The sequence below is a fragment of the Magnolia sinica genome, chromosome 14 (assembly GCF_029962835.1).
Source record: "Magnolia sinica isolate HGM2019 chromosome 14, MsV1, whole genome shotgun sequence".
Lineage (NCBI taxonomy): Eukaryota > Viridiplantae > Streptophyta > Magnoliopsida > Magnoliales > Magnoliaceae > Magnolia > Magnolia sinica.
This window is the reverse complement of record NC_080586.1, coordinates 69132364-69195847: the sequence shown is the minus strand read 5'-3', so window position 1 is coordinate 69195847 and position 63484 is coordinate 69132364. Positions and strand designations below refer to the sequence as shown.

At 39.4% G+C, this 63484-nt stretch overlaps 1 protein-coding gene across 1 annotated transcript; it reads left to right on the top strand.

Moving 5' to 3' along the window:
* The first annotated feature begins 3077 nt into the window (after positions 1 to 3077).
* On the top strand, positions 3078 to 31262 carry LOC131226086 (cation/calcium exchanger 5). Its single transcript, XM_058221771.1, has 2 exons — positions 3078 to 4080; positions 30173 to 31262. The coding sequence occupies exons 1-2, from the start codon at positions 3139 to 3141 to the stop codon at positions 30932 to 30934; spliced, it is 1704 nt and encodes a 567-aa protein (XP_058077754.1). The 5' UTR covers positions 3078 to 3138; the 3' UTR covers positions 30935 to 31262.
* The last annotated feature ends 32222 nt before the right edge of the window (positions 31263 to 63484 follow it).

The window sequence follows — 63484 nt, the reverse complement described above, 5'->3', positions numbered from 1 at the left end:
TCGTTTATAATACATATGATTTAATTTGACTACTTGCACACCACGTATGCAATTTCTTAGTGCCTGCGTATCATCTATCACACTCTGCCAAGGTATCAAAGTTAATCCTGAACTTATTAGAAAAGGAAGTAACCAACCGTCCATATTCATCGTCACTTGTCAAAATTTCGAAAGCATGACACAGCAAGGTGTACGAACATGATCTCTCACACGTGTACCACGTATTGCAGAATCACCTCTCCATTCACTTCTGCGATTCTTCTCACCGCTTCGTTTCCTGTAATCAAGGAGTAACAAACACCCAATTGTCCGCCGAATCTCGCAAACGTGTACCGCGGATCATGGGAGCGGATTACGTGCGGCCCTTACCGTCGGGCCCACCTTGATGTATATGTTGTATATCCATGCCGTTCATCTATTTTGTGAGATCATTTCAGTGCATGAGCCAAAAAAATAAGAAGATCCAAATCTCAAGTAGACCATACTATAGAAAATAGTGGTGATTGATACTATGGCAGTATATCACGATTGATACGCAGGCGCCCAGAAATTGCAACTCTAGACGTGGCATTCATTACCTCAAAAGTAAACCAACTGAACAGTGGAACCCAACGGTAAAAAAATCAGATGGTTGGACAATCCTAAGCTCTGATTCGTGGACGGTTGTTTGTTGAAATAGTACCATTTGATAATTTTCATTTTTAACCATCTAATACATCTTTAACAATCCCATGGTCAAATAATCAAGTAAGTGTAAGTTTTCGTTAGTGATACAGCTAAGCTGAACCGTAATTTGTTCAGTTTAATTTGAATTGCCTACATCCCTAAGCATACAATTTCTACATTCGGTGTATCATCCATCCCACTCGGCTAGTATCAAAGTCTACTCTAATCAAGGCAAATGCATCCCGCTATGCCTTAGTATCAAAGTCTAAGGGTATGTTTGATTTTCCATGATATTGGTAAACTCCCGTTAAATAAGTAATTATTACTTTTTCACTTGTTTGAAGATGAGTGAGTAATTTCACCTATAAAATTAACCAAAAAATATTTGACTTAAATCCATGAGCTACACTGTGATGTATATGATATATTCGTGTTGTCCATATATTTTATTAGAATATTTCAGGACATGAGCAGAAAATATAAGAAAGATCCAATGCTCAATTAGCCCACGTGAAAGGAAATAATAGGCTTAATTTGTCCATGGTTGAAAGATTCTTTTACTGGGCTCACATTGAGGTTTATTCACCATCTAACCCATTTATAGGGTCACATAGACATGGATAAGTGAAAAACATAAATATAAGCTTGGTTTAAAACTTCTAAAGGCTTCAAGAAGTTTTTAATGATAAGAATTCAATTCTCACAGTTTTGTCCTATATGGTCTACTTGAACTTTGGATCTGCCTAATTTTTGGGCTTATGCCTTAAATTCAATTGGCATTATGAATGGATGGTGTGGATAAGCCACACACATTATGATGGCCGCATATTTATTTTGCATATTTTTTGATTTAAGTGTTTAAAAAGTAACTCATTTATAAGGTAATTGCACTTGGCTAAAAAATCAAACAAGCCCTGATTTACGCAAAAGATTGCTAAAAAAGGGTGTCTATACGTAGCTTTGAGTCAATGCTCTTTAGCTCCACTATGATATAGGTGTTTTATCCACTGTCCGTCCATTTTTCAGCTTATTTTAGTGTATGAGCTTGAAAATGAGGTAGAACAGAAAATAGTGTGATTAAACATCATTATTAAAAACTTCATAGGCCCATCCATCCTGTTGATTAGGCCACACATACTTAGATGAAAGAAAAACACAAATATCAGCTTGATCTAATACTTTTGTGGCCCTAAGAATTTTTTTTATTTTATGTCACCATCTAGATTTGGATCCATCTCTAAGTGCACCACACCACACAGTGGTACCAACAACGCTAGTTATTGAAACCTTCTTAGGGTTTATTGCGTCCTTTATTTTCCATCTACCCGGTTGATATGGTCATATAGGCTTGGATGAAGTAAAAAAAGAAATATTGTCCTGATTCATACTTCCACGGTCCTTCAGAAATTTTCAACGGTAGAAATTTAATTCCTACTGTGTGGTCCATTTAAGCATTAGATATTGATTATTTTTAGGTTCATGATCTAAAATGATGCGGCCGTGGACCCACATCAAGGTATGCCTTGTATATCCACGTCATACATCCACTTAGGGCATAGTCCCAAAAATAAAATAAAATGAAATTGGTAAAAACCTCATGTGGACCATGCGAAACAAAACAGTGGCCGTTGACCAGTCACCATTAAAAACTTTTTAGAGTCCATCCCAATGTTTATTTGCCATCCAACCTTTGGTAAGGTGGACCTGGATGAATTGAAAACACAAATATCCGGTGATTCAAAACTTCCGTGGGCTTAGGAAGCTCATAGCGGTGAGAATTCAATTCCTACTGTGTGATCCAACTGAAATTTGTGTCTGCTTTATTCTTGGCTTGAACTATATCTTAAGCTTACAATACAGATGGACGGCGTGGATATACAATGCATACATGAACGTGGCCCAGCTAATCGGCCTTAGTCAAAAGAAAAGGGAAGCGGCTTCAGTGGATCCCTGAATGTGGGGCCATTTTGATGCAAGTATTTTATATCCACACCGTCCATCTGTTTCAACAGATCATTTTAGGTTATGAACCCAAGAAATGCAGCAGATTCAAATCTCAGGTGATACACACCACAAAAAACAGTGGTGATTGAATGTTAACCATTAAAATCTTCTCAGTGGGCCACCGGAATGTTTATTTTCCATCCAAATTATTGATAATGTCACAAATACAAGATGAACGGACCACACAACTACCATGTTGATCCAGAACTTTTGTGCACCCGAAGAACTTTTTAACGGTTAATTACCACTGTTTCTCATATTGTAGTCCACCTGAGACTTGGATCTTCTTTAATTTTAGGCTCATGCTCTAAAATGATCCGAAAAAACAGATGAACGGAATGGATATAAGACACATATATCAAGGTAGGCCCCACAGTCAGAGATCCACCGAAGCTGCGTCCACCAAAAATGCACCTTCATTGTCTACACTAAAGAAAGCAAACCACATACAACACTTGTTGTGTATGTATGCATGGAAATGCAATTCCCAAGTGTGGACCGTTGAAGGGCATGGCCTTCTTCAAATCCTCTGCAATCTCACTCTTCCTCCTTTCTTCCTTCCTCTTCTTCCTCATCTCCACCCCTCATCCTTCCCTCCCCAAAAACCCATCAACATTCCCAAAATTCCCTTTCAGATCCCTCCTTCAATCCCCTTCTTCTTCTTCTCCTTCCTGCTCTTCCATACTCCTCAAGCCTACCCAAGAACGGTGCTCCTTCTCCCTCGCCCACTGCAATGGGGACTCTAACGGCCTCTTCAATTACTTCTCCCTCCATTTCTGCATCTTCTCAGAAAACCCATTTCTCTCCGTCCCTTCTCTCTCCCTCATTCTCCTCTTCCACTTCTATTTCCTAGTGAAGACCGCCCAAGACCGCTTCTCTGTCGTCGTCACCAAGCTCTCCTCCCACCTCAACCTCTCTCCCAGCATGGGCGCCGTCACTCTCCTCGCGCTTGGCAACGGCGCCCCCGACGTGTTCGCTTCCGTCGCTGCCGTCCGCAGTGGCCATGCCCGCACCGGTTTCGGCGCCATCCTCTCCGCCGGCACCTTCGTGTCTGCGCTCGTCGTTGGGTTCGTTGCCATCTACGCTGCCCCATTCACGGTCGATCCCGCGCCATTCATCCGTGACGTCTTCTTCTACCTCGTCGCTGCGTTCTGGTTGTTCTACGTTTACCTCAGCGCAGAGATCTCCCTTTGGCAGGCTGTTGGGTTCGTCACGTTCTATGTTTTCTTTGTTGGGTTTGTGTTTTGGATGGACGTTGTTGCGGCAGGAGGTGGCAAGACTGGTGGGAGGAAAGAGGAGGCGGAGATGGATTTGATTGGGGAGGTAGAGAAGGGTGTGAAGGCTCCGTATTGTGAATTCGGAGATGGGGTGGGGAATACGGATGATGAGAAGCCCGGAGTCCTTGGAAAGGTACGCTGGAGATTGGATTTGGGTTTATTTATTTATTTATATAATGTTAATTATGTGATGATTTTTATCCATGCTTTGTTTGGATATTGAATTGAATTGCGATATTCTGTCTAATCAGTAGGAAAAGTCAAAATTAAATGATGTTTGCTAGTATTCCTAGTGATTATTCCCCCCAAACTGCAGTTATGTTTCGGTCAGTCCATTTGGTTATTTCTACTCTGTTAGATTACTAATTGCAATTCCATTTGGTGATTGATAAGCACATCCATCCTTCAAAAAGAAAGAAAGAAAGAAAGAAAGAAAGAAAGCTCATTCAGGACACAACTAGTAAAATTGGTTAGTTGTGTTTTTTGTTTTTTGATTTTTTTTTTTCTGGAACTAGAATTGGGTCTGTTTATGTTATGATGACATTAGCTTTCATGGAGTCATCGGAAAGGTAGTATGGGGTAAGAGATTTTTAGTTGTTACTGGTTTGGACAACAATTAAGGTTTTGTTTTATTGGCTGTTTAGACATTTGATTAGTTTTTTTTTTTAATGATTTTCTTTTTTCACGTTTTTGAAAATGTTGAAGATTGGAGTTGTTTGTTTTTTGGAAGATGAGAGTTGATATGACTTTATTGTGTTTGTGATTTTAAAGGAACTTGAATGGGATGTTTTGGAGATTCACTTTTTTTACTTTGGTCTATGTTGATTATAAGCTTCGTTTGGATGAATGATTTGATGATGATTGGCACTAAACAAGATGAGTTTGGGTTTTGAAAATTTGAAAAAAAAATGAAGTTTAAAAATCCAGAATACTGGATATAGATGTCAGATTTTATGTTGTAATTTGTAACCAAGGAAAACTATAGTTCTTGTTGGTGTTGGTGGTTTTGTCGAATATCATTGTTTAACTCTCTGCTAATCCCACACATGTATAAGGCAGGCCATGTACATGCCACACATAGGTATGGGATCCAATCTGCCCATCATGAAGTTCATACAATTCTGATGTCCTGACCTAAGGGATCATGTTCTTTCCCTAATCAGGTGGGCTGCTGTTTTTGAAACAGATGTTCAGATTGAAAATCTTGGCTGAAGATTTTTAAGGTGACCACCTATTTCCCACATCATAGCACACCTAGTGAGTGGACCAGTCTGGTTTTTGTGTGAAAGCATCAACATATCCAGAACCCGTATGATAGATGGTTTTGGCATTGCACCCATTTTCCATGTTGGCACGTGATGGCGTGTACTTGGTATGCCTTGCTGACATAGGGATGGGCGTGATGAGGTCAAGCACCGTCTTCCTCCAGGATAACCGTTCCGAATCCACGGAACTTCTCTGGACTCCTCACAAAGGTACCTCGAATCCATGAGGAAAAGAAGGAAAATAGAAAATATTTTCTAGAAAATTTGAAATAAATTTATTGATTGATAATTGTCTAATGTGTACGTGTCCCTGTTACACCATTAATATAGAAAAAAAGACAAAATTCATAATTACCAAAAATAGCAAAATCCTAACTCTAATCAAAATCCAAATTCTATTAAAACCATTCTAAAGCCTAATTTCTAAAAATAAAAATTCCAAATAAACTTTTACTAGAAGAGTCCTAACATGATTACAAGTTATTCCTAACAAAGAAGAAAATCTAAAACTTTAAAACTAAAAAATATTAAAAATTCGGAAATGCTAAAAATAGTAAATTTTCCCTAAAAATTCGTTTTTGAGTTGAAAGCACGCGTTCTTAGACGAAACGGACAGACGCGACCCACTTTGTGGGTCGGTTCACCTCAGATGGACCGTTTCAGTAAAGATTGATAGGTTGTGCGCCTCGTAACAATACCCGGATCAAAAGTTACGGTCAATTTATAGTCCACCTTCTTTTGGCCCAACCATGCTAGGAATGTATCGTTGACACGTTCTACATCACTTACACATGCGTGTGGGCTTAGCAAAGCTCCATTTTTTACTAGTTAGCAGTTACTACCTTATCCGATGGGTTATTTTATGCCCTATGTTTCCCAGTAGGCACTAGGTACAGCTCAGGTGTTGCATTTGTTCTAATTCCTTTGTTAATTGCTTAAATGGAATTCACATCAGTGTTGTTTCAAAGGTTATGCATCTCTAGCAATCATACTGTCGTGACATGACTTGAGAAAGTCCCACCAACAATTTATATTAGCAGTCGATGTATGAAACTCCACATGGTAGATAATATTTACCCATAGGTTGCTATTTCATTGTAGTTGTCCCACACAACTTAGGAGTTGGAATATCCTTGTTAAAGGCGTTCTTTATGTGACATGTGCGGTAGTCCTAGCTCCTCGGTAGGTTGGCCTTGCTTACTGCTTAATGCTTGTTGCTTGGAGATTTTCGAGAAGTAGATGGCCAATGATGCAACTTGTTTTCCATCTTCATTTTTCAGACCAATTTCACACTGTATAAAATGCTAGGTCATCAAAGTAGGCAGTCTGGAGCTATTTACTACCAGTGTTTAAATGTTTTCTGAGTATCTTGAGAAGTGTATAAGCATCTTGTTTCTAGACAACCCCCTCCATCCATTTGTCAATGCAGCATCTCAACTATGCTTCGGCTTGGAATTTCTCATTTGCAATTTGTGGATGACACATTAATGCTGTGTGATGCAAACTTTCAGCAAGTGGCTAATCTAAAATGCATCCGAAGATGCTTTGAGGTGATCTCTGGTCTAAAAACAAACTTATCTAAAAATGAGCTAATGATGTTAATGGATGCTAGAGAGGTGGAAGCAATGACAAATGCATTGGATAGTAAGTTCACACTAGAAAAAAAGAAAAGATAAACAAAATGGAAAGACAGACTAGAAACAGACTCTCTTTGACAGGGGAGCAAATTGTCAATTGGTTGGGTGGCCTGCATAGCTCGAGTAGCTTGACTGATCTTCAGACGGGGCTTGGACCTATTACCTTGGCCCGTGGGACAGGCTTCGGCCTCTTAGCTTGGCCAATGGGGTGGGGTGGCAAATATGGCTTGATCAATTTTGGGACCAACTTGGGCTCAAGTCACTTTAGCAGTTTAGCTTGATCCAGCTTGGTCCATCTTGTACATGTGTTATGTCTCACAAAATATGCCATTTCAGTCCCTGATTAGGCAACTGATGCATGTTGAGTTGACCGTTGGTTTCATTCCTCTAAGTCCATTCTTTGTTTGTTGTAGCTCACTTGATTAGTGGATAAATTAGGAACATTTAAATGGGAAATAGGGATTTTATCAGTTTTCAGGCTGGGTTAAGCCTAGTCCCAGCCAATTTGTTCTTGGCTCGAGCTTGGGCCTACTATGCTTGGTCCATGCTTCGGCTCGGACCTTGGGCCTTAAGTGCCAGGCGAGATTGGGCTTAGCTTGCTTGCCCCATTGCCACTATGGTATTGAAAAACAACTATGTTAGGGCCTTAACGGCCATTACGTAAAGGAAACTATCATCCTTGTTATGTGATACAGGGGTGAATGAGTCCATTATAAAAAAAGGGCTGTATAGGTCCGTATCAGCCGATACAACTCGAATCGACACTATTATGGAGCCGATACGTCATTACAAGGTGATACAACTATAAAAGGGCCCAATTTGAAAATTTTTATTTTCAACTTTTCTCTTATTTTTCTTTCTTTTTTTATTTATGTCAAACATTGACGCAAGGAAGAGCGTGAAACAATAATGAAAGAGATCACCGTCTTTCTCAAGTAGTTAAAGCCTTGAATCCACTAGGGTAGTTCTTGAGTTCAAAAGAAATGAGAGAGAAAATTGGGGTAATTTTATTGAATAATGTATGTATAATTTCTTAATTACACCACTAATAAAGAAAATCTAAACCCTATTTTAAATTACCAAAAATAGTAAAAATCTCTCCAAAGCCTAATTTGCCAAAAATAGAAATGTCCAAATCTCATTGGAGCATTCCCGACATTATTACAAGCAATTTCTAAAAAAAGACAGAAATCTTAAAATTGCAAGAGATACGTTGAAAACAGAAAATTTTAAAAATAGTAACTTTTTTCTGAAAATTGCAGTGTTGAACTGGAGGGGTGCGTTTTTTGGCAAAACGGATGAATTCGGTCAGCATAGCTCGCCGATTGACCCTAGAAGCATCATTACATAAAGATCGATAGGTTGTGCGTTTTGTCATGATGTCTGGATCAAAAGTTACAACTAATTTACAATCCACACTTCAAACGACAATTTCTCCTTATTCGGAATGAATTTCTTCAAATCGGATGTGCTTGAGTCCTAATTATGTCATGCCCTATGTAGAACTGGCCCAGATTTGATGGATTATTTCTCCTTTCATTTGGGTTTTTTTTTTTGGACCAGTCGTGCTAAAAATGTATCTGCGGCCCGCTCTACATCAACCTCCTCCATTTGAAAAAAAACTCATCCCCAAGTTATTCAATGGACTCGGCTCATGATATTAATACAGGCCTGCCACATCAAAAGTTCGTGAGATCTCCATACCCTCAGGAAGATCAACAATATAGGCGTTATCATTGATTTTCCTTAGTATCGGAACATGGCCTATCTTCTAATTTCTTAACTTGTTATATGTCCCAGTCAGAAACCTCTCATTGTGCATGTGAATTAGCACGTTATCGCCCACTTCAAACATCTTTTGGCACAGATGTTTATTAGCCTCTTCCTTATACTTAACATTAGACCCCTGTAAATTCTTTGGAATGTTCGTGAGTTTTACTTCTTTCCCCTTTATGAGCAAAATGCATAGATTTCCCCTAATCTCTCCCATCATCTCCTCGTATTCTTTAACAAAATCCTGTACGGTTAGGAGAGACCGCCTCTCCTCTTTAGAAGTCTTGGATTAGTTCTCCATTCTCATAAGGGAGAGGATAATATATATATATATATATATATATATTTTAAATTTTGAGAGAGAGAGAGAGACCAAAATTTATTGATAAATCCGTTAAAGGCAAGAAAAGAATACAATACAAAGCTAAATATCCCAACTAGAATACAACACAAAGCTAATTAGCCCAACTAGAGGAAACATAAGCAGCTTTAGCTACATTGACATATGGAGCTCAACTCTTAATTAAACCTTTGACTACTCCTATCACTCTTTCTACCGAGGTCCCACCAGTCTTAAAGCATCGCCCGTTTCTCTCCTTCCAAATAGCCCAGAAGATAAGCCGATGTACTCCGATGCCTCGACGTCTGAAAGTTTTCAACGGGCAATGTTTTAAATATTGATGATATTGGCTGATATATCCCATCATATATTTTGTATCCCACTTGTGCGATACAAAACGCATAGGTAGTACCGATATATCCCACATGTTCGATCAGATGAGCATTTCCAATTTTCGATCCCCTTTTTTTGTTGAAATTATGTTAAATCAGTGTTAAATGGTTACAAATCCAGTGATTCTTCATATTTTACATGAAAAATAGAGTTAAGAGCTTTGATTTCGATATCCATTGGTTCTTCACGTTCTCCATGTTTTTTTTTTTTTTTTTCAAAATTTTGTTTCAACCAGCTGTCAATTAAGACTCTAATTTTGAAATTTGAATGTAGGTGGTCCGATTTGGAGAAAATTTGAAAATTCCCAAATTTCTCTAAAATTGCTTGCAATGTAGCACTCCAAACATGAAATGAAGCATGCATGAGGGCTGATCTGTTGATTTGCCAAGTCCTTGTCAATTTTTGGAAAATAATTTTTTTAATTAAAAATGAATAAAATATTATTAAAAAATATTTTTTTGAAAATTTCCATCAACCAGCTGTCAATTGAGACTAATTTTGAAGTATTTAGGAGTGTTTGATGAGATGATCATCACGTACATTCTAAATGTTATGCATTCAATTTGAATATAGTTGTATTTGTTTAGTTAGACAATGCATAGCTTAGGACCCTATACAAAAGAAACCCATTATGTGCACTTCTTTTTTGAGATGTTATGATTTAAAAGTGTGTTAAGGTCTTTTTAACAATCCTTGGAGTTTCATTGAAAAATTCAACCATTTTTCTCAATAGGTGCGATAAATTACCTGATACAAATGATATATCCTGTGCGATAGCTGATACATATCTGTATCCTAAGAATGCAATACGTAATGTGATACTGATATTTCAAACATTGTTGGCGGCAAGGGGGACACCGCGTTACCATGCCTCTGGAAACAGAAAAGCAACGAGAGAACAATACTGCGATCATGAGCGAGAGCGGTAATCCTTGGGAAGTCATCCTGGAGTGGTTTGTCCCCACACCAAATATCTGCCCAAAATTGGATCTGATTCCCATTCCCAATGGCGAAGGCAATATCTTTGCGAACAAGGTGCTCTGTCGATGTTATAACTTTCCATATGCTGGACACACAGTAAAGGGATGATCTTTTTACACCCCAACCACCTTCATGAGTGCCATACTTGTTGGCCATGTTCTCTCTCCATAGTTTGCTTTCTTTAGTTTTGAATTTTCAAATACATTTCCCCAAGAGATCTAGGTTCATTTGCCCCAAAATCTCCCCCCCCCCTCCCGCGCGCGCGCGCGAGAAATAGGCTTGCTAACCTTTTCCCATCGAAGGTGAAATTTCTTGCCGTCACCATCTTTAACAAAAAATGAATATATTATTTCAACCTCTATGCGTGGCATCATCATCATCATATTGCCATGGTCGACTAAGTAATACACGACAAGCTTTCATATCAACCACTTCACGTCATACATTATTTCGTTCTTATAATATTTATTGATGGAGAAGGGAATATGATATTGTTAATTAACCTTTGTTTCGTTGACCTTCTTGATCCATCCAATCGTGTACGGAGAGGGGTGCTTCTCTATCTTCAGTTGCAGCTTTTCCTCCATAGTCTTCTATACGATGTTCTCACTACTCCTATTTATGACTAGATCATATATTTTTTGGTTCACGGTGCACTTCGTTCGAAAGATGTTGTGCTGTTGCAGATTATTTCTTTCTTTGGCCTGTACAACAACTTCCTCACGATCATAGTGGTGACTTGTGATTTGTCACTGATGTCGCACTACGAACATAATAATCGTGAGCTCCATCACTGATCTCAGGTTGGTCATTATTACGAACACGGGTATGTCCAAAGGCCTTTGTCAAATGATCGATCGCCCCTGCAGTCCTTGCATGGTTCGCAGATTCTCTCGTTGGAAAGCTTCAAAGACCATTGCTATTATAGGATTGTTCCTTAGAGCACTGTCCATAGGGTTGTTGCTCGAACCATTGTTAGATGCCATCGAATCGAGGAAAATCCTTACTCTAATGTTAATTTACGCATGGAAGAGCGTGAAACAATGATAAGAAAGATCACCATCTTCCTCGAGGGTAGTTCTTGAGTCCACAAGAAATAAGAGAGAAAATTTGGGTAATTTTATTGAATAATGTGTGTATAATTCTTAATTGCACCACTAATAAAGAAAACCCAAACACCAATTCAAAATTACCCAAAATAGTAAAAAAATTCTCCAAAGCCTAATTTGCCAAAAATAGAAACATCCAAATAAACTTTATCGTAGCATTCCCGACATTATTACAAGTAATTTCTAAAAAAGACATCCTAAAATTACAAAAAAAATAAAATAAAAATACAATGAAAACGGAAATTTCTAAAAATAGTAAATTTTCTGAAAATTGCAATGTTGAACCAGAGGGGTGTGTTTTCTGGCGAAAAGGATGAATTCGGCCGGCGTGGCTAGCCGATTGACCTCGGAAGCATCATTGAATAAAGATCGATATGTTATGCGTTTCGTGACGATGCCCGGATCAAAAGTTACGGCTGATTTACGGTCTACACTTCAAACGACAATTTCTCCCCATTCGGAATGAATTTCTTCGAACCAAATGCACTTGGGGCCCAGTTATGTCATGCCCTACGTAGGAATGGGCCTGGATTTGACAGATTATTTACGCTTCCGTTTGGGCTTCTTTTTAGTTCAACTGTGCTAAAAATGCATATGCGGCCCGCTCTACAATAAACTTCCTTCAAACCTTGCAGTTGGTCAAGCTGGTGGTTCAGACTTCGGACTCCATTATTTGGGCTCGCAACGCTTTCGGAAAGTTTTTTGGTTAAGTCTCTCAGCTGGATGTTTTCCGAATCCCCTTGCAAGTTGGTCAACCTTTTCCGTTCCACCTCTGGTTTTATGGGACTCCTCCTCGGGTGGCGACTTTTGTTCGGCTTGTGGGTCGGAAGAGGATTCTTACGATAGACAATCTCCAAAGAAGAGCTCTAATTCTCCCTAATATCTGCCTCATGTGTATGAACAACGAAGAGTCGATTGACCACTTGTTTATTCATTGCCCCTTTGTCTCTAAGGTTTGGAATTACTTCCTTGGAATGTTTTGTTCCGGGTGGGTGATGCCCAAGTCAATAGAGGACCTCCTTTGGGCTTGGCGTGGAGCTAGGAGTGGCAAAGTGGGTAGAGCTGTCTGGAGACTGACTATTATGGCAGTGTTATGGGCAATTTGGGAAGTGAGAAATAGGCGGTGTTTCAGGAATATTAGTGGTAGTTCAGAGGAGGTTATTCATAGAATTGAGGGTCTCGTTTTGAGTTGGGCTGTTTATTTTAAAGCTGTACTTGCTGTTTCTTCTTCCTAGTTGTTTCTTCTTTTGTTGTATTCTTTTCCTGCACTTGTGGGCTTCTAATAAAGTTGCTGTCACCTCTACAAAAAATTTATTTCAAGGATCAAAACACAAAATTGAGTGGGATTCGATGAACTGTAAGTTGTGCGGACTATGTTGGGAAATATCGAAAGTGGTAACTGTCACTTTTTTTTTTCCCTTTCATTTTCCATCCTCTTTTTGTTGTACTTTATATGTAACAGGCTCTAATCCACCAAATCATGCTCGAGGACGTGTGTTTGGAGCCTAAATAGTGATTATGTAACGACCACTAATTGTGTTATCAAATATCAACCCATCATTACTCATATATAGATTAATAATCTTAATTATATACTGTAATTAGATTGATTTTATTATTATTATTTTTTGATGACACAGGGTGTCCCCCCCTTTTGGGGCGAGACTATTCTTTGTGGATACACGCAATTATCCACAACCACGTGTATCGGGTAATGCCGTGGAGGGGAGTCAAATCCACACCTGTAGGGAGCAAACCTACGGTGATGGCCGCTTGCCCAAACCTTGCCGGGTTACCGTTATTAGATATTTAAAAGCCTAAATATGGGAGTTTTACTGTTTTAAAGTTAGTCTCAAATTTATGGTATCAGGCAGCCTGAGACAACATTCTTACTAACGAATGACCCATAATACCATCAAGTACATGTTCAAAACTAGAAAAAAAATAAATATTTTGGATCATATTTTTTCCTTTTTTTAAAAAAATAAAATAAAATTTCAACCATTATTGGGCCGTTATGGCCTATATTGTAATGGTCACAGGCCAGCCGTTACCAAATACCTTGATTGCCACCAATAATGGCAAAAGAAAATTCGTTCTACTAGAGTGGCGATGGTCCTCTTTGCAACATATTGGCCTTCCTTTATAGTGTGACATCTAGACCTCAAGTAAAGGTCGCTGAATGTTATGAAAGAATAGGTGGTCAAATAGTGTGGAGGCTCCAACATTTAGGCAGGGCCTAAGAGGAAGAAATTGAAGACTTGGTTAGACTTCTAGAGCCACCTTGAAAGAGCCAGGATATGGAAATTGTCGATGAACATTAGCTTTGCTGTTAAATCATTCTACATGCATATCTGGGAAGAGGGAGAATGGCAGTGGAGAGTGCGCCTTCCTCAGCTTGGTTATGTAAAGAAATTGCTCTGCTGAGAATTGTCGTCTTCTCCTAATTAGTGGGATGAAACAAGGTCCCAACCATGGATCAACTTAGAATTAGAAAGGTGGCCTTTGAATAGCTGCTGCATGTGCCTAAAGGATGCCAAATCTGTTAATGATCTTTTCCATTGCTCCTTTGCTTTTGCTATATGGAATTGGTTCCTATTGCAATTTGGTATAGAATGGTCTATGCCTGCTTTGATTTTGATATCTTTGCTTCTTCTGGTTTGGAAAGGAGCACCTTTTAGAGGAAAGGAAGAAAAGCATGGAACTTATGTTTATCAACTCTTTGGTGCCATCAAAGAAGGAAAGCAACAATCATTTTTTTGAGGTGGCGGAGAATGTTAAGTTTTATGTATATTTTGGGTTCCTTAAAAGATTTTGATTGGTATAGTCATGTAAACGTACAATGTGTCGGGTTTGGGCTGGGCCAAGGTATGGCTGGCCTGGCTCGACACTTAAGGCCCAAGGACCAAGGCTGGCCCTAAGACTGGCAATGACCTTGCACAACATGCCCAAGCCCGAGCCTGAAAAAAATTGGTTGGGCCCCAGCCCCGCCTGACCTGGCCAGGCCTGAAAATTGATAAAATCCTAATTCCCCACTTGATCAACGGATGGCTGACCTTGCCGATCCGTTGATCAAGTGGGCTACACATGCACAAAGACATTTAGAGGAATGAAACAAACGGTCTACATTTGAGATGCATTTGTTGCCTAACCGAGGATTAGAAAGGAATCTTTTTAGGATTTAACAGCTGTATATATGAATTTGGGCCAGGCCAGGGTAAAATGACTTGAGCACAAGCAATTGAAAATGGATCCGGCAATGCTTGCTAGGCCCATGCTCAGCCCTCAGCCAAGCGAATAGGTCCAAGCGCAGACCAAAGCTGGGCCGGTCCATCAGGCCACCCTTATACATGGGTGTATTTTTCCGCTTTGGGGGCTTTTTAATAAAACTACTACTGGTAAAATGAAGACTATGCATTGGCTCTGCACAAGTCATCTTAGGTCTGCTTGATTTCTATGGTCTCTTTCCAACTAGATTTTGTCATGGCATTGGTGCAAGAATTGATGTGCTTTGAGAACCCAAACTTTCATCTCTATTAACTTTTTAGTGTGCATGTGATTACATGGTTTTAAATATTTGATGAAACCGACTTGACTCCATTTCGGTATTGAATGAGCCAAGTCGACTTTGTCCTGACTTGGCCTGTTTTGGTTATGCTTAGGGCAGTCTAGGCTTTGACTCATCCAATATGGACCAAAACAAGTCATAGATCAAAACCAAGTATTAGAACCATGGCTGTGAACTTTGCTGTTTTACTAACAAGGGTTGTAATCAAGCTATGTCAGGGTTGGTTTGGGCTTATATTTTCAACTGATGGGGGCCAACCTCTATTATTAATTTTTTTCTCATATTTCTCTCGACCTAGGTCCAACCCTTTTTCCATCCTGCATGTTATTAAAGGTAAGAGAACACAATATATTACATGATTCAGGATTGCAATTCTTAGCAATAGTGTAAGAGAATAGTTCATATGTGTGAAATAGGGAAAGAAGCCTGGTTTTAGCAGAAACTAGAGAGAAGAGGAGAAAGATGGTGAAAATAGAAGTAAAAGGGGAAGAAAAGAAGATTGAAGAAGGGACGACCGCTCCTATACCAGCCTCCACACGTTTTCCCCTTCTTATTTTATTAACGTTGGACTTATTACAACTAAAATTATAAAAAAGCCCTCCTTGCTTGAGGACTTTTTCTTTCTTTCTTTTTTATTTTTCATTCATATGGGCCGAAACTCGGGCCTAAACTAAAATCAATAAACAAATCAAAGCACAAAGGGGCCTAAGGCCCAAGGCCCAAAATGTGTGAACCCATACTAACGCTCCACCTGAAGATTGAGCATAGATATCATACATGTTCAGCTTGAATACAAACTTTAAGAATTGCGACCTTCCAAGACCTTTGGTGAATAGATCTGCAAACTGATCATGGGAGGAGATATATAGAGTTCAAATTTCCTTATGAGAGATCTTGTCTCGAATGAAGTGACAATTGACCTCTACATGCTTCGGCCTCTTAGGAACACTGGATTATTGGAAATGTGGATAGCAGCTTGATTGCCGCAATGTAGAGGCATTGGACCTTGGAACCCCAATTCTTCAAGGAGAGATTTAAGCCAAATAAGCTTGCAAGTGGTGTGGGTCATTGATCTATATTCTGCCTTAGCACTTGACACGGCAACCACATTTTGCTTCTACTTTTTCAAGTAACTAAGTTTCCACCAAGGAAGGTACAATAACCTGTAGTCGACCGTCTGTTATATTTGGACCCTGCATAATCTGCATCGGAATAATCAACTATCTAGAGACGGCCATGAGATCTATTTAAGATATATTTCCCAGGTGTACCCTTCAAGTATATGAGAATACTCATGATTGTAGCTAAATGTAGGGCTCTTGGACTTTGCATAAATTGACTAACACGCTAATAGAGAAGGCAATATTAGATCTTGTAATGGTCAAATAGATGAGCTTAACGACAAGTGTTCTATACATGATCGAGTATGCTAATACCTATAATTCTTTAGGCTCAAGTTTGGGTTGAGAATCCATGGGTGTATCTACCAACTTGGCACCTAGCCTACCTCTCTCTTCTAGTGAGTCACAGACATATTTTCTCTAATATAAATTTATTCCAGCTTTAGATCTAGCCACTTCAGTGCCCATAAAATATCGAAGAAGATCAAGATCTTTGATTTGAAACTGAGATTGAAGATACAACTTTAGCTTCCTAATACCTTTCAAGTCATCACCTGTCATTATAATATCATCTGCATACACAAAGGATAATATAGCCATATGTGTTATGCTTTGAGAATACTGAGTGATCTATTATACACCTCTTCAACCCATAAGATACCACTATACCACTCAACTTCTCAAATCTGGCTCGTGGTGATTGCTTCAATCCATATATAGACTTTTTTAATTTGCACACTTTTGATGTCTTCATGCAATTCCTTGTGTAGAAATCCATATATAAACTTCAATATACCTAGGAAATTGCTCCATATAAACTTCTTCATGCAATTCCCCATGCAGAAATGCATTCTTAACATATAGTTGAAAGATGGCCCAATCACAATTCGCAATAATAGTATAATAACTTAAACCGAATTGAACTTGGCCACCGGAGAAAATGTATCTAGATAATCTACTCCATAAACTTGAGTATATCCCTTAGCAACCAGCTTGGCTTTGTAACGATCAATTGATTTGTAAATTTGAAATTTTATGTAAACTCACCTACACTTAACTGGTGTCTTACTCGATAGAAGATTAGTTAATTCCGACGTGTCATTGGAATACATGGCAGTCATCTCTTCATCCGTAGTCTTTTTCCAATTTTCATCCAACAATGTGTCTCTTGAATGGACTTTGGAATAGAGACAATAGACAAGGCAAGAGCAAACTTCTGACAATTTGTGGATAAGCGGTCAAAAGTAACAAAATTGGATTAACGACCTTCTCAGCTGAGGAGAAATCTCATGGCCGTAATCTATCCCCAGCAATGCGGGCCTTCTCGGCTTGGATTAACGACCTTCAGCTGATGGATTTTCCCCCTAGTGGTGCCAGATATATGTGGACTAATGGTAGAGCAGATCCGATCTTCTGTAGATTGGACAGATTCTTGATCTCCCCAGATTGGCTGGACTATTTCCCTTCAGTGTATCAGATGGCGCTTCCCAGAACTACATCTGATCACCGCTCGTTACTCCTCTCGGTGGATGATCAGAAATGGGGCCCTAAACCGTTTAGATTTGAAAATTCGTGGTATAAGATTAATGGTTTCTCGCTGATTGGTGGGAAGGTTTTAAGGTGGAAGGTTTCACTGGTTATAGGTTATCATGCAAGCTAAAGCTGCTGAAAGAGAAGCTCAAGGTTTGGAAACAGTCTGTCCTCTGTAATAGGGATTCGGAGTCAGACGCCCTGCTTGAAGACCTTCAAGCTCTTGATGCTGAAGCTGAGTCGGGTGACCTGCCTTCAGATTTCCTTCACAGACGAATTCATTTAATTCAAGCGATCTCAGCTAGAGCTCTGGAAAAAGAAATGCAGTGGAGGCAGAGATCCGGGGTTAGATGGCTAAAGGAACGGGACTGCAATTCTAAATTTTTCCATGTCGTTGCAAGTATGAACACAAGAAGGAACAGAATCAATAGCATGGTGATTGATGGAATTCGGATAGAGGATAGGGACAAAATTGCAGAAGAGGGGGTCGGGTTCTTCCAAGCCCAATCCCATGGTGAGGGAGTCAGCAGGCCTACTTTGGATAGCCTCCAATTTCCCTCTATTTCTGCAGCTGAGGCCAATTCGCTGGAAATTCCGTTCACCATGGATGAAATTTGGCAGGCTGTGGTTGCTCTTGGTGGGGATAGGGCCCCAGGCCCAGACAGCTTTCCCATTTCCTTCTTTCATAATTTCTGGGAATCTCTCAAAGGAGATCTATGGGACTTCTTCAATGAATTTCATCGAAGGGGCAGACTATCTAAGGGTCTAGGGGTCTCTTTCATTACGCTTATTCCTAAATCCCCTGGCGCAGCCGCTCTGAAGGATTTCAGACCCATCAGTCTCCTCGGCGGGCCGTACAAAATTCTGGCGAAGGTGTTAGCCACCAGATTGAATTCGATTATTGGGAAGCTTTTCTTTGGAAATCAGTGTGCTTTTATTCCAGGTAGGCAGATCGTGGACGGGGCTCTCATCGCTAATGAATGTCTTCATTCTGCTCACATATACGGATCCAAGTTTCTTATCTGTTAGCTTGACATTGAAAAGGCGTATGATCACGTTGATTGGGATTTCCTTCTCTGTTTGTTGAAGAGAATGGGTTTCGGCTCCAAATGGGTCTAGTGGATGGGAGAGTGTACTAGTTTGGCTCACTTCTCCATCCTTCTGAATGGCTCTCCTAAAGGTTTCTTTAAGAGCAAATTCCACATCCCACATGAAAATCCAAACATTCAATTAAAAAGGGGAATCTATGCGAGTCCAAGCCGACACAGGCTAGGACTGGACCAATAAAAATTATAAACCAAACGATGTCAAAGGGAAATAAAATCAACTACTCATGCATAAAAATCAGTCCCTAATCCAAGGGATTCCCTAATTTCAATTCAAGGAACCCTAAGGTGATAAAAAGGGGCAAATCAATTAGGGATCATGTAATCTAGGGTTAGGATTCATGAAAAACGGCTATGTGAGGATAAAAGAGGATAAAAATTTGAGCCAAAAGATGATCCCGCGTATGGACAGCAACAATGGCCCAGACGAACGTGCATGTGATCCCGGCCGCATGTGTGGGGCCAACTATTCAGAAAAAGGCCACCTTAGCCCTGGTCAGCCAGGGATGAACTCCAAAACCCCCAAATCTCAGCTCGATCCGATGTATGGTTTTGCGTGGTGCTCCGCCGAAGTTTCAGCTCGCCTGCGGGCCGAAATCTGAAAACTTGCTATAATAAAGAAATCTGATGCAACAAAAGGACAAATTTGAAGTACAGATGGTGGGGGAAGATAGAAAAAAAGATGATGGAAGATGGGAATGAATTGGGATCGATGTGGCTTCGCACCACGGTAGTTAACCCTTCCAAAAGGGAGGGCTTCACACCCACTTTTGAATTCTTCCACAATTCACGAAGAGCACAAAAAAATAAAGTAGGAATTTTTTATTAACTTCAATGAATGAAAAGAACTACAAGGGGTGCCTATTTATAGGGAGAACCCTATACCCAAAAACTCGCACCATGTGCGACACCTATTACTTGGCGATGAAGTAAACTAAAATAAAAACCAAACAAGGAAATCTAAAGCGTTCACGATGTTCTAAATAATAACAATAAGCAAAACCTAAAATATAAAACCAATCCGACGAGTGGGCCACGATCATGAGATCCCATGGTGGGCTTTTCTTGACTATCGGGCCACTTTTCTGAACCAAAACTTGACTTCTAGCTAGGAGGCCCTCTATGGACGTCGTCATCGAGCCAGATCGATGGTGGGGTCCTCCTTCTACGTACGTATGTGCGAAGGGGGGGCGGCATGAGTGCGCGTGTGCGCGTGATGTCCCCATCAATTCTCCCCGGCTGCAAAGATTTCGCCACTGGCGAAATAAAACTCCTGAACCGCTCCAGGATGTCAGGATCAAGTCTCTGAAGCTCCTCCTCAGTGAGCCACGTGTTGTCTGAAGCTGGGCGTGACTTCCATTTAACCACGTACTTCTGAAACCCGTCGTCCGACGTTGAAACTATCTGATGGTCCAGGATATCCTCTATTTCCTTTTTGGGTGTGTGAAGGTTAGGTATGAGAGATAGAGGCTGGGAAAATGAGTCGGGAAGGATAGGTATGGGAGGTAGAGGCTGGGAAGATGGGTCGGGACGGGTAGGTATGGGAGGTAGAGGCTGGGAACATGGGTCGGGACGGGTAGGTATGGGACGTAGAGGCTGGAAAAATGGGTTGGGAAGGGTAGATATGGGAGGTAGAGGCTGGGAAAATGGGTCGGGACGGGTAGGTATGGGACGTAGAGGCTGAGAAGAAAGGTTAGAAAAAGTAGATATGGGAGGTAGAGGCTGAAAAAATGGGTTGGGAAGGGGCCATGGTTCAAGGGATAAATATGGAGAATCAAGATGGGTGGGTGAAGAGCTGGACAAAGTATCAGTGGTCCCCTAAAAAGTAACTAAATCCTCCACATCAGATGTGAAACTAATTCCCATGGAAGGTGGAAGATCTATCTCATACACATTGAGACCGTTTCGTTTTATAATTTTGACGGGTCCAGCGCTACACGCGTGTAACTTACGAACGGCCCTCGAGGGATATCGCTCGGGCCTAATGTAGACCATCACAGAGTTCCCAATATTGAATCCTTTGAAACATTTATATTGGTCTGTAGAAAATGTGCAGTGTTCATTATTAGTCATGATCTTCTGCCTGATTTCTTGATGCCATGAATGAATGTGATGCGCAAAAGACTCTGCAGACTCTGACGGCCTATGGGACAATGACATAGGGACAAGATCAATAAGTTTCCAAGGTTTATAATCAGTAACGACTTCACGAGAACTTAGACCTGTGGACCTATCGACAAAATTATTCAACGTAAACTCGGTTGTAGGTATTACAGTGTCCCATGTTCTGGTGTGCTCTATATCCCTCCTAAGGGACTCATCCGGTAGATCATTAGGACAAACATTACGAAACTCATCCACTACCGGAATGACCTCAGTGGGTAACTCTACACTAACATCTGGTGCACTCTTTCCAGTCACAAGGCTATACATGTTGTACCCCACAAAATAGTGGTCTTGATGTCCCTCATGGGGTGGGTAAATGCGTGCACGCCCATAACTGATTCCTTGGCCAACTCCATTCATTGGTCTATCCTTCAGGCCACCTGCCTGAGATTGGACATCTATCCCAATGGTGGGGTTTGTCGTTCATCAAGCTGCTCAAAGCATTGGTCCATTTTCAAGCGCTTAATCATAAACTCCAACTTCTGGGACAACTTGTTTAGTAACTCTTGCAATTGTTCCATGTTTAGTGTAGGGTGCCAACCAAAATTCAGCAATATAGTTGTCAAAATATAAGAGTTTTTTTAAAGAATTGACCTAGTTTCTAAAAAACGAAAAAGGAAAGTTTATAAAGAAACAAATTAGGAAAGCTTCTAAAGGAAAAAACAAATTAGAAAAGTTTCTTAAAAAAACAACCTAGTCTCTAAAGAAAAAGAAAAGGGAAAATTTCTAAAAATAGAAAGTAAGTTAGTTTCTAAAAAAGAAAAAGGAAAGGAAATTAGTTTCTAAAAAAGAAAAAGGAAAGGAAATTAGTTCCTAAAAACAGATTAAGAAAGTTTCTAAAAAATTAGTTTTTAAAAAACAGAAAACGGAAGTTTCTAAACCTAGAAATAGAAAACTAAGTTAATTTCTAAAATAATTCAAATAAGGGGATAACAGAAAATTTCATCAGATTATGTCAGGGTTTATGGACCTCTAAACAGCCATATATGATGAGAATTGATGTGTAATGGACATAAACAACCAAACCCTAAACATGTAATGAATTCCCCTACAAGAACCCTAGGCTCTGATACCAAATTTGATGCAGGACATGGAAAATTAAATATGATATGCAAGATTTCAGGCTTAGATCCTACCAATTCAGAAACAATCACACAAATTCCACGTCCCACATGAAAATCCAAACATTCAATTAAAAAGGGGAATCTATGCGGGTCCAAGCCGACACAGGCTAAGACTGGACCAATAAAAATTATAAACCAAACGATGTCAAAGGGAAATAAAATCAACTACTCATGCATAAAAATCAGTCCCTAATCCAAGGGATTCCCTAATTTCAATTCAAGGAACCCTAAGGTGATAAAAAAGGGCAAATCAATTAGGGATCATGTAATCTAGGGTTAAGATTCATGAAAAACGACTATGAGAGGATAAAAGAGGATAAAAACCTGAGCCAAAAGATGATCCCGCGTGTGGACAGCAACAATGGCCCAGACGGACGTGCGTGCGATCCGGGCCACACGTGTGTGGGGCCCACTATTCAAAAAAAGGCCACCTTGGCCCTGGTCGGCCAGGGATGGACTCCAAAACTCCCAAAACTCAGCTCGATCCAATGTACGGTTTGTGCGTGGTGCTCCGTCGAAGTTTTAACTCGCCTAAGGGCCGAAATCTAGAAATCTGCTGTAATGAAGAAACCTGATGCAACAAAAGGACAAATTCGAAGTACGGATGGTGGGGGAAGATGGAAAAAAAAAAGATGATGGAAGATGGGGGTGAATTGGGATCGATGTGGCTTCGCACCACAGTAGTTAGCCCTTCGAAAAGGGAGGGCTTCGCACCCACTTTTGAATTCTTCCACAACTCACGAAGAGAGCAGAAAAATAAAGCAGGAATTTTTTATTAACTTCAATGAATGAAAAGAACTATAAGGGGTGCCTATTTATAGGGAGAACCCTATACCCAAAAACTCGCACCATGTGCGACACCTATTACTTGGCGATGAAGTAAACTAAAATAAAAACCAAACAAGAAAATCTAAAGCTTTCACGATGTTCTCAATAATAACAATAAGCAAAACCTAAAATATAAAACCAATCCGGCGAGTGAGTCACGATCATGAGATCCCATGGTGGGCTTTTCTTGACTATCGGGCCACTTTTCTGAACCAAAACTTGTCTTCTAGCTAGGAGGCCCTCCCTAAACATCGTCATCGAGCCAGATCGATGGTGGGGTCCTCCTACGTACGTACGTGCGTAGGGGGCGGCATGGATCCAGTGGATGGGAGAGTGTACTAGTTTGGCTCACTTCTCCATCCTTCTGAATGGCTCTCCTAAAGGTTTCTTTAAGAGCTTTAGGGGGCTGCGCCAGGGAGACCCATTATCGCCCGCGTTGTTCCTTTTTGTTGGAGAGGCTTTGTCCATATTATTGTCCAAAGGTGAAGTGGAAGGTCTCTTTCAAGGAGTTAGAATCAGAGGTATGGAAACTTCTATTTCGCATATCCAATATGCGGACGACACGCTGGTGTTTTGTGAGGCTCATCCGGATTTTGTGGACAACTTGCATGTAGCTTTTCGTTGTTTTGAAGCGGTTTCGGGATTGAAAGTGAATTTGGCCAAGTCTAAGCTGTTTGGGGTCAATTTGGAGGCGAAAGAGCTGACAGACTACGCCTTCAAGTTGGGCTGTTTGACGGCGAATCTCCCCTCTTCTTTTGTGGGGCTGCCCCTATGTATTGGGGTGCCCCCAAAATCTGCTTGGGATAAAGTGATCGGGCGGTTTGAATCTTATCTCGCCAAATGAAAATGTCGCTTCCTTTCCCGTGGTGGTCGGCTTACTCTCGTTAAGGCGACTCTCTCGAATCTGCCTATGCACCTCATGTCCATCGTCAGATGTCCTGTTAGTATTATGAAGGCAGTGGATAAATTGCGTCGTGAATTTTTGTGGACCGGTAAATCAGAGACACCTAAGTTTCACCTGGTCAAGTGGCAGCAGGTGTGTTGCAGCTTTCAACAAGGGGGGGCTGGCATCAAAGACCTTAAGATCATGAACTCAGCTCTCTTAGGGAAATGGATCTGGAGACTCGGATGTGAAGAAGGGTCCCTTTGGAATCAGGTGATCAAGAATAAATATGGCACTACTCTGGGTGGCTGGTGGTCTAAATCCCCCCCTCCTAAGGTTTCTGCCCTGTGGAAAGGTGTTCTCGCCATGCAAAAGCAGGAGTTAGATAGGGTTATGTTTATCCCAGGCAAGGGTAATTGTATCTATTTCTGGTTGGATACTTGGTTAGGTGATCGGCCCCTCAAAGAAGCTTACCCTAATATCTTCCGTGTAGCTGAGTGCAAAGATATCTTACTAAATAGGTGCGTCTCTTTTTCTGGTGGGGAAGCGGTGTGGAACGTGGTCTGCAGGCAGCATCTTTTCGATTGGGAGGAGTCTGAGTTCATTAATCTGCTGTCCGCCATCCACTCTCTCAAGTTTCTCCCAAACGACGCCGACCGAATTTCCTAGAAATGGGACAAATCGGGTGTGTTCACGGTGAGATCCTTTTATCGGAAGCTGGCAGCTAACACTGCTAATTCTCCTGCTTTTTCGCCGCTCATTTGGAAATGTGGGGCCCCGCCAAAAATCAGGATGTTCGGTTGGCTTGTGGGTCTCAAGAAAATTCTCACAATAGATAACCTTAAGAAAAGGGGAATGCCGCTGGTGAACGTCTGCAGCTGCTGCATGAATAGGGAGGAATCAATTGATCATCTTCTTCTTCACTGTCGTTTCATCTCCTCTATCTGGTTGGAATTCTTGCTCTGTTTCAAGATTAGCTGGTGCAATCCTGATTCGGTGAATAGCATGTTATCGGCTTGGTTTGGGGTCTCCATGGACAAATCTAAGAAATGGCTGTGGAGAATGGCGATCTTAGCTATCTGGTGGACCGTTTGGACTGAGAGAAACAATCGTTGTTTCCTCAACCTCTCCAACTCTGTTTCCAATTCCATCGCTGGAGCAAAGCGGCTGCTGATTGAGTGGGCTGCGGTCGATTCGAAGATTAAGGAGTCCGATCTGTTTTGTTTCAAAGCCTAGTGTGGTCCGCTTTCTCAGCAGACCGCCGCTGTTCAGTCCTTTCTTTCTTTTGTGCTTTGCTTTTGTTTTTCTGTTCCTTTCCCTTTGTTTTCTCCTCTTCTTTTAATGATATTTGGTTATCTTTCAAAAAAAAAAAAAAGTAACAAAATTGGAGATTTGATAAGAGGCACATGACATTACCTTTATGAATTGCAATGGGGTGATCATTGCCATCCTCTACGGATTCAAAAAGAGGGAGAATCTCATTAAGTGCAAAAGCCGATGGTGTGGACTGGGAGGGAATAATTTATGATACTTGGTCTTTCCTCTTTTTTCTGTAATGTTTCCGTGGAATCCTTTTGGGATGGTAGTTCCTCAATATCAAAATCTGGTGGGAAAACATTTAGTAAAGGAACCTCCACAGGAACTACTTTTGCAACATGTTTGGTTTTATCATAGAACGGGACATCTTCAAAAAAGGTGACATCAACTGATACAAAGTGATTTTTAAGAGAAGTACAATAGCACCAATAACCTTTTTTTGTGATTGTTTATGTAGAGTCCATTGTTGTACCCTTTGGTAATTTAGGATTTAGGATACCAGTTCAGTGAGGGGTATAAGATTTAAAACTAATCCTTTGACTATGCTTGACATGTGAGTGAGTTAATAGATGAACTCTTCATGCTCCTGCAGGAGACAGGTTATTGATTTCATACAACTGCATGTGAGAAAAGTATCCTGAGATAAAAAGAAAAGAAAAAGGAATCCTGAACACGGGATTGGTGTGCTTGCTGATGCACTTCCATGGGTAGGCACAGGTTAAGAGTATTGAGCCCGATACTCCATTAAAGCTTAAGGGGTGTGTAGGACCCAGAGAAGACGTAATGGTGTTCAGAGGCTGGAGTTAAGCCCAGTGGGATTTTGGATGCATGAGAATGCATTTTTTTGAACAATGGGGATGGTTGGAGGGTATCAGGGTCCACACTCTGCTGAAGTCCATGTGAAGGGCTCAAACAAGAAATAAGAACACAAGTGTTCAATTAGCAAGAGTTTAAGAGCTGATACTCCACCAGAGCATATGAGGACTCAAAGAAGAACACGTGTATTCAACCATGAGAGTACATGAGAAAGGCTCAAACAAGAGTGCATGAGTGCAAGGAGGCAAAAGCTTAAAGAAGAACATAGAAAGGGGTGTGTGCTGTGGAGTTTGGTTCCCTTTGCAATATGTTGGGAAGTATGGAAAGAAAGGAACAATTGGATCTTCAACAATTCCCATATTCCCCTTGAAGCACTGATTGAAAAGATTAGAGACTTGATCTCCGAATGGGCAGCGTTATCTTCCAAACTTAAAGGGTGGTCTGCAGCAGAGATTCAGAAAGACTGGCTGGTGTTAGTTGATGGTGGTCATAGCTTGGGTAGAAGCTCATCGTCATGGTACCTGCCAGCTCTTGGAATGCTCAAAATGAGCAGTCTTTCGTGCATTGATGGAGTCAAGGCGGGTGTTGAGGTAATTCTCAGGTATGCAATGGGAGGATGGTTCTCACATTCGATGGTCCCATCTCCCATTTCAATCAGTCAAAACTGGAGGCTCTAGGTTTAAGAGAAGCCCTTTGAGTCTTATTGTCCCACAAGATCGGGCTGACGGTAATTGAAGGCCATTCTTCTCAAATCTTCATTCAGCTAGATCAGAGACGACAAAGAGCCATGGCTGCACTATATTATTAATGATATTAAATTCTTTCTTTCCAGGTTAAATATTTCAGCTAACAGAGTTAGCTTAGGTGGCCTTTGTTGGCCACCGGAGTTGTATATTGGAACTTCGGCTCCTTTTTGATGCCTTAATGAATTTTTAGTAGTTGCCTACTGTATATCATCATCATCATTGTTGTCACGTCATCTCATCATCATCATCATCATCATCTAAGCCTTATCCCAACTAATTGGGGTTGGCTGCGTCAATCTTGTTCTGCCTTTCCACTTTATCAAGGCCCATAACTTCAGTTAGACCATAGGTCATCAGGTCTTTTCTTACTATCCACCCACATCCTTTTGGGCCTCCCTTGCCCTTTAGAGCCTCCAACCTATACCAATTCACTCCTAACCAGTAACCGGTGTAGTTCTTGGTCTCCGTTGCACATGACCATACCATTTAAGTCTACTTTCCTCATCTTACTACCTATTGGTGCCAAGGTGTTCTATAACGGTAACGGTGGCCATAACGGCCACTGCTGTTACTGTTACGATATGGCCTGCTACGGCCTTTTTTTAAAAAAATAAAATAAAATAAAATTATTTATTTAATTTTAGAAAAACCTGGACCGTTATAGGGCCGTTTCGGCCCTGTAACATGTAACAGTTATGGCCTTTATGGCTGTTTCGTAACCGTTTTTGTATATCATGATTGGTGCTGCTCCTAAGTTCCCTCGAATGCATTCATTTCTAATTCTATCATTCCTCATCTTGCCACTCATCCATCTCAACATCCTCATTTTGGCTATGCTCATCCTATGAACATGTTGTTCCTTAACTACCCAACATTCTATCCCATGAAGCATGACTGGTGTTTTACTATCCTATATACATATAATATTTGTGTCTGTGCACACGTGTCTGTGTGTGCATGCGTGCTAATGTTCCTGGCTTCATGGTATTGTTAACAATGTCCTAAAGCTCTTGAATGACACATGGGATACCCAATCATCAATCTGGATGGTTCATTGAATAGTACCTCTGGGAAGTGGGAGCAAAGCATGGTGCAAGAATCACACTGATTGGATGATCCTAACTCTATGAATGATGCCAATTTGTCACAACCGTCTGTTTTTTATGAGCCATAGATCACATGGTTAGAATCGTCAAATCAAAGTAGTACTCTCAAATCATAAGCCATACAAAGCAGGATCTATTAATAGATGGTTCAAGATGATGGTTGGACCTATTTTTTTATCCGCTCAATCTTGACTGTCCATTTTCCATGTCATTGATCGGATGCTTAAGTTCATCTGATTGGCATTATTTTTCGACCACAGCTTGCTCCCAATGGCACCAAGAATGAACCATTCTGATTGTGATTGGGTGTCCCACACATCATTCAAAAGCTTTGGGGACATTGCTAACATCCCCATGGTGGGGAACATTAGCAAAACCCATACATACATAAACACATGCATATATATATGTGTGTGTGTGTGTGTGTGTGTGGTGAAAACATTTGCACTGGATAATTTCCCATATGCCATAATAATTTTATATGGTTTAAGAGTCAGACATGACTGTTCTGAAGTCGCTCTTAGATTGTGATTTCTCCAACAAATTTATGCTTGGTTGTGAAACAACTCAAGTGGAGTTCTTCTTAAAACACAACTAAAAGTAATTCCCTCATTTATGCTGTTTTAGTTGAAATATTACAAGCATTGCCCATATATCGATGATATATAAGCTTGACACTGATAGTATTACTGTCGATACATCGAACATTTCTGAGCTGTGAATGTAAGGGCTGGCACCGTGCTAGAGTTTGGGTTAGGTGGAAAAAGAGAACAAAAGTGTATGTGGTTGAAGTCTATGAGGACTCAAAGAAGGGTCCATGAGGTGCATTCTAGCAGAGTATGGGGTTAAGCTCAAACCGGAGCATAAAGTGTATCGGCTGGCACTTTATCAGATATTGGGATTAGGCCCAAACCAGGGGACAAGTGTTCGGGGTTGAGTGTTTAACCCAACAGAGTAAAAGAACACAGCCACATTTAAAAGCTCGAAGGTGTTTCACTTGCACCCTAGCATGATTTGGGGTTTGGACCAGGTTAGTTCAATCGTTCGCAATCTGTCAGATCTTTGGGGTTGCCCGAAAAGAAGCATTGTAATGCTTCAAGTAACAGGGGTGCAATTCCCTCTAGAATCCTTCTGGCTCTGACATACGTGTGTGGGCGCAAGGATTGCACCATAGTTGGGGGTTTAGGCCTAGATCTGATGCATGGTTTCATGAAAGTGCAGCAGGTGTACTTTTATGGACTGCCAGGAGTGGATGCATGCAGGCCACACATCACCATCAGATGGGTACCTGATGATCCCACTCCTGCTTTCTAGTTGTCTGTACTTGCTAATATTTCGGAACAGACGCTTCCCTGCTCCACCCAGAATCCGCTGGCACTTCATGCTTGATGCAAACCACACTCGTGCCTTTAGTGTTGAATTTCCTAATGGATCAGTAAAAGTGACGCCTTGTAGGATGGAGGTTTGGCTTCGGTTGCTATGAAAATGACTTAAGGGGATGACCATTTCTGGTCTAGTATTAGCATGAGTGGCACAACACAACTCATTTAAGTGCTTATGGTCTCAAAACCCCATTTTTATGCCTTGTTCTTGCCATGTTCGATGTTGTTTCTGTAGGATGATCATCTTAAGTCCATTTTCCATATAAAGGAATCTGAGCTTGCACTGTGTTTATATTTCCATTCTTAGAGGATAAGGATTTTTTACCCTTTGATCTTCCAATTTCACTATTTATATCATCTCATTTTATCAATACTTTGCATGCATCTGCCTCCTTTCTTTGATGGTATGTGTTTGATCATTCAGCTTTAATAAATAATAGTAGTGGCTATACTAAATAAAAATTTTCTTGTGCAATTTCACTTCTTTTTTTCTTTAATGAGGTTTTGACATATAGCACCCTCTATTTTGGCCCAAAGACAAGAACACCCTTCCTTGTGCATTTTCCCAATGACACCTAGTTTCTGTGGTTAACATCCAAGCAGAACGTGACAGAGCCATATCAGAGAAGCTACAGTTGACTGTTGACCTTGGAAAAAGACATTTTTACTCTGGTTTGGGAGAGGGTAGGGTTAAGGTTTGGGTTTGGGAGAAAGCAGAGAGGCTAGGGTTGGGGTTTTGGGGATATGGGAAGGGTAATACTGTCATTTGTTAAAAACATTTTGCTAACCTAACTATGGTTAGTTTCTCCGGCAGGATAGTTTTTTACCATATTTTTGGAAAACAGGTGTTGTTTTGGAAAATGCACAAGAGGGTCTTATTGTCTTTGGGCCAAAAGGGAAGGCGCTATATGTCAAAACCTCCTTTCTTTTTTCTTTTTTTCTTTTTTCATTATTGCCAATCCATTTGTGGTCATCGGTTGATCTGCTGAATTTTTGAATAATATGCATCTGATTGTTCTATCCTTCGTGCTTAGATTCCAATGTTGTGGGAGGTCCCGGTTTCCATTCTCTTAAAGCTCACAATCCCATCGACATCGCCTTCGGAATGGAGCAGATTCTACTGCTCAGCCAACATCATTCTCTGCCCCCTCGCCCTTGTGTATTCATGCAGTTTCTTCCCATTGGACCACCGAATTGTTTTCCTCCTTCCAAATACCCAATTCCCGCTCTGGTCAATTGTACTCTTCATGAGCTTCTCACTTGGACTGGTGCACTACGCGATTGAGAAGGACCCCCCTGAAACTGAGCAGATGCCTGTGGTCCTTTTCGCTTTCGTAATGAGCGTGTTTTGGATATCGACCATCGCAGGCGAACTCCTAGATTGCCTGGCAGCAGTTGGGGTCATACTGAAACTCCCGTCATCGATCCTTGGGATGACGGTACTTGCATGGGGGAACTCAGTGGGGGACCTTGTCGCCGATGTGGCAGTCGCCAAGGCGGGCCAGCCGGCAATGGCGATGGCTGGCTGCTTTGCTGGGCCCATGTTCAACATGCTTGTTGGATTGGGTTCCGCACTGGTCATTCAGACAGCTGATGTCTATCCGAAGGCGTATGAGCTCCATTTCAACTTGGGTATTGTGGTGGCCTTTGTGTTCTTGTTCCTGAGCTTGATGGGATCTCTGTTGGTGGTGACTTGGTCCAGATTCAGGGTGCCCAGGTTCTGGGGTTACTGTCTTGTTGGGCTATACCTTCTTTTCATTGTAGTAAGCTTAGTTGTTGCTAAGTTTTCAGGTTGAGGAGATGCCGGCTTGGTTTTTGTGGGTTTGGTATTTTTCCTCCGTAATATTCATGCACTATGCCATTGGACTGTGCTTTGTAAGGGTCCAACAGATGCAATGCCTCACAAGCGATTATGCTACTGTATCAAATTGCAGCCCATCCGACATGTATAGCTGGATAGAAGTGATTGTTTCGTGTCCACGAAAGTGCGACCACATGAAGTTTGACCGTGCTGAGTTTTGTATCCTATGTGGGATTTTTTTTTCTTTGTATCGTGCTCCTTCAATAACAAAATATCATTCTAGGGTTGCTGATTGAATGAAGATAATCTGATTCTCGGGGTTCTTTTGGTTTTTGATTCATCAGCAGGTAAACATGTTGAGAGAGCTTGGATGCTTACATGATGCTAGTACAAGTGACCATGCATGGTAAGATGTAAATGTTGTATGCTAGGATGGATATTATTATTATTATTTTTAATTTAAAAAAAAAATCTAATTTTAAGGACCAGAGGGGATTATGAAAACATTTTGTGGGTTGGATGGGCTAATATGATTTAGGAACCATCTGTGTTGGAGGGTGGTTTCAAGAGATCTTTGTCCAGGAATTTCCTTTTTCCGAAGTGAAAGGTTGAAATCAGGCAAACTGTACTTCACCCAGGTACAACCACTCATCCACCATTCGCATAGCATGCCTGCATTCATGTCTGGATCATCCAGATCATGGCCCCAATAAGGATGGTGATGATATGATTCAAATTTAACTTTTGAAATCAGGCTATTAAAATCATCAACCAGTTTCATATCAGGCTGTCCCATCCATGATGGTACTGACTATTTGGACGGTCCAAACTCAATCGTCATGCATGCATGCATGTCGCATGTATGTGTAGGTGTACCTAGGTCAGGTGCAGCTTTCTCGATATCAGGCAGTCCCTTCACTGAAAGGTTTCATAAATTTTCACAAGTAGATATGCCAGATACAATGTACGTGGATAAAGCGGAGAGAAGTGGTTGAAAAGTGGGAGTTATTTGATAATCTAGTAGTGTGATAGTCCACTTTGAAATTGTACTTGCAACAACATACATTAACGCAATTAAACTGTCCAAAGTCGTGGGACCTACTTTGGATAGATCATCATCCAAAATTTAAAATTGATTTAATGATATTAACATCTGATTAATAAGCATTTGTTCATTGAATTTGGACCATTTGACTGCTGACATTTTCATGTTGGCTAGATATTGAGAATGGGTCAGCCAGGAAAACAAGTAAATGTAATTTTTGGTTAAAGAGGCGTCTAAATCAGGGTCCATGATTTGTATGGTTTTGTTTGAGTTCAATGTATGCCATGCCTATAATTTCTTAGTGCCTGTGTATCCACTGACATATTAAGTTCCCTGTTGTAAAGGACTGCATCACCTAATTCTTAAATGCTCTTTGATTTAAAACCATTCCCTCTGCTTCAATAACTGGAAAGATTAGACATCTGGAAAATTAATTGCATGAAAAATTATACTCGACAACCATTCATGTTATATATAACGTAGATTTGCACTTGCTATATATAATATAGATTTGCACTTACTATGGAAGGTATCATACAAGAACGGCACTAATGAGTATGCAACAGGCATATTTATTGCTAATTGAGTGCTATATGGGGAGTAAACAAGCATGAAATATATAGTTGAACGTACAAGCATGAAATATACAGTTGAACGTCTGCTATCTATGCATACTATTGAAATCGTTTTAGAGTCTTCTCTTTCTCTCTCTGGGTGTAGCCATACCTTCTCTCCCTCTCCATATGTCGCTCTCTATAGATTTGCACTTACTATGGAAGGTATTATATTAGAACCACACTAGCTTAACTTAGAATAGGTATACAACTGGCATATCTAGTGCTAACCGAGTGCTATAAGGGGAACAAGCATGAGCTATGTGGTTGAACATCTACCCACGTCTCATTTTTCCAAAGTTAGGCTCCTTCCTTGTAGGAGTGAGGGATAAGTAGAGATGATATACCTACCATTGAAATCATTTTGGAGTCTTCTCCTTTTCTCTATGCATGTAGCCTCCCTCCCTAGTAAACACTCGAATAAGATCCAAATTCAAAAGATTGGAATATCTAATGTTTTTTTAACCAGGAGAACAGAAGGAACAGGGCATGTTTTGGAAGAAGGGAGACATCTTATCAGGAATAGTTAGGACATCTTTGAACACTCCAAAGTTTCATATCTAAAGTGAGATTTCAAGAAATCGCTTGAGTTCTAGGACGTCAATCAGACAACGTAATTTTTTGTCATGTAATCTTGAAAATCATATTTGCCTTCCAAATTGGAGTGCTGATGATTCTCTTTCAATCATTGAGACAATGGCTATCATCTAATTTGAGTGTGACTTTTGAGTTATGTTCCATCCACGATGAGGCCCATGAACTGGATGATCTTGATGGGCATGACAGATACTACATTTAAAGCAGACAAGTCCATTATACTATGTCGGTTTTGATTGACGTCGTGTCAGCTTTTGGGCACCCAGTGGAACCTCCTTTTTTTTTTTTGAAGGCAAAAATAATCTTATTTCCAATCAAGAAAACTAATGGCTGAAATTACGACATGATTATTATTTTTTTTAAAAAAAGCAAGATTAAAAAAAGAAGAGACCAAGGGGAAAAAAAAGATAATAAAAAAGTCACCCGCACCGAAAGCCTACTCCAGGCTAATCTCTCCTATCTTCATTCAAAAGCATCCGTCCTCTATGGCCTCGACCCATGCTCTATGGGTCACACAATGTTTTATATGTAACCCATCTTATCCATCAATGAAAACCATTATTCAAATCGCAACTACAAAACATCAGCCAGGTAAAGGAACAGACCAATGGGAACTATGTGAAAGTACTAAGACCTTTAAGTTCACATGATGTGGCCTATTTGACATTTGGGTCAAGATGATCTTTGAATTTTCACTTCATCCTAGTGAGTAACACCTGATTGACGGGTTGGATGAAAGATATCATGGTGTCCCACATACAAAACTATGATTGGTATTCCATCTCTGTTGTGCCGTGCTCACATGGGTCGTTGATCTTGATGATATTTGTCCCAGGTCTTATAATTGAGGATAGAACCCAAGGACAGAGTGGATTTTATATACAATTTGGTGGGCCCATAAACATGAGTATTTTATGCGCCCTGAAAAACAGGTGTTGTAGATGGTTCCTGTTCTTTTTTATGATGTTGCGCAGCTTGAATTTCCTATACACATGACATGTCAGCAGGAAAACATGTAGCATAATAAGCTTAGCATGCTGTTTGTATCAAAATTTGCTAGAATCAGATTAATGGCGCAGATTTAGCCACATGATATATTGGATATCTTTATACTATGCGTCAAATTTAGAGAGCATATATTATATCTTTGAAGAGCTTGATGTTTAAGCTATCTCAGGTAAGGATGAGTAATTGTTAGGGTTACGTCAACACTAGAGTGCGTTTTAGACATTTAACAAAAGTAAAACCATGATTAGGAAGAAGTAACTGCTCTCTCCCAGTTGGTTACATGCGAAAGCGCCACATGTATAAGCAGATATTCTCACATCTCTTGTAGGGAAGGCTATAACTAGTAGAGGCAAATACGAAGGAAATGATTCAGAATCCTTAATCAATCAAACCAATACCCAATCAAACTAGCACAATACTGTTTATCTTTTCTTAGTTTACCATCTCCACTGCTCTTTTGCGTGAGATGCTTAGTCTCTAGGAATAGTGTAGTTTAAGTCCGTCCCTGCGATGACGCCGAACCGATTTCTAGTTGTAGTCAGTGGCTGTAATTTCTTCTATCGTGCCTACGTGCCGAATCTGAATAAAAACCTTAGCTTTAGAAATCATCCACCTATGCTTATACGCCGGACCAACCGTAGCTATAATTTTCAGCATTGACTGCACCTTGCTCATCAGCACATTGCTCTGCGAAGTGCCTTGATACTCTCAGCTAGGTTGGTGGTCCTGTTTTAGTAGTAAGTATCACTCATTTCCGCATCCATTATCTATCTTTTTCATTTGACTATATAATTGTTACACATTCGAAAGTCCTTAATTTTTAAAGCAAAAAAAAGAGCTCGTGAGAGGAAGTGCCTTGACTCACGCTAGTCGTCTGATATTACACGCATTCGACAATTGGTTGAATAGATGGTTGGTTGAACCATTACTAAACACCGCTCTATTTCATAGTTGTGATACAGTGGGATGTCTAGCTACATGTACATATCTGATAGACTCACTTATATGAGTGGAGAAGTGGGCCCGCTTCCTATGAGAATTGAGACATTCTCTAAAGCACTCATGAAATTGGGATAAAACATGTGACCGTAACGTGCTGGGTTAAGAAATTCAAGTTGCTTTGAGATGTTGTGTGTATGATGTGTTTAGGTTGTTATTGTGGTAGGATAGTTCAAAACTTTATGTTACTTCCTCTTAACAAATTGGATATATCTACACCAGGTAAGGTTCAAATCTTTTAGATACAATTGCCGATGTACTTCGTTTCATTAATTTGTCCAACTGGTTTTATAATCATTTTTAAAATTTTTAAATCGTAGGGGATTGTTAGATTAAAAATGTTTTTAAATTAGATTTGAAAATTTTAGAAAAAAAAATAAAATCAATTTTTACATTTGTTAACCAACTTGTTTTAATTGTGTTTAGTTTTGTCCCACATTGAAAAGTTGTTAGAAAAATTAAGCATGTATATTAAAATCCTTCACTTATCATTTGTATTGGAAAACAAGAATATGCCATGCGAGCAACCTCACATGCATGCGCTGTGTCTGCTACCGTGGACGTGATGTGACAAGGCATGGGGTGCCGTGTGGTATGTCTTTGATTAGACACTTTTAGTTTTCTCCACGTATGTTTTGACTTACTCCTGTACGAGAAGACAACGAGCCGTTGCACACCTCTATCTAATAATTAATGAGCAGGTATGCGTCGGCAAGTATTTATTATGCTGCTTGCATGTGCCTCAAGCCTCAATGGCTACCTACTTTTTCTTTTTAAAAACATCTCATCTTCATTGCAAATTCATTAAGAAAAATTATTCTCTGGTTTTTCCTTAGTGTTTTCTCTGAGCATATCAATTCAAGTATTCTTGAGTTTGTGTGGTTGTGATTGAGAGTGCACTAGATCTAAACCATTCATTTTGGAGGAGAATTGTTGTATCCTGGGGGCAAACCTGTTGGGATTCAATGCCTCGGGGATTATCTTCCCGTAGAGGCAAATTTGTCTTTAAAACAAAGATAGTAACATACCTCAGTTCTCTAGATTCTTAGTTTTAGTTTATTATTTTGAATTTTCTACTATATTTCAGTATTTTAGAACTAACAATTACTCTATTTATAACAAGTTATATCCTGTGGATGATGGTGATTGAGACATGTATGCATGCCATGTACTTGGATGAGCCATTAACCACTCAAAGCAAAAAGAACTATCGAAGTAGTCATTTCCTTCATGCTTCATGGCCCACTGTTGTGACTTTGTTTCCATTCATGAGAACCATCAGTGGTATAAATGTGTGTGCTCTAGCCCTGAGAATCACAACCCCCTTTGTGGATGGAGCACAGCCTAAAAACTGAGATGACGGGACAATTTGACTATTTGATTTTGTTGTTAAAATTAGAATATGCTCACATGGTTGTAGCGGCCCACTCGATGAGTGGCTTGGATATTGCACTATTGCACATGTATGTGAGGCATAATTAGCAAAACAGCATGTGAAAAAAAAATGCTATGGAAAATTTCATATTTACTTTGGCATGGATCATTAAAAGTAGGTAAAAGAAATTTTGAAACGCATGATTCTGGGACCAAAGTTCTAACTTAATATGGTTTGGAAAAAATGGAGTAAAAACAAAACGGCCATACATGTGCACATTTGTTCTTTGATATATATATATATAAGGAATCTATATTTTACCAAATGATGTCTCCACGGTTAGAAACCAGAAAGGAATCTATATTTTACCAAATGATGCCTCCACGGTTAGAAACCAGATGAAGGTACTTTTTTAAAAAAAATAAAAAATAAAAAATAAAAAGGAATATCCAAATTACAAATATGCTCATAGTTACCTTTTTTTTTCCTTTAAAATGTAGTGAAACTCAGGACTTTTAAAGCCAACGTGGTATGTATATAACATCTAAGCTGTTGAACATATGCATCACACCATGAAGGTAACATAGAACACGCCCGGTCAAGGGTTCGAGTATCCATAGGTGGTGAAATTATACTACTGTGTGTGTAGTGGTGTGTGTGCGTGTAAAAAAAAGAAAAAAAAAAAAAGAAGAAGAAGGTAACATAGAACGAAATGTTATGTCATCGATGAGATCATAAGATGGGTTGCACTTGAATTGAGATATTTTAAATGGTATATATTATTTTTTATGGATTGCCCCACTTTATAATTGGATCTGTCATATTTTTTGTTTCCCTTATAATAATGTTTGTGTGCTTATGTTGGATGGATTGGATGTTAGATACATGCCACATGGGACCCACAACTTTTGATTTCCACTTTGGTTTAAAGAAAAAGCAAAGGAAGGTAGTAACATAATTTCTCTTCTTAAAATGCACTAGACAGGAATATCGGTTATTGGAGACACTATTTGATAAAATCCAATTCCTAAAAGGAATTTTGTGATAAAAAACAAAGGTTTAAAGTAGAAAACTTAAAATAAATAAAACATCTACCCTCCTTTACATGGATGAATTTATATAAATACCTGAGTGGTGTTTTTGACCTCTATAAAATTCTCCATTTTCAAGTAATCTACATATAAATTAGTCTTTTCCTATTAATAGATTTCATTTTCTACTCAATTTTATCAATGGGTAGTGACCACCAATCTCTATTTTCTAAATTTTTCTAAAACTTTTTTTTTGAATAAAATATGCTTATTTAAAAGAAAATTGTGTTTGATTGAGCTTGCTTTAAAATAAGTTTTTTTTTTTTTTTTTTCCTCTTTTTAAAAATCCATAGTTTAAAACAGAGCTTTGCTGATGGAGATGCAAGTGCACTTATTATAACTGGTTGCTGAGTACACATGCATTTCTCAAGGAGTTGTTGTTAAGGAATTTTATGAAAGATAAAAACTCCAGATAAATCTAAAATATACCAAAAAAAATTCCACATGAATCAAAATACGGTGTATTACTGTTTGAGATAGGACGTTACTAAGTATTTCATATATTATTTTTTTAAAAGTAATAAAATATGAAAATTTTAAAGCCCACGTGGTATACCTATGACATCCAACCTACCAGCATATACATATAACTATGATAATCACGCTTACCAAAAATCTTTGAAATTGAATCACCAAATGAGCTGCAAGTGCATTTTGATATTTAAAGCAATGTATGTTATTTTGTATGGTGTGGCTTGCTAAATATTTAAATCGACAGAAATTTTAGTTTTTTTTTTTTTTTTTAAACATCACGGCAAATTACATCTATTAGACTGATTAGATATTCTAGAAATATAACATGAGCTCACAATTCTCCATTTCATTGCTTATCTTACAGAAAAAGTTTTCAATGGGCATTAGGACAATTTTACCACCAGTAAAGCACTTTAAAATTTTAAGATTTTTACAACAAAAATCTCTTTTATAAACTGCACATGATTTGGAGTGAAAATGAAAGGCCTCGATACTGACAACTCGCCTAAAGGCCCATTAATTTATTTACTATTTTCCCATTTAAAATGTCTGTCTGGTATTCATGTCATGGTTTTCTGGGCAGAGGTTTGGCCCTTTTCTTTTTCTTTTCTTTTTAAATTTTTTTTTTTTAAATTATTTTTTGTACGCACGCGCACACACCCCACACACTCAGAGCTTTGGCCCTTACTGTGGGTCACCACCTTGATGTATTTATTATGCATCAATGCTGTTCTTCCATTTTTCCAAATTATTTTAGGGCTTGTTTGGGCAGTGGGATTAGAAGGGATTCGGTGGGATGGGATTCATATGGTCCTGTGCCAATTCCCTCAATGTTTGGGAAGAATGGAAAAGCTAGGAATTAGATTAAATGGAATTGCATTGGATCCCGTGCCAATTTCACTCAATGTTAGCAAGTTGTGTAGGTCCCACCATGATGTGTGGGCTATATCCACACCGTCCATCCATTTTTTGAGATTATTTTAGAGCATGGGCCAAAAAATCAGGTAAATCTAAAGCTCAAGTGGACCCTACCCTAAAAAGCAACGGGGATTGAATACTTACCGTTGAAAACTTCTTTGGGGCCACATAAGTTTTGGATCTACCTCATTTTGAGGCCTATGCCAGAAAATGAGGTTACAAAACAAATGAATGGTTTAGATATAACACGTGTGTTATTCTCCATAATTTCAAATGATGGTATATCCATACAATGTACCACCATATTATCAACAAATCATGGCATTAATCTTATCCCATAGCAACAGAGGACAATCCCTGCCATGTGTAATAATTATGTTTTTTGAATACCATCCCACCTAATCCCTTCTAATCCCACCGCCCAAACACGCCCTTAAGTCATTTTCGTGTCACGGGACCAATGAAATTCCATCTAATCTAATTCTATGCTTTTCCATGCTTTCCAAACATGGAGTGGAATTGGCACTGGACCAGATGAATCCCATCCCACCTAATCCCTTCTAATCCCACTGCCCAAACACGCTTGGAAGTCAAATCCCGGGATTGGCCTGGCATGCTAAACAGAGTAGGTGATCTCCCAATCCCATGGATCTTAAAACAATCCACTGACAACACCATCATTACCTTTAAATCCCATCCAATCCACCCTAATCCTTTCAAATTTGCCTGGGACGTGTTTGGTTCGAGGGATTGGAAGGAATGAGAAGGTTTAATCCCCGGATTGGCCTGGCGCGCCGAACAGACTGGATATAGTAATCCAGCGATATAGCAATCCCATGGATCTCCAGTCAATCCTCTGACAACACCATCATTACCTACAAATCCATGCCATCCACCCTAATACCATTCAATCCCTCCCAGTCCACCCGGCCAAACGGGCCCTAAGAAACAATGGTGATTGACTGACCTACTATTGAAAGCTTCTTAGGACGCGCATTAATATTTCTGCAGTATTTATTTACTATCCAATTTATTAATAAGGTCGCATAAGCCTAGATGAAGGAAAAATCAAATATCAGCTTGATCTAAAACTTGTGGGTTATTAATGGCCAAGCACTATTATTTATGATGGTGTGGTCCACTGATAATTGGATCTGCTTTATTTTTGTTACAATTCCATAAAATGATGTGGAAAAACTGATGGACAGAGTGGATACATAATACATACATCAAGGTGGGCCCCACGTAAGGACCGCACCGTCTTGGGTGAAGCCAGGGTCTCACCTAATCCGCTCTCGCTATTCAATGTATCTGGGATTTTTAAAATAACCAAACTGTTTGTGATAAGACAGCCGTGGATTTTATAAGCACCCAATGCTTTTGAACGAAAAAAAGAGGGGTGAAATGTAAGGTCGCCACAGCTTGGATTTTGAACTCTTTGGGCTGGGCCCCAGTTCAAGCCCTATGTGATAGGGCACCCCTTGAATGGGGATGCCTGAAAATTTTAGGAGATGGGATATTTTAACCGTTTGATTATTCAAAGATTATGATAACCGTCCATTTAGAAAACCAAAGATAAAAATTTCAAATGATGGATATATTTCAATTTAAGAAAATTTAGTTGCTGTCTGCCCACCATACAAGTTGAGAGTCAGACGATCCAAATTCAAATGCTGAAGTCATTTAAAGGTCTATTTGAGCAAACTTTCTTGTTTTATGCGCCTCCAATATGGAAGAGGAATTGGAAAACACTTTGCCTAGCTTTCCTACTGGGACTTGGTTTGTCAAGGTCCTCGGGTTGAAAAATGCCAACCTCATTTGTATTAAGGTGGTTTTCTGTGTGATATGCAGTTAATATAGGGACTTTAATATAAATAAGTAATAATTATTTACTTTGCCTTTTCTGATGAGGGATGTTTACAGGTATGATGGCATCAGGCCGGATACAATGTGGGTGGGGCTGTCAATGGGCTGAGTAGTCTCGACGGGGGCTAGGCCCGTATTGGGCCGGGTTTGGGGTGGTGTATATGGTTGGATTCAGGCTTAAAACAGGAACCCGATTGTTAACCGGGCCAGATTCAGACTTAGTATCTCAAAAGCTCATAACCTGGCCTGCCCAATAAGTCTTTAACCTAATTTTCTTGTTTTCTTTCAATCTCTATCTCTCTCTCAAACATAATGCACACCAAAATATCATTTACCATGGAGATACCGAGGGCTCAAGCAAACTTGGGTCGGGCTTTGTGTAAATGTCTGGAGCTGGACTCAGGCTGGACTGTTTTAATCCGTCGTAAGCTGTTGGAAATGCGTGGGTCTCACCATGATGTCTGTATTCCATTCAGAGTGTCCATATAAGTTGCCAGATCATTTTAGGGTATGAGCCTAAAATGATGCCTTCAGTTGAATTTACTATTTTCCATGGTGTGATCCACTTAAACTTTGGATCTGACTCATTTGACTCATTTTTGGGCATATGCCCTTAAATGATTCGGAGAAAAAATGAATAAATAGTGTGGATATAACACATAAAATGGCGGGGCCTATAGTTTTGGATTGGAAACTGGTTTGTGAAATTCCATGGCTTCCAAACGGTTGAACTTACAATTACCGTGATTTTACCACTGTTTACCGTTATTTGGATGGGTTGGGTGTCCAGTATAGGAAACAGTTGAGATGGAAGGTCCCACCATTGCAATCATTTAAATTGTGTATGGATCCACTTAGGTGTGTGCATACATCCAATCCACTCATCATTCACTCTTCCAAGACTCATGTGTGCCTGACGCGAGGATGAATGTGATGAGGTCAATCACCGTTTTCCTCAAGGATAACTACTCCGAAACTACGGAGCTTCTCTGGACTCCTCACAGAGATTTTTCGAATCGACGAGAAAAGAAAGCAAGAAAATAAAACTAAATTCTAATAAATTCGTAATTTGATTGATGAATGAGATAAACGAGTTCACAAACCTTTAATTAGGGATACCAAGCAAGAGAAATTTCAGAATCATATTACAATTAAAACTCCTATAATTCCCAACTTACCATAAATAGTAAACTTACTATTTATAAACTGTCGTGATGTCTACTAGTGCGCAAGTTTTTCGTCCAAAAATAGTAAGTGTCTTGTTTGACTTCACCAAGCTGTTCTCCTAATTATTTTAAGCTCCTTTTACGTTCAGAACAACTCCTAAAGCCCAAGGGATGATGAGTTACAATCAAACTAAAACTTACTACTAATAGTAAAAACCGAATTAAAATAGGGAAACGACCGTCGATCTATGGGTATTTGCAAATCTGTCTTGTGGAACCCGGCATAGTGCGGTTGGGTGGCTAAAGTAGCTCGTTCTACCCCAAAATCATATATTTTACGTCCGATAACTCATTTCAAATACGCTCGGTTTAAGGTCTGACAGGCCGGATCGCTTTTGTTGTCGTCAATCGGGCCTTTTCTAATCCATCTTGGCCATGAAACTATCCACCATCTGCTCTACATCAGTGCCACACTATATGAATTTAAAGTTTTAGGCATGGTTTTACACCGTTATTTATGGGATGCCCACAAAATATCCCCTACTAGAAGATTTGGACCTATCAATTGGTGGCCTATTAATATCCTGTTAAGAAAATAAGTTTTCATTCAACAGAAGAAGCCTAGATTCGAAAGGTTGACATCTACCAATCTAATAGAATTTTGGGACATCATCCATGGTGGACCCCATCCAGTCAACGGTCTAAATGGGCACTATGAAAATGTACTACCTACAAAGCACATCCCTTGCATTTCGGTTGTCATCGGTCGAATCCTAAAATTCGAAGAATTTTGCAGTAAAAACTCCTTTTATGAACTCATGAAAATGAGATGGGTTGGGCACTGATCACAGCTGGCTGAAGTGGCTATTTGCTACTTTCCCATTTAAAATATTACTCTCATAATTCACTTATTGCAATATGATAGATAGGGGTGCTATCCAATGTATCTGGGATTTTTTAAATGACCAAACTGTTTGTGATAAGACATCCCTTAGGATTTTATAAACAATTCAAAATTTTGCCTAGCACAATCTTGATTTAATAGGGCATCAAGGGATGTCTGAAAAATTTAAGAGATTAAATATTTTAATGCTTTGATTACACAAAGGTTATTGTAACTGTCCATTTTGAAAATCAAAGATTTAAATTTCAGATGGTTGAAATATTTCAATTTAAGAAAATTTAGTTATTGTCTGCCCACCACACAAGTTGAAGCTTGGACCATCCGAATTCAAATGCAGAAGTCATGTTATGTTGTAATGTGTTGGGGTGTATTTGAGCCAACTTGCTCAGTTTATCCACACAAGTTTATTCCACCACTCAGGTAGGCTTCACCACAGGCAACAGTTGAGATGAGAGGTCCCACCATTGAAATTATTTAAATTACGTATGGGTCCATTGTGGTGTGTGCATTCATCCAACATAGGGGTGTATACCAACTCGGCTTGGCCACTAGCTGACCCCAGCTCAAACTCGGCTCGGTTCGGTCTTTGAGCCTGACTGGCCAGCTCGGCTTGGTTTGGTTGGTAGCTTTGGCCAGTTTGAGCTGAGTTTGATCCAAAATTGAGCATCTGCAACATTTTCACAAACACATGCTGTATGCTTTCAATTTCTCATTGTATGTAAAACAACAATAGTTGTTTATATGTATTTCATCAAACACCTTGTATGTAACATCAAAATCAAGAAAAATGATATTTGTTTCATATACATACCTTCCTTGCTACTAGCCGACACTTCGTTGAGTCATTTCATCAAACACTCGGTGAACAACATTAATATCAAAGTAACCAAGTCACCCAACTAGTTCGATCCGAGTTCGATTTGAATTAGTGTTCGATCCGAGTCCAGTCGAGCTCAGGCAAGCTCGAACTTGGTTCGAAATTTTTTGAGCTAAAAAAATCAGCTCGGCTTAGCTCGAACTCTAACTTTGAACCGAGTTGAATCGAGCTTTTTCAAGTACTGAGCTAACTCGGTTTGTGTACATGCCTGATCCAACATACTCATGGTGCACTCATCCGAGGCTCATGAATGTCATAATACGTGAATTTAAAGTTTTAGGTATGATTTTACAACCGTTGTCTACGGGATGCCCGCGAAATCTGCCCCACTAGAAGATCTGAACCTATTGATTGGTGGCCTACTAATAGCCTGTTAAGAAAATAAGTGTTCATTCAACGGAAGAAGATGCCTAGATTTGAAAGGTTGGCATCTAACAATCTAATAAAATTTTGGGACATCATGCATGGTGGGGCCCATCCAATCAACGGTCTAAATGGAAGAATAGTGCCCTTAGCACTGGATAATTAGGAATTATATGATAGTTTCGAGAGTCTTTGTAAGTATACCTGGGTTTTCAATCTTACATGTGGGGCCGTGGTTTTTGATCCAGGTCATTATTCATCTACAAAGATGGTTGAGAATAGAAATTAGGCTGTCGACATTCAACTGAAAAAACTACCAAGTTTGGCTTTTGAGATCTTGGAGATTTTTGGGGCATCGTGCATACAAGTCACGAGCCAACAGATAAATGATTTGGATTACCAGTACATGGCACCATATATCAGAATTGGGAAAGCGGATTGCGTCCTACCCCTAATATCCAGTCATTAACAGACAGATCTCTGTGGGGTCCACCGTAATGCATCATGTTTATCGACACCGTCCATCCTTATTCTCAGATCATATAAATGCAAGTTGGCACATGTTGACTCATTAATTATTAAGTAGGTGTGCAACCGATTTTTATTTTCATGTGCATGATTACAAAACTTGTCAAGAAAAATAAGTGTCCCATTAAAAATAGAATTCACAGCGGTGTGTGAAGCAACTCCTAAGATATACGCTTATTTTCCAATATTATGAACGTAAAACAAAACTAAATATAATTAAAATAAATTAATTAACAAAGTCGAAAATCAATTTTCTTTTTATTTTTCAAATCTAATTAAAAAAAATCTTTTAAATCAAATATATGCTGTGCAACAAAAAGTTAACTATGGGACCCACCAAAATGTTTGTCTGATCTCCACTCCATCCATATGTTCTGCCCACTCATTTTAATACGTAATCTTGAAAGTGAAGGATATCTAAAATTCAAGTGGGCCCAACAACAGAAACAATCAAGATTTGACTCCCACCGTTGAAACCAGTCCGGTGGTTCTCTTACTCCGGGCGTGCAACCACACCTTTTGCCCTCAATCTCTCCTCTCCCACGTTCCTTGCACGTGCCATGCAATACGCTGTCAATGATAACTGCGATTAAGACCAGCAATAGGATAGATCGAGTGGACACAATTCGTTGGCGAACATGTGGATGGATGGTTATGAAAAAAGAAGGGGCCCAACACCACTTTCAATCTGTTTTTTTCTTTATTTATGATTGACACCGTTGATGGAGACATGTCGATGAATGCTATCCTATGCGCTCCAATAGGAAAACAACATCCAAGTTGGTGATTACTGATTATTCAATCACGGACACGGATTTCCTGGAAAGCCTTTCGCAGGGAGTTCCTGTGCTGGAAAGGTGGGGCCCACCATGATGTTTGTGAGAAGTCCATCCGTCCATCCGTTTTGTGAGCTCATTTATGATTTGAGATTAAAACTGATCAGGATCCTAGACTCAAGTGGACCGCGCTAAAGGAAAAGGTGGGTAGGGAAATTCCTACTGTTGAAACCACACTGGGGTACTCAGTGATTTTTACATGCCAAAACACAAATATTAGACTGATTCAAAACTTATGTGGCCCCACGATGATTTCAACTGAAATGTTTAGCAGATATCTCATTGATTAAAGAGATGCGAATTCGATCACCGTTACTTTTCCAATTGAAACATCAATGATTTAAATCAGATGGATGGTTTGAGAAAAAAATCCAATTTAGTTGTTTTCATGGGGATGGATAGAAAAGAGCTAAGATAAGATTAAGGTCGCTATTCTTCCAATTGATTGAGAAAATCCAAATCGCAGGAGTATGACCTTCCTATATCCATCAAATACACCGAACTATTGTGGACGTTCACTCACATTTTCAGCCCACTTGAGCATCAGATCTGTTTCATTTTTGGCCTCATATTCTAAAATGAGCTCACAAACGGATGGGCAGGGTGAATTTCTCACAAACATCATGGCAGGCCCCACCTAGGTTCCCAGCGCAGGAGCTTCCTGAAAAAGGCTTCTGCACAAAATCCGCGTCCGTCAATCACCCTAGTTGGGGCCCACCCAACATTCTGGTACACAAGAGGGCCCCTGCAGTCGTGCGATTATTATTATTATTATTTTGTGGCATAGCATTTGTCTAAGGTTGCTTTCTTAGGCACATGGGCCACCTTGGGCGTGGATGTGGACCGTTCACTGATTTGACGTGCATCTATTACTTTGTACAACCGTAATTCTGTCCACACGTATGTGCACGAGTGTGTGCACCCACACATGGTTCTCTTTGCTTCGACAAATATGCAGAGCTTTGCTAAGGGCACACGTGTGTGCAATAAAGCTCATGTACACACGTGAGAAATCCAATCCATCCATCATGTTAGTCTGACCTTTTTTTTTAAAAATTCTTTTAATTTAAATTTTTTTTTTTTTTTTATAAAAATAAAAAAATAAAATTTACACACGCACACACACCCCCTTGACTGGGTGTTGAAACTCCTAAGAGTCTATCACCCGAGCAGGAGTAAGGATCCATCTGACCTTCTATATGTTTTCCAAGAATAAAATCTGGTCTCCTCATGATGTGCGCCCCAATATTGAAAACAAGTGGATGGGTTAGATAATTTGAGCTAAGATTGGGACATTTATTTTGCAAATTGTGACCAGTCAATCAGCTTGATTTTTTAAGATTGGCCATCAATGCAGTGGTTCTGTTTTGACAGATGGATTGGTTTTTGGACCTATCATGCCAATAAAGAGGTGTTCATACAATTGTATGGAAGTATTCACACAACTGCAAGCTATTGCAGTAAATTCTTCATTTATAAGTTTTTTTATAAGAAGTATAAGAGAAGAAAGAGAAATGAAATTACGGGAGACGGAGTAGGAGAAAAAGAAGCAGAGATGGAGTAAATTTCTTCTTTGAGGTAGAGTTGGAATAGGTTTCTCTATTACAGGCTAGAAATGTGCCTCTCTTATTAGCATATATGTGTTGGCACTCGGTTTATTTTCTGTCATGTGTGGTATGTATTGATATGGTAGCTGGATTTAAACCGATCAACTTTAACCCAGGCGTCAAAATAAGCAGATACGTTCAATATGAACTTATATGACCAGAATTTAAGAAGATCGGTCGCCTACTCAATCACTTACAAAATTTTGTAATGATCAGGCGATAATTATAAGGTGGGGTTCTTCCTTGGAAAGTGGGTTGTGTTTTACCTTTCACAAGAAAGAATTTTTTAATATACCAATGAAATCAGACAAAAGGAAAAACTCACAATCAATCATTAGGAGTGACCGCAAGAATGCGTCTCTTGAGAGAATTGCTTGATATTGAATAAGGATCAAATCCAACGTATGAGGGTAGACTTGGATTACAATTAAGAACTATCACTAAGAGTTACCACTACTAGATTATTGCTACTCTTAGGATAGGCCGAGATAAAAGATATATTTATTTTATTTTGATTGTGTATTTGATTGGGGGTTTGTTTCTCTGCTAATCCTCTCGCTATTTATAGATATCCTTTGTAGCTTTCGTTCAAGTGTCTCTTCTTTAATTCAATGGTTATAGTAGTCAAAAAGTTCTCCTCTAGATACTTCTTCCTTGTGCATTTCACTTTCTTGACTATTCCTCTTCTGTCGGCCATGCCTTGTTTCTCTCGGCCGCGTCTTGCCTTTCGGCTGCACTCATTTTTCGCTTCGGGATTTCTCGGCCACATCTCCATGTAGCGTAAAAAATCTTTAGCTCTCCAAGTCTCTTGGTCATGCTAGCTTTTGGATTCTCAGCCGTAATTAGTTTCTTGATATCTCGACCGCATTCCCTGAAAGATATAACACATTCTTTCTTGCATTGATACGTTTCCTTTCCTAATCAGCTTGGGAAGAATTAGGATATAACATTACCCACCACATCACCTTACCTTTGGTTGAAAATGTGATGATGATATTGATTCATTGTTTAATACAATAAATGTAACAACTCGGCCAGTAAAAACATTAATTTCGGACATCTTGGACGAATTCGACCATCTCGGTAAAAAAACATCGATTCGGCCGTCTTAGTTGAACTCTTGGTCGAAAAATGTTAAATTCGATCATTTTGGTCGAATTTGACTGTCTTAATTGAAAAATGTTGAATTCGACTATTTTGGTCAAACTTGATCATCTTCATCAAAAAGCATCAAATTTGGCCACGACAGTGGAGGTTGTTGGTCAATCCATTTTGGATAAGGCTTATACTAGACTGGGGTAGTAGTACGGTCAAGAACTTGGCCTGCTACCTCCTAGACCATTTGGATAATTTAGTAATGATTTAAACGACGAAGTTCGGCCATTGGACATGGTTTGGAGCCTACCTGGTTTTGTCTTCTATGATACGGTGGATTCCCAGGGAAGGGCTGCCCCTGGGTGTATCCTGGTTTCTTTCTTCAAGAACGACGTTCCTGATCTCCCATTTAGGTTACTGAAACTCAACAGGCATCAGATCATTCCATATGTCCTGGATTGGAGCCAGATGAATATTCTGTTGTTGAATATATAACTGCGGTGTTGGTGGTACTGACGTTAGATTTCCGACATAACTAATATTAACAATTGGCTAAGGCACATTTTGCTGTGACGGGGTAGCTATTTTTTCAAAAAACATTCCATCCAGGCTTTTGGTCTAGCTAGTCATCCATCTATTGAAGGTTTCAGCCTGAATTCGTAAATGTTCGGCCTAAGCTCGTAACTGCTCTGCCACATGATGGTTCACCATTTACATATCACGTAGCGCAGCTATCATTTTCTCAAAAAGATTTGTCGCTCGTCTCGCTTTCTCTTAACTTTCATACTAGCTCATGTTATCGAGTTCCACCAGGCTTGCCAAAAATTATTAGTACTTGGTTTGTTTTCTGTTATGTGTGGTGTGCGCGGGCGTGCCAGAATCGATATGGCAGCTCGATTCAAATCGATCAACTTTGTTCCCAAGCACTAAAATAGGCAGATATGTCGAATATGAACATATATGACTAAAATCTGAGAAGATCGGTTGCCTACTCAGCCCCTTGCAGAATCTTATAATAATCAGATGATAATCAAAGGATGGGTTTCTTCCTTAGAAAGTGGGTTATGCTTTGTCTTTCATAAGAAGGGACTTCGTACCAATGCAATCAGACAAAAGGAAAACTACAACTGGTCATTAGGAGAGACTGTAGCAATGCGTCTTTTGAAAGAACTGGTTGATATTGGATAAGAATCAAATCCAACATATGAGTGTAGACCTGGATTACAACTAAGAACTATCATTAACAATTACTACTATTGGATTATTGCTACTCCTATGATAAACTGAGATAAAAGATAAATTTGTTTTGATTTGATTGTGTTTGATTGGGGCCGGATTTATTTCTTTGCTAATCATCTCGCTATTTATAAATCTCTCCTACAGCTTTCTTTTCTTTAATTCAGCGGTTATAGTAGTTGAAGAGCCCTTCTCGAGATTATTTTTCCATGTGCGTTTTTCTTTCTTGATTGTTCTCTTCTATCAGCTAGGCCTTATTTCTCTCGGCCGTGTCTAGCCTTTCGGCTGCACTGAATTTTCACTTTTGAGTTTCTAAGCCATGTCTCCAAGTATTGCCGAAAAACTTCCGCTCTCTAAGTCTCTCGGTCACGCCAGCTTCTGGATTGTTAATTTGCTTCCTGATACATGGGTCACACTCCCTGAAACATATAGTGCATGTTATATCTTCCCTGGATTAACATGTTTCCTTTCCCAATCAGGTTGGTCAGAATTAGGCTACAACAACGTGTAGTGTTAGCTTTATTGCACACATGTGTGGGGCTTGGCAAAGTTCATAAATAAATATGGGTTATTCCCACTTTCTCAAACCTTGTAAATGCCACACTGAGCAACTTATTGTCGATTGGAACCAGTCATTCATTCATACAACTAACCAAGCCATGGTGCAAAAATCGCGCCAATCCAGTTATCTTATGCTTGAGATTAATAGCTCAACTGGCAGACTGAGTGGAGATACCTCGTTTCAACACCTGAGGTCTTGGTATCGATCCCTAGTGGGGGTGGCTAACATGGAGTGTGTATGCTGACATGGGTGTGTACTAACAAGCTAACTTAAAAAAAAAAAGAAAAAGAAAAAAAAAAAGAAGCTTGAGATTAATAGCACGAAAATGGACTGCCAAGATTGACCGGTGAAATAAAATAAGTCCAATCACTATCTTGAAACATCCGGTAGATAGATCCCATATAATATTTCCTATTATTCTAAAGTAACACTTTGATTTGATGATTGAAACATTTGATATATGACTCATAAACAACATATGGTTGTAACAAATTGGCCTCATTAAAAGCGTTAGGATAATCATATTTTTTGTGATTCTTACATCGTGGCTTGCTCCTAGCTGTATAAATGAATAGACGAATTATTCATAGCAACAATAAGTCACCCTGTGCAGTTTAACAGGTTTGGGCGTGTTATTAAATCCATGTGTGTGTGTGTGTGTATACACATATGATTTGTGTGGTGTGGCTCACATGAATCACAAGTCTGCCTGAATTTTTGGTCATAGGTCCAACATTGGATGACACATGTAATGGTCAGAGTGGATTTCACATAAACATCACCTCATACTCCTTGAAAAAAAAATAAAAAAAATCAAGGGTGGGCATCCCTGCCCAAACGTCTCCCAAGGTGTGGCCCACATGAATCATAGATTTGTATGATTTTTGAGCCATGGGACTAAAATTGGGCATGCCCACCATGAGGAGCAACTAGTGCAAAAATTCAATATCTAAGTCATGGATGAGAAAAAATACAAGTTTTGCTCACTCAACGAATATGTGACTGAATTTTGTACAAGATGATCCTAGATTTTATTTTATTTTATTTTTATTCTATGGAGGATGAAATGTCTTAATTACCCTTGTTACTTCAACCCAAAGCTTGCCTAAAACAATAAAAGTCACATGGACTTTAACTTGTCATGTTTAGGAAATCTAAACCTATCACTAGTTTCTTCACCTAACTTTAGGCATAGGTATCACTAACAAGTTACATCTGTGATTTAGGTGGACCATACTACTAAAAATGGTATACTGGGTGATGCTGACTATCTGGACTTTTTCCCTCGGTGTGCCCCACCTGAATCAAGTATTATCCTGACTTTAGAGTTTCAGACCTAAACGTTTTTGTGACATCTAATGGTATGAGTGGATTTTACATAATCATTGGGTGGCTCAATAAGAAATTAATAGTGAACGTCTCTTCCAAATATTTTCTTGTGGCCCATCCGAATCACAGGTCATTCTGACTTTTTGGCAGTGGGCCTAAGTTGGATTACATGTTAATGGTCCATGTGGATTTCACCTACGCATCGAAGTGGGCCCACAAAAATTGGCCTTGGATACTACCTCGGCGGGGAACCGGCCAAGAGGAATGGTATAGTAGGGCTCCGTGAGCCCACCTTGATGTATGTGTTTCGTCAATCTTGTCCATCCATTTTGATAGAACATTTTAGGGAATAATCTTTAAAATGAGGCATATCTAAGGTTCAAGTGGACCACACCACAGGAAATAGTGGGAATGGAACACTTACTGTTGAAACCTCTTAGGATCCACGGAAGTTTTGGATCAAGATGATATTCATGTTTTCCCTTCATCCGAGTTAGTCTGATCTTGTAAACAGGTTATATGACAAACAAACATCATGGTGGGCCCTAGGAAGGTTTCAATGGTAAGTGTCATTGTCACCACTATTTACTATGGTGTGGTCCACTCAAGCCTTAGATCTGCCTTTTTCTTTGTGATCATATCCTCAACTGATCCATTAAAATGAATGGACGGCATGGATGAAGCATATACATCACAGTGGACCCCACGGAGCCCCTGTTAGGACCATCCGTCTCTAACTAGGTACAATCTCTGACTAGTCCCGGTGGAGGTAGTAACCGATCCGCGTCCTCACCCAAGACGGTCCGACCCTTAACGTGCGTCCCACCTTGATGTATTCTATATCCATCCCGTCTCCATTTTTCCATATCATTATGGGATATAATCCAAAAAATAAAGCAGATCCCATTATCAGAGGGTATTATCCAAAAAAAGAAGAAGAAGAAAAAGAAGAAGATCCCATTATCAAATGGAGGATATCTTAGGGAACGGTGGTGATTTTTTTTTTTTTTTTGGGTTAGCTTGTTAGTACACACCCATGTCAGTACACACACTCCATGTTAGCCACCCCCGCTAGGTATCTATACCAAGACCTCAAGTGTTGAAACGAGTCATCTCCACTCAGTCTGCCAGTTGAGCTATGGATCTGGGTGTGGGAACGGTGGTGATTGAATGCCCTGCCATTAAAAACTTCTAAGGGCATACATTAATGTTTTCATAGTGTTTATTTGCCATCCAATCTGTTGATAAGATCATATAAGTCTAAATGAAAGCAAAAACAAATATCAGCTTGATCCAAAACTTTTGTGGTCCATTAATGGCCAATCACCACAGTTTCTTTTGGTATGGTCCACCTGATAATTGGATTTATTTCAGTTTATATAATGTCCTAAAATGATATGGAAAAACAGATGGATGGTGTGGATATAGAATACATTGATTAAGGTGGGCTCCACGGCAATGGTTGCACCATCTTGGTGTGTGTGTATATATGCATACACCCTTAAACCAGCACACACCGCAATGGGTACTCGAACCCATGATGTGTATGTTAAATCCGGTCTGACCGTTAAATGCATGATCCCAAGTTAGGCTCATGGCAAAAAAATAAAAAAAATCAAGCTGACGTGTGAATTAGATTTGCCACAACAAAAGAAAGAGTTTGGAGAGAAGTCCGCTCTTGATTTTTATTGGGGCCACCATAATGACTATAAGGGGCCGTTTGGATGGGTGGATTCGGGTGTATTAAGACGGATTCGGCGGGATTGGATTGTCAAATCCATTGCCGTCTGTAAGCTTGACTATTGGGGGAGGATTTAGGTGGATATGGTAGATCGCTGGATATTAACGGATCAGATGAGGGATTCCTAAATCCTGCTCTGGTTTTCTCGCTGCTCCCGATCTCTTCTTGAGCTCATCCCATACCCGTCCACAGTCCATCACATGGACTGTGGGATGGGATTCGAGATGGTTTCATGCTGGCGAGAGTCATGGCAGGAGGAGGGTTTTGGCTCGAAATCCCGTTATAAGGGCTGCCTTCAAGTTGCGATGACCCTTTTCATCCACTGGTCGTTGCCATCACGAGCTAACGGATGGTTTAAGGGCTGAGGTAGGTCTTCTTCCTCGCTCCCGGCATGAAACGCCCCGGTGTACTGTCGAGTGGTCCTGCATATTCTGTATATGTATATTTTTGTGGTTTTTGAGATGGCAAGTGGCGGTTTTTCATGCCTGTGATGTACCCCTGTTATCGCTAGGCCATGACCCTCCAAGATGCATTTGTAATGTCTGGTTGGATGCCATGGCTTTCGGTTTTTGTGATGGAGGTGTGCATGTCGGATTTCTATATCACACTTCATATATACTAGTTTTTTTTTTCTCTCCATATGCTTTAATCTTTCTGTAGGAGTATTACAATTTAAGTTTTCTGATATTTCGCATTAGTGTTCCCATAGTTGGGGGTTTTGAAATCTGTTTCTTACATTCTATGCAATATCATGATCTTGGGGGTTTTGGGTTCTCTGAATAAATTTGTGAATTTCGATTATTTGGGTTTTCTGTGTATCGCTGTTCATGAATTCTGTTTACTTCTTCAAGAGTTATTTCAATAGATCGCATATGTCGATTCATTGGACTGCAAATTCTACTCTTTCTTCTTGTTGCTTCTGTAGCCTGGATGATGGTTACTATTTGTAGTCTGTCAAGCGGTATCCACCATTTAAAAAAATGTTTTTGGACTATAGAGGTTCTTTCCGCTTTTATTTATTTATTTATTTTTTATAATCACGCTGGTATTTATTTTTTCAATTTATCCCAATGAGCTAACATTTGTGCGTGTTTTAGTTTTCACATAGTAAAAATCATGCCACTAAGGTGATTTTAAGGATCTTGGATCCATAACAAATGGACAACCAAGATCAAAGGAGAAATGAAATATATTTATTCCTTAAATATTTCTTATGATTTCAAATTATCACCTTGGTTTACAATGATTTTAAATAGTTCATTGCTCATGAAAAATAGATGGTTACAACGAATTGACTCCATTTAAATGGTTAGGATGATCTGATTGCACTGTAAGATGACCCAATTTTAAAATGGCACATAATACTGATGGGCAGCTACCTTGGAATTGAGCCCAAACCAATTATTTGCTGGGTCCAAAATGACTTCAACCTATACCAATTAAAATTTGTTAGGGTACATTATTTTTTTGCTAATGAATCAAGCTATTGAAATTCTGGTGGACCATACCAGTTAAATTTTCGGTTTGTAGAGGAATTTGTTGGTTTTTATTCTCTATGGATCTGTGGTGTGGTTACTCTTATCTAATTTGTTGGTTTGGTGTATCCTTTGGATTCTAAATAGATATGTGTAGTTGAATTCGTTCTTTATACTTCAAATATACTGACTTTATATACCTAATGTTATAAGCTTTTTGTGGGAATCTGTTGGTTACTCACAACGTGATTTCATTGACTTGAAGTTCACTGATCTCATCTCTTGGATTTGAGATAGATCTCTAGTATGGTTACTATCATCTATTTTGCTTTACTGTTTCTCAGAATGTCATATAATCTAGTAATTTCTTAGAATTTGCTATGGATTGTTCTTCATGTATTTCTCTTTACTTCCTTGGAGAGTTATTTGGTAGATCTCATGTGTCTATCCGTTGGACTTGAAATTCTGCCTTTTCTTCTTGTTACCAGTGATCTCAGATGGATTTACTAGTATTGATTTTACTTGGATGCCAGTTATGAAATCTTATGTAAACTATGTATATTAATCTTTGTTTCCCAGAGCTAGAGGTGGGCATGTTTGACCCGATTCGGTGGATCCGACCCGATCAGGCCCGATCTGACCTGTTCCAAACCGAACCAACGACCTGGATCAGTGCGGATCGAGTGTGTCCACCATATCCGATTGTTTTTCGGGTCGGGTTTAGATAGTGGTCTATCCGGACCGATCCGATCCAAAAACCCGATCCGAAAGGATCCGGACTGATCCGACCTGACCCGATCCAGAGCTAGGCTATATAGAGAAATCCATCATATGCGTCGTCGCTTTAGTCGAGCATGGGTAGGGGCATCTCGGTAGTGAGTATGAGAGGAAGGCTCAGGAAATGTACATGGGTATCTTTGAGGATTTTGAAGCTGGTAAAGGTGAGGCAGTGAATGGTGGGCAAATGGATGAAGAAGGTAAGGACAGAAATGCAGGAGGTGAAGAAGAAGTAGGTAGGGAAATGGATAGAAATGCCGGAGGTAAAGAAGAAGTAGGTAGGGAGAGGGGAAGCGGATTGGCTGGTGTACCTCATGTTGAACTCAAATAATGCATAATTTTCTCCATTTATATCTTGGTTTTATGAACATGAATCAGATTAATGTTCTATTTTACTCATATATATGTTGCAAGGTGAATTTAAGAGCTTAGATTGAAAAATGGTGTTAAAAGCATAGATTTGATACTCAAGAATCACCAAGGTAAGGGATGGATCTTAGAATAACAAGATTGAAGAATTCACATGCCAAAGATCCAAGAAAACCAAGTGAGGAATGAAGAGAATCAAAGATTTGAAGTGAAGAATCCTGAAATCATCTTGAAAAAGTGTATTCTGAAACTCTAAAGTGTATTTTGAAAAACTGTGCAGCATGAAGACTATTTTAATGAAACTGTGTAACAAGAAGTCTATTTTGAAAAACTGTGTAAATTTGAGGCAGTTTCTAGAGTTTTTTAACTTTGTACGAAAATTAGAGTTCCCCACTTATAAATAAGGCTTTCCAGGGCATTCCTAAGCATCATTAAAAGCATTCAAGAGCAGGATTTAGGGTTTTTAAAGGGTTTTTAATTTTATAAGTTATTTTTTTTTTCTTTTAGATCTTTTCTATTTACATTTATTTCTTTCTTGTTTGTTTCTTTTTTTATTCTAATTATGTTTTTCTAAGTTCCTTCTAGCCTAAGCTAGAAGGGAAGTTCACGAGTTTAATAATTTTTTAAGTTAAGATGATTGATTGTTTTAATGATGAGAAGAATGGTGTATGCATATTATCTATTGTTTAGGTTTTATTTTTATCCTCTCGTGAGATCCATATGTTTCCATCATATGAGATCTACATTGATGGATAGGCTTACCCTAGATTAATCAGATTTCCTAGATAGGAGAGGTTTTCAACCTGTTATATTTCTTTGATTTTTATTATCTCATTGATATTGAATTCTTAAAATCACTGACGCTTGAGAATATATATCAATGGTGCAAATCCATGATTTTCTAATCTTTTATATCATTTATTAAAATATTTAAATTGTTTTATTTTCTGATTAGGTTGACCATTGTGCTCAGATCATAGTTATGTTATCCAAGTCATCATGATTTTGGAACATTAACTTATGTGTGGAACTTTGAAGCTTGGGTGTTATTTTAATTCAGTTGAATTATATCCATTCAAAAATCCCAAAATCAAATCATTAGCTTGGTTTTTATTACTTAGTTTGTTTTGCATTTGATTTTCTCCTTCTCGTAATTCATCTCCCCGTGGGATCAACCATGTATTCACAGGATAGTACTTACAAACCTCTGCACTTGGAGGTAAGTAATCACCTCACACTAACTATATAGCTATTGTAGGTACGTGTCGTGCAAAGACGAGCACTGACGCTCCTCGAGCTTCAAGTTGTACGAACGGTTTAAGACAACGTTGCCTATCCTTTGAGACAATGGTCTATGAAGGTGGGCCCATCAAATTAACCATATGGATTACTGAACTATCTGTCTAGTAGGTAAAAAGTGAGGAAACGAGGGTAATATCTAATTGGACAACCATGCGTTGTAGATGGTCCTAACCATTTATCTCATTGAAATTGGACCATTCTTCTTTTTTATCCGTTTTGCGTTGACCATCCATTTTTCGTATTTACCAATCGGACGGGTCCCATAGTCCGATCATCCTAATCTTTTCATATGGCCCACAAAACAATGGTCCTGATTACCATGTGGCACATACACCACAGAGATGTTTTGAACGGCTCTTAATAATTCATGTTGATTTCTCACAGAAAGGTTGGACACTTTCATGGGAGAATTGATGGGTAGCACGATTGATGTGGCCTAGAATCGTCTACAAGATTATAAAACCTCTTGTACCCATAGTGTGAAACACCCTAGCTCTGTGGGTCCCACCATGATGTATATGTCAAATTGACTTCGTTCATCAGGTGAGGTCTCGTATTTTCATTGTATGCACAAAAGATCAGGCCTATAAAAATCTCAAGTGGGCCACACAGATGGAAAGATACATACCATGGTAACCCCCAGGTGTGGCCCACTTATGTTTTGGATCAGGATGACTTTTGTATTCTCTCTTTGGTCACCTAATGAACGGGTTTGATGAAAGACATGCACCATGGTGACCCTACACACAAACCTATGGTTGGCGTCCCATCACATTATTGCCTGTCGTATGGCCCACTTAAGTTGATGATCTGGCTGTTTTTTGGCCGCAGAACTTATCATCGAGGAGAATACTTGATGGACGGAGTGGATTCCACAAAAACAACATGGTGGGCCACATACAGCTCAGGTGTTTGACACGCTGAGGAGAACATGTGTTGGATTGGAATTATGAGGTACTAGTCTTGTGGTGCCACACAACGCAACATAGCATTGTGAATGACTGGAGCCATCAATGGGTGAGATGAAAACCTGACAAGCATTAATACTCAGGGGAAACGTGGTACTTCATATGCATGCACCTCAAGGTTATGCTAGAGCTCAAAGTTACAACAAACCAACATCTATGGGCCCCACCATGAAGTATGTTTTGTATCCACACCATCCATCCATCTGGAGAGATCATTTTAGGGTAATACCGAAAGAATGAATCACATCCAAAGCTCCAGTGGACCCCACCACACAAAACAGTGGGGAGAGTGACACCACCTTAAAAACTTTTAAAGGCCAAAAATGTTTTTGATCAAGGTGATATTTGTGTTTTCCCTTCTTCAATGTCTTTTTTAACTTTCAATGTCTTTCTAGAGACTGCGGTGGAAGCCCAAAGGTTGTGAGATTCCAAGGTTGGGGAATTCTCTGTTTTGGCTTCTATTTTTCTTTTTCCCTTTTTCGATTTCTTGATGAAATTTTCAAATGGGTGTTTAATTTTCACTCTTTTGGGCAGATTGGATGGGAAAGAAATGCTGGAGATGCTTCGAGGAAAGAGGCTCGTCTTCATGGGCGACTCCTTGAATAAGATTATGTGGGAATCGCTTGCCTGCATCTTGAGGGAATCTCTGGAAAATAAGAGCAAAGTTTTCGAGATTTCAGGGAGGCATGAATTTAGGATTGAAGGTTTCTACGCCTTCAGATTGGAAGTATGTTTCAAAGAAAACTTATCTTGGTCTTTATCTTGATTCCTCTATGTTTCTATCTGTTCCTCTAGGCGTCGGATACTAGCAACCATGTTCTTATGATGTAAGTTTCTTTTCTAGATATGTAGCCCGTTTGATCAGATCCGAACTTTACCTAATCCGATCCAACTCGGTTTTCCTGACCGAGTCGAACTTGGATCGGTCCGAGTCAGATGACTCGGACTCGGTTCGGATCGGTCCGAGTTCAAGTTGGGCCATGTAGAATCCGGATCGAGTCGAGGTAGACCTAATCCGATCCAACTCGGTCCGATGCCCAGCTCCACCCAAAGCTATCTTCATTTGCTGAAAGATGTCCATATGAGCTACCTTTGTTTCCCAATTTTGAAAATTGGTGTCCATTTGTGGTTTGGTGTATCCTTTAGATTCAATCCTGACATGTGCAGTTGGAATCCTTCTTTATACTTCAAATTTTCTAACTTTAAAAACCTAATGCTGTAAGGTATTTGTGGAAAGCCGTTGGTTACTTGCAGCATGGTTTGAATTTGAGACAGATCTCTGGTATGGTTACTCTCAACTATTTTGTTGTACTGTTTCTCAGAATGTGGGCAGATGGTTTCTGTTTGTTAGATTCTATGCAATTTCATCTTCACAGTTCAAGTTTGGGTTCTCTGACTATCATTGAATATTTTGTCATATCGGTTTTCTTCATTATGCATAAAGGTCGTGGCTCTTATACTCTAGTGTTTTCTCTTAAATTGATGTGGACTGTTCCTCATGAATTTCTGTTTTTTAGATTCTCTGCAATCTCATCTTACCCAAAGTTTGGGTTCTCTGACTATCTTTGAATATTTTGTTATATGAGTTTTGATTCAATATGCATGAAGGTGGCAGCTCTTATACTCTAGTGTTTTCTCTAAATTTGGCCTGACTGTTCTTCATGAATATCTGTTTTTTATATTCTGTGCAATTTCATCCTACCCAAAGCTTGGGTTCCCTGACTATCTTTGAATATTTTGTTATATGGGTTTTGATTCAATATGCATGAAGGTGGTAGCTTTTATACTCTAGTAATTTCTCTGAATTTGGCCTGGACTGTTGTTCATGAATATCTATTTTTTATATTCTGTGCAATTTCATCTTACCCAAAGTTTGGGTTCCCTGACTATCTTTGAATATTTTGTTATATGGTTTTTGATTCAATATGCATAAAGGTGGCAGCTCTTATACTCTAGTAATTTCTCTGAATTTGGCCTGGACTGTTCTTCATGAATATCTGTTTTTTATATTCTATGCAATTTCATCTTACCCAATGTTTGGGTTCTCTGACTATCTTTGAATAATTTTTTATATGGGTTTTGTTCAATATGCATAAAGGTGGCAAATATTATACTCTAGTAAGATGTCTGAAATTAACGTGGACTGTTCCTCATGAATTTCTGTTTTTTTAGATCTTATGCAATTTCATCTTACCTAAAGTTTGGATTATCTGACTATCTTTGAATATTTTGTCATATGGGTTTTCTTCAATATGCATAAAGGTGGCAGTTCTCATACTCTAGTGTTTTCTCTGAGTTAGGTGTCTCATGTATGGTCAGCAGAGTGTTGAGATACTATTAAATAATGTGTATAATATCATGCGGTTCATTGGCTTCATATAACATCTACCATTATGGCCTGACACTAGTGAAAGTCGCTCTACCACTGCTGGTTTCTCACATGCCATATATAAATCATATTCACTGGGCAATGCATTGGACTAGCTAGTGCAAACCTATGAAATGTAGAGTGCAACAGTTGTTGTGGGATGCAAAATAGATCTGGCCCTTAAACAGTTCTTCATTAGATTACACAATTTTGTTTTAACATGGTTTGTGCAAAAGTGAAAAGCAGAATAGTAGCAAATTAAAATAGTTTCTCAGACAAATTGATACATTTTCTGCATTGGTAGATTTACTTGAATTTTCTTTTGACATATCTGTTATTTTTCAGCAGGCTAATTTTCTCCACATCAGTAGGCTAAGTTTCTTCTTGCATAGAACAATTTACTTCCCACGGTGGAAGACTTTCAAGTAATCCAAAACACGCGTAGGTTTTTGGGAGTATTAAGCTGGAAACAAAAGTTGTTGTGGGATGATCCTGGCAAATTCATATAGCTGCATCTGTCAGGTGGTCTGTATGTGCAAAGATTTTTAACTATCCTGTTTTTCAGTTTCAGTTTAGATTGGAACAACTTTCTTGGTTTATAATGTGGAAGAGTTTTCTTTTTGGTTAGTATACATGAAAATTGTAGTGTAATTGGTTCGGTGTATCGTTTGGATTCAATCCAGACATGTTCAGTTGGATTCCTTAATTACTGACCAGAAAGAAGTGTTTTCTTTTTGGTTAGTATATATGAAAATTGTAGTCTTTGTGGATTGGTGTATCATTTGGATTCAATCTAGATATGTTCACTTGGATTCCTTTAATATATAGAGGAAGATTTGTTTTCTTCTTGGTCAGTATATATGAAATTTGTTGTCTTCTGTGGTTTGGTGTATCTTTGAAAACTGATAGATATGTGTAGTTGGATTCTGAATGATATATACAGTAAGAAGTGGTTTAGTGTATCATTTGGAATCCTTATAGATATGTGCAGTTGGATTCATTCTTTATATTCCAAATTTATTGACTTTACAATCCTAATGCTCTACGCTTTCTTTGGGTATCTTGTTCGTTACTCGTAGCAGCGTTTCATTGTCCTGAAGTTCATTGATTGCAACTTGGGAATTGATGACATGTAGATCGCCAATTATGATATGTCTGAAATCAATGTACCGAAGACTTGGTTAAGTGAGACATTCATAATGAAGGATCGGGGGGCTACAAAGATGGTTCTCGGCATTGAAACTAAAAGAGGACTAGGCTTTGGTAATCACAAGATGTGTAGGTATTAATCAAGGATGTGATGGGTCAGGTAAAGCTAGAGAGCGTTCCTTACGCGTCTCTCCTCAAGTTTTCTTCAGGACATGCCCCAAAACAGATGAAGAAAAGCAGGATATCTCATGAGCCATATTCGAATGCGGTTGACAGTATATGCCAGAGTTTGGATTAGATCAGTTACTTTACAGGCGATTAGTGTTGTGAGCAAGTACCCCGGCAAGCAGTATTGGGTAGCGGTGAGATGGTAAGAAGACTACGTCTTTCTTTTTGAGAAGACAGGAACAAAGGTGGTTGGACACGTGGACTCAGATTCAGCAGGCATGTTCACCTAGATCATTCTCGCAGAGAAGTTCAAGTTCTGTGTAACTTCTCTGGGCTTGGCGATGGCAGAAAAGAAGGACGAAGTGTGCACGAGAAGTTATGATGTGATGCAGAGATAAGAGAAGAAGTCAAGGAGCTACACTTTGAAGATTGAAGACATGGTGGAGATTGTTGTCAGAGAAGATGTCTTAAACCTTTTGGGTTGCTCGACCGGTCGAGTGGACTGCTCGATCGGTCGAGCAGGTCGTTAGGCTAGTCGAGGCCATCTCGACTCGAAGTCCAACGAGCACAAATTTTTGGTGTTCGGGCCACTCGACCAGTCGAGGGGATGGCTCAACCAGTCGAGGGGGTCCCTCGACTAGTTGAGGATTCGGTTCGACTAATCGAGGTTACGCAAATTCAAGTTCGGATCTTGTGCAGACTACGAAAATCTGAGGCGGTTTCACAAGGGTGTGAAAGGAAAGTTTCCTAAACTATAAATAAGGGTCCCTAGGGCTATTCTAAAGTATTCTAAGGCTTCCTAAAAGTATTCTAAATGGTTCTAGGGTTATCAAAGGGTGTAGCAAGGGTGAGATTCGAGGTTGTTCGAATCGGATAAGTCCTCTCTCTTTGTAATTAATGCTTTCATAGTGGAATTTTGTCGCTTTGTGTGGTGGTTTTTTCCCAAAAGGGTTTTCCACGTTAAATCTGTGTGTTCTATTGTGTTTGCTTCGTGCCATTGTATTGCTATCCTATATCTAGATCTGTGTGATTTCGCAGGCCAAAATCCCAACAGACCCAACATCGTCAGTCTGGTTAGTCAATTTATGAAGGCTCCATGCTCACACCATTTCAATGTCGTGTTTTGCGTCTCTACTATGTTAAGTCTGCTCATATGTAAGGTATTCTTTAGTTTCTTAGGGACACCTCCATATGTGTACTTCTTATGATGCTCATTGGGCCGGTTCCATTATATATTATCAATCAACTTCAAGTTTTTGTATCTTTGTTGGTAGAAACTTTTTGTCTTAAAAATGTAAGAAGCGGTCAATTGTTGTCCATTCTCCTCCTAAAGTTTAGTATAAATTAGTCATGGCACTAATGAGGTTCTTTGGCTTCATTTTCTTCTTTTTAACCATGAGATTAAGGTTTGCTCTTTGGTTAAGTTGTTCTGTGATAACTTAGCCTCTATTTGTGTTGCCTTAAATATCGATTTCCATAAATGAGCAAAACACATTGAAGTTAATAGCCACTTTGTCCATGAAAAGCTCATTTCAAAAATATTTGTACTCTTCATAATTGTCTAATATTAATCAATTGTTGTAAAACAGATGTCTTAAATCTTGTTCACTGCGCTACTCGACCAGTCGAGGGACTAGCTTGATTAGTCGAAGGTCCCTTCAACTAGTCGAAGCTCACTCGACTCAAAGTTCAGTGATAGTGTATTTGGGATTTCTGAGATGCTCAACTAGTCGAGGGA

Bases quoted from the DNA above. Each gene is read 5' to 3' on its own strand.
- LOC131226086 (XM_058221771.1), top strand. From the start codon at position 3,139: ATGCATGGAAATGCAATTCCCAAGTGTGGACCGTTGAAGGGCATGGCC. The intron at 4,081-30,172 runs GTACGCTGGAGA...CTTCGTGCTTAG, and splicing joins AGCCCGGAGTCCTTGGAAAG to ATTCCAATGTTGTGGGAGGT.